This window comes from Dipodomys spectabilis, unplaced genomic scaffold (assembly GCF_019054845.1).
Source record: "Dipodomys spectabilis isolate Male_0828 unplaced genomic scaffold, ASM1905484v1 ptg000133l, whole genome shotgun sequence".
NCBI classification, from domain to species: Eukaryota; Metazoa; Chordata; class Mammalia; order Rodentia; family Heteromyidae; genus Dipodomys; species Dipodomys spectabilis.
Genome location: NW_024870810.1, coordinates 513414 through 585502, shown reverse-complemented (window position 1 = coordinate 585502; position 72089 = coordinate 513414). Strand labels below are relative to the sequence as shown.

General features: G+C 39.1%; 1 pseudogene; it reads left to right on the top strand.

Annotated features, from left to right (window-relative positions):
- The first annotated feature begins 46190 nt into the window (after positions 1 to 46190).
- LOC122116432 lies at positions 46191 to 46290 on the top strand (annotated as a pseudogene).
- The last annotated feature ends 25799 nt before the right edge of the window (positions 46291 to 72089 follow it).

Below are 72089 nucleotides of genomic sequence, written 5' to 3'. Positions count from 1 at the left end.
ATTTGATTTGCGTATATTGAACCAAGTTTGCATCCTTGACATGAATCCTGCTTGATCATGTTCTATGATTTTTTGGGTGAATTGTTGAAGTCGATTGGCCAAAATTTTGTTGAGAAGTATTGCATCAATGTTCATCAAAGAAATGGGTCTATAGTTCTCTTTCTTTGATGAGTCCCTGCCTGGTTTTGGGCTGAGGGTTATGATGGCTTCATAGAATGTTTTCGGTAGGGAACTTTCTCTTTCAATTTCATTGAAGAGTTGGAGGAGTATTGGTGTGAGCTCTGCTTTGAAGGCCTTGTAAAATTCCGCTGTAAAACCATCTGGTCTTGGACTTTCTTAGCTGGGAGATCTCTTATTGCTCTTTGCATTTCAATGCTTGATATGAGCCTGTTAAGATGATTTAACTCATCTTGGTTTAGTTTTGGCATGTCAATATTTGAGGGAAAAGGTCCATTACTGCCAAGTTCTCAAACTTATTAGTATAAAGTTTTGAGAAGTATTCCCTTATAATGTTCTGAATCTTGGTTGTTTCCGTGGTGATGTTTCCATTCTCATCTCTCAGTTTATTTATTTGGGTGTGTTCTCTTCTTTTTCTGATAAGATTTGCTATGGGTCTCTCAATTTTGTTAATTTTTTGAAAGAATCAACTATTTGTTTTGTTGATTCTCTCTATTATTTATTGGATTCTAATTCATTTAATTCTGATTTAATTTTAATAATTTCTTTCCGTCTACTGGATTGGGGTTCATCTTGCTATTCTTTTTCAAGAAGGTTTAGATATGTCATTAAATTGTTGGTTTCAAATCTCTCCTATTTGTTGATGTAGGAGCTCAGGGCTATAAACTTGCCTCTGAGTACTGACTTTGCTGTGTCCCAGAGGAGCTGGTAATTTGTGTGTTCATTTTTGTTGAATAGCATGAACATTTGAATTTCCTTTCTAATCTCTTCCATGACCCACTCGTGATTCAGCAGTGTGTTGTTCAGACTCCATGTGTTTCCGGATTTTCTTTGATGGCTTTTGGTGTTGAGTTCTAATTTTAATCCCTTGTGTTCAGAGAGAATGCAAGGTATAACTTCAATGTTTCTGAATTTGGACGAGTTTGCTTTGTGGCCTAAAATGTGTTCTACTTTAGAAAATGATCCATGTGGTGCTGATATTAGGATTGCAACTCCCGCCTGTTAATGGGGGCCGTTTGCTTGGTAGATTTCGTTCCAGCCTTTAACATCAAAAATTTGTTTGCTTCTATGGGCAAGATGTGACTCCTGAAGGCAGCGTATAGAAGGATCTTGTTTTTTTTTTATCCAACTAGACAGTCTATGTCGCTTAATTGGAGAGTTAAATCCGTTAATGTTGATAGATAGGACTGAGAGGTATTTGGGATTTCCTGCCATGTTATCCACCTTCTTGGGGACTGTGAAAACTGTGTTCTTCTAATGGTTTTGGATTCTCAGTTTGGGTGCATTTTCTTGGCCTTTATTGTGGTCTTGTTGGTTTTCTATGTGTAGGAAATCTTTAAGAATCTTTTGTAGGGCTGGTTTGGTGGAGAAGATTGCTTCAATTTTTCTTTGCTATGGAAGGTTTTTATTTGGCCTTCAGTTATGAAGGAGAGTTTAGCTGGGTACAGTATTCTTGGTTGGTATTTGTTTGTTTTTAGGGCATGTCATATATCATTCTAGGCTCTTCTTGCTTTGATTGTCTCTGCTGAGAAATCTGAGGTGATTCTAATTGGTTTCCCTTTATAGGTGATTAACCTTTTCTCCCTGACAGCTTTAAGTATCTTTTCCTTGTTCTGGATTGATCCTGTGTGGATTATAATGTGACAGTGGGATGTCCTATTCTGGTCTGGTCTATTTGGAGTTCTAACAGCTTCTTGTATCTGAATAGGCCTATCTTTTTGCATGTTTAGGAAGTTCTCTGCTAGGATTCTGCTAAACAAATTTCCTAGACCATTAACTTATGTTTCTAGGTGCTCCTCTACAACCATTATCCTTAGATTACACCTTCTGATGGTGTCTTCCAAGTGTTGGATAGATCTATCATATTTTTGGGCTTGTCTTGCATGGTTGTATGTTCTTTCTCTATAATATCTAGACTGTCTTCAATCCCTGAGATTCGATCTTCTGCATGGTCTAACCTGCTGTCAAGACTTTCTACTTTATTATTTCTTTTCCTTCTAATTGTTCAGCTTTGATGGCTTCAAATTCTTTGTTGAAGCTTTGTTTTAGATCTTGTATGAACTTCTTTACTTCCTTAATTTGGTGTTTAGTGTTTATTCTCAAATCACTTATTTGACTGGTTATGGTTTCCTTGGACTCCCTTTCCTTCTGTTGGGTTCCACTCAGCATTCCCTTTGTGGTCTCCCTTACTTCCTCCAGCTCTTTGTTAATGGATCCCATGAATGCCTTTAGTGATCTTTGTGTATTCTTATCTTGCTCTCTCAATTCCTGTATTACTCTTTGCTTAGCCTCCTCCTGCTCCCGTTCATGCCATTCCTGTGGTTCTCTTTGAGTGTTCTCAGCCTGTTCACTCCATTCCTGCCTTTTTCTTTGAGTATTCTCAATCTGTTCAAGCAAATCCTGTATCAGTTTTTGAGTAGCTTCCTCATGCTCATGATATTCCTGTATAAACCTTTGGATTGCCTCCTCTCTCCCCCTATCACACTCATACAGATTCCTTTGTAGGTTTTCAGTCTTTTCCTGCATTGACCTTTGGTTTGCCTCCTCTCTCTCCCTATCACGCTCATACAGAGTCCTTTGAATGTTTTCAATCTTTTCATTTATCATGTTTGCCAGCAGTGTTTGTAGAGCTATTTGGGAACTGTCTTCTGGATTACTCATTATCTGTTCTTTCCCCTTATCATCATGAGTGGGAGTTCAGATACCGGGACTTGCCGTTTTTCTTGTGTTTTTCCGGCTTACTCTGCACGTTTGGGATGAAAATAACACCAGTTTTGTGCTAGAACACTTTCTTAAGGCAAGCATCAACCAAAGTCTGAATATGCACAGTCAATAGTCTGCAGATACAAGGTAGTTCAACAGATACATCTATTCAACATCAAGCAATTATATATTAATGCGCTACCAACCGCAAAGAAACATTTAGAAAACCAGAAATTATTAGGGTTAGGGAGAGATGTGGGTAAAAAATAGGAATAGAGAGATATGGGAAGGCACAGGGAGAGTTAAGTAAGTCCTAATAATCTCAAAGCAGGAAATAGGTTGGATAAGATGAAAGTAGAAAGAGAGAAAAAAAGAAGAAAGGGAAAAGAAAAGAGACCAGAAAAAATAGAAGAGGAAAAATTAATAATATCATGTAAACAGAAAACAAACTATTCAGAGAAGAAAGTGAATATAATGAGAGAAGGGGAGGGATATAAAGGAGATGTGAAAAACTTAAAAATAAAAATACTTAAAATATTATAAAGGTATAAAGAAGTTGTACTGCTATTAAGGAATTTAAGTTTTGAAATGAGCAATAAATTTGTGGATTAAGTGTGTACGCAATGGGGGATAGGGTCTAATAGTCAACTCCGGGTTTATCTGATGATGTGCAGAACAATAATTAAGACACAAAAGAAGAACAAAAGAGAAGAAAAGGTGAAAAGGATAAGAAAGGAAGAAAAAAAAAGATCAGAAGTTCAGTAGAGCTGAACAAAAAACAAAAAGAAAAATATTTTTAGAAAAAGAAAGAAAAAAAAAGAAAGAAAAATGCACACACATGTATCCCTAAAATAAAAATTATAAGAGGAAAAAAAGTTACTAGAAAACAATCTTTTTCAAAAAAGGTAAAAATTAAAAATTTAAAAAAGTTTTAGAAAAGAAAAAAAAATTATAAAAGTTAAAAAAAGAAGAAGAAGAAAAAAAAGTTCTTTGATTTTTTTTGGGAGGGGTGGGCAAAATCCTGTATCTCCCTTGTGTCTGTAACCAGCCTCTTGTTGGAGACTCTGGTCTGCTTGTGGTCCTATTGCTTGGTTGGTTTCTTAAGTCAGTTTGTTCGAACAGGCAAAAACATGCTCTGCTTTACCCAGGATTTTGCGATCCTCCTCCCAGGTTAGTTCAATGGGAGGTAGATCTGCTCTGAGTATCACAAAAGAGGGAAATGGTTTTTCCTCAAGTTTGGAGATCCTGTGATGAGGCTAGGTTCTGGGTAGAGTTGAAGCATTTCATCAAACAGTAGCTTTTCCTGGGGGCTAGTTTGTGAGAAACTCACAGAGCCCAGCCTGGAGCCATTCTCAGGGTTTCTGTTTATTGAATTTCAATTGATTGTCAAAGCTGCTAAAGGGAGGGGCAGCCTCTGGCTCTGATTACCCAGTGAAGAAAGCCATTCCTAGGGCTGGCACCTGAGCGGGGTGACTTTTCCCTGGATGTAGCTGAGTCTGGCAGGTCAGGTCAGGTTAGCTTCTTGTGACCTGCTAAATGACTGTATTGTTTTCTTCCAAGGCCTGAATTGGAGCTTGCAGCTCCGCCAAGCTTTGTCGGTATCCAAGATGGAGATCTCCAGTACTGGGGGGGGAGGGGTGGCCTTCCCTCCTCTGCTCCCTGAGAAGGAGTGAGGATGTCAGGCTTCTAGGTTCCTGGGTGGTCTCTGGTTTGTGAACTGCAGGATGAAGATGTCTGTTCCTTGTCGGTTCTTGCTGGTGTTGAGTAGAATCTGCTCGCTTGCTGCGTCTGGCTCCTTTGTCCCACACTCTCTGTGATTCATGTATGGGGGGTCGGCCACTGCCATCATGGCTGTCGCCGTGGCGGTGGCGGCTGCTGGCAAGAGCTCAGATCTATCTCCTTCCTTGCCTGGATTTTCCCTCTCTGGCCTAACTCTCTGTCCTGTGATGGCACACTTGGTGTGGTTCTCTGGCTTAGGACTGTTCACTGGAACTCTAAAACTGCTTTCTATGCAAGAGCTTTTTTAGCCTCCAGCTTCTCCTCCACCATCTCCCTGGAACTCCCTCAATATTGTTTGTTTCTTATACTACAATGCTCTTATTTTCATTTTCACCTGGGTAGGGGAGATAGGTCTTAGCCAGTGTTAAACCTTCTTTGGTTGAGATGGAGCCATGTGGAAGTTCTTGCCTGGTATGGCATGGAATTGAAATCTTCCTACTCTCAGATCCTCATGGACCTGGGATGATAGACATATTCCATCACGCAGAGACAGTGGTTGGGGAGCATTGCAGATAAAACTACACTGGTCTTGAACTATTGTCCCAAATAGCTATGTTTACAGGCATATGCCTTCAAACCCTTCTTGTATTTTGTTTCACTTTGAAGTAGTGTTTGTACATATTTAGAGATACAATGATAACACCCTAGATGTTCAATATATAGAATAGTCAATACAATTAGCACGTTTATCACCTAACACATTGAAGCTTATGTATTTTGGCAACCTCCTGACTCTGCTAGTTATTTTTTGGAATATATTGATAATGTGTGCTAGAAGATTAGAAGTTGGTAAGGATAGACAAGTTAGACTATGTGTAGTAAATATATATTTATCTATTGCTGCTCTGAAGAACATTATCATATATTCACCATGAGAATACCACCATATATTCACCATGACAAAATGTTCCTTCAGTGTAGAATTTTCCTCCTAATCTGCCATCTTTTATCTTTTTTACATTCTCCTTATAAGTATGAATGCTTTTGTTTCTTATGTTTTGAAATTAATAAGATGGAATTAAAAAATTCGTAGAGTCTACTGAAATTCTCATTTTGTTTGATTTTTGTGTTGCTGAATCATTAAGACCAAGGTTTCCTGAAAGTTTTGCTAGCAGACTATATCACTAAATTGTATTGTAATTACATGTTATTATTGTATTTTAACTTAGGGTTTTTCTGTTGCTGTTTTATGATATAGAATGTTGTGAAGCTCTACTGAAACTTGCAACCCCAATGACTCCAGTAACAATGCTTTATCACCAGGTTCTGGAGGCTCATAATTATAACTCTAGCTAATCAGGAAGTTGAGACTTGAGATTTAGTTCAACCTAAGCAGGAAATTTTATGAGCCTCTCCTCTCCATTTCACTGCAAAAAAGTGTGCAGTGGAACTGTGGCAAAATTGGTAGAGCACTACAGTCAAGGAAAAGATGCTTCTGCATTTCATTTAGTCACTGAGTTCAATTCCTAAAACACACATATGCACAGACACACATTCTCACACATACACACACACACTCCCACACATATATGTACAGACACATTCACACACATACACACACACACTCCCACACACATGTACATGCATAAAATCGCAGACAATGTTGTACCTTAAATTCTTATCCAGAGATTGGAAAACAGCCCACTTATTTGTAAAGGTTTTTCCTTGATTATTTTGAAGGAGGAGGATAGTTCATGGGACACAGACCACAAGACTTTAGTGAGAAATACTTTTAAAATGACTAGCTTATGAAAAGAACAGGAGCACAGTTTTTACCTTTAAATCTTATATTCCTTCAACTATACTATTTTTAAATAATAATCATTGCATTATGAGAAGACAATGCAGCACCTCTTCCTTTCTCCCCTTCCCCTCTGTCATAAAATATAACAAAATTATCAAAAATACTCTTTTATCTTACAAGAATGTATACCTGTAAAAATGTCTGACTGTATGTGTAATGTTTGTTTTTCAATACTTGTTTGATTTTCACACCTCTGAGTACTTACCTTTTTTTAAGATGACAGCACACAGGGGCTTCAAGAGCAAACAGAAAATTAGGAAACAAAAACCTAACAATGTCCTCGGAAATAGATGTCAAAAATAGATGTGAGAAGCACATGAAAGCCTGAGAGGGTCCTGAGAGGCAAAATGATTTGTGCAGGATGAGAGAAATAAGTGAGAAATAAGGCATGGATCTGACCTTGGAAAGGCTCTTTGAAGCTGAGGCCATGCCGGTATCTAGGCCTAGCTGAGGATGTTGGGATTTGACAATGTCCACATGTGTATAGAGTGATGTAGAAGGAGCTATTTCAGCCTCCAGTTTGTCTTTGGGATGGTCTTATGTGAGCAGGCAGCTTAGATCATTCGTCTCCAAGAGATGACACTACCTCCCTCACAATGGAATAGAATGTGGAACTCTGAGAGCCAGGTGAATGGAACTGACAGTCAGCTAAAGCCAGCTCACTTGGCCTGTGGCTCAGGAAAAAGAAAGATGTTCCTGTGTTGTTTTCAAAGTTCAAGAGACTCAGGTCTCAGTCATGAGAAGTGTGAGTGCCTCACTCGATGCTGCAGACATTGGATCAGTGCCAAACCACGAATACAATGTTTCAAGCTTTTTTATAAGAAGAAACCAAGGGAATCACAAGGCAACTCAGGCCAGGTACAATTATGACAGGAAACTTCTTTAATCTCATCCTAGTCCACACTAAAACCTTCTTCTTGTGTGTGTTTGTATGTGTAGACTGAGAAAATATTTACTGTGTAGTTTTCAATCCACTCTATTACAATTACTCAATTTGAGGTGTACTCCCATTTCCATGTTTCAAAGATCCATTCCTTTTTACCACCTCAGTGTCAAAATGAGTCAGACCAAACCCTGAATATGCCTTATAATATATGGAACCTAGACTCATGTTTGCTGCAAATTCTGATAATGGACCTGGTCCCTCCCTACCAGAAAAGTGATCCCTTCCATGTTGGAAACTTACTCCACCACTATAGACAGTGGGGTACAATGGAGCAGTTGCTGGATATTCTGTTTAAAAAGTGAGTGTTCCTAAGCCAGGTGCCAGTGAATCATACATGCCATCCTAGCTGCTCAGGAGGCAGAGATCTGAGGACCACAGTTTAAATCCAGCCCCGGCAGGAAAGTCCATGAGACACTTATCTCCAATAAACCACTAGAAAACTGGAAATGGTACTATGGCTCAAGTGGTAGAGTTCTTTCCTTGAGCTGAAGGGCTGAGGGATAGCAACCAAGCCCAGAGTTCAAGCCCCATGAGTGACAAAAAAAAAGTGAGTGTTCCTCCTTCAAACCCAGGGCTGAGACCCCCTGGCATAATATTGGAATACTTGGTACGTCTCTGAGACTGTTTCACTGGGGTCTTATCAAAGGAGCTTGGCTTGAGAAAAAGAAGTGCACTCCCCAGCTAATTCCTTAGGACTGGGCTGCCAGAACATTTAATTTGCCTCATAAGCTAGTGGAGCCTTAGCAATTTGCTTGATGAGAGACTAGGATTAAAGGAATGAGCCAACATCAACCCTCACCTAGAAAATCACTGTCTTGCAGGTCTTTAAAGGAATATAGACAGAAGAAAGGACGCAACTTGAACTTGAATTTGGGGCCTGAGTGCTGTCCCATTTCTAGCACTTTACCAATTGAGCCCCAGGTTCAATTCTGGCCTTTGGCTGGTTAATTGAAGATAAGTGTCTTTAGAATTTTACAAAGTAGACTAGGTTCAAACTGTGATCTTCAGATCTCACCCTCCTGATTAGTAGGATTAGTGGCATGAGTCATTGTGCATTTATTTGGACAGATGCATATAAGCATCCTCATAAAATTTCCATGAAATTGTATAGATATATCTCCACTTTTTGTCTGTCATGTTTACATTACCAAGTGGGACTTAGCCAGTCCCATGTGTGTCCTGTTAGTTCAGAAAAAGAGAAGTATAGAGTTAACTTCCTTCTCTCCCCCCATTGGTAGTGATCCTTCTAGTATAACTGGGAGGAAGATACACAAGTTAAAAAGTAATTGAACGTTGGCACAAAGAGAAGTTTTGTCCTTTAAAACTTGGTATCTTTGAGGTTTCTGAATCAAAGTCAACTTTCTTCTTTGCACACCAGTTGTGATTTTCACCAGGGGATTGAGGCTTGGCACTTCAGTGGATAGCAGATTGCAATCTTACTTCCAATTAAACAGTAAAAGAAGAAAGCTGAGCTGTGTTTCAAATGGTAGTGTGCTAGCATCGCATACAAAAGCTAAGGGACACTATCTAGGTCCTGAATTCAAGCCTCAGTACTGGCTCTCATACACAAAATACTCATGACAACTCCACAGTGTATGCATATGTTAGCAAGGGGTGTAGATGAATGGGATGATGACATCATTTACCTCATCTTTGGTCTCAAGAATGCTGTACAGCGTAGCTCAGTCTGTGAAAAGCCCTAGGTGAAATCTTTCCTCAAAATCAGAAGATTCATCCTCATTTCCCTCAGCACATTCACCCACACAGAAAGGACTATATTTTTCTAACTATTTTAGAAAAACATAAACATACACACATGCTTCAGAATTATGTGCCCTTGTTTAGGTTTCATAGGGAGCACAATATATCCAGGTTATGGGTCATTCTTATAATCTTAGCTGCTCAGGAGGGTGGGATCTGAGGAACACAGTTTGATGCCAACCAAAGCTAATAAATCCTCATGAATCTTATCTTCAATTAAGTAGCAAAAGGCCAGAGGTGGAGATGTGGTTTGAGTTGCACAGTGACAGCATTGAGTAAAATAATCTAAGCGAGAGCTCTAGGACCTCAGTTCAAGCCTGAGTACTGGCCCACTAGCATTCCAAAAAGCCAAAAACGCCCAAAACACCAAATCAAAAATATGTCAAAATATTTTGTAACTTTTGAAGCAAAATCCAATGAAGCTACATAGTCTCTGGTTTGTTGAAGATTTGGTGGGGAAACCCCAAATTCAACATGTGTTTAAGTGATGTAAAGAACAAGAAACCAAATAAAATTTCCCAGTAAAAAATTTTCCTTAGTATTCACAGGGACCCCTGACAAAGGGATTTTTCATATGCTTTTAGAAAATCAGTGTTTTTTTTTTAATCAGTAAGGGAAATAGTATAAACCTTTACTATAAATTATAGGAGTCATTGGAAGCACCAAGTGAAGTGAATTTACTACAAAGAACACAATATTACAAGTTTCTATGCCTCTGTTGAGACACTACAAACCTGTAATAGTGTGGCCTCTCAGAAAGAGAAGGGAGATGCTCAGCATCACTGGTCATAAAAGAAATGCAAATCAGTTCAGGGGATCCCATATGAGATTGTACTTGAATGTCCTAACTTGATTGAACTAGCTCCCTGAGGTAAGCCCCTCTGTGCCAGGGCTTACCTCATGATGGTTATTCATTTTCCATCCATCCCATAAGTCCTTCCCCACTACCCTTTGTTAAGATAGTGAAAGGAAAATGGATAAGGAGGCTTTGGATTTCCCACCACCCAGCACAATCCCAGGCCTCTGATTCTCACCACCCCTTATCTGGCCAGACCTTGGCTATTAAAAAAAATGAATTCACTCTTTCTCTACTTTGTTGGCTGGGATGTGTCTTTTTGGGGGGGGGGGCTGGTGTGCAGAGAAAAGACCCCAGACCTGACACCTCTTAGAGGACATTTGTTATTGTGACAGAGCCAAGTGATTGCTGTGAATAAGGAGAAAGCCTCCATCAAACTGACCCGGAACAATGTTCAAAGGTAGGTAGGCTGTTCAAGTATTAAACCCACCCATGTCTGCTTCCCACTCACAACCATGGGGGTGCAGTGCAGGTGGCCCGGCACTGGCCTTAGGGGATTATAAATGGATGGTGGCAGTCAGGTGCCGGTGGATCCCACCAGTCATCCTGGATATTTGGGAGGCTGAGGTTTGATGGTCGTGACTCAAAGCCAGCCCAGGCAGGAGAGTCTGTGAGAGACTTATCTCCCATAAGCCAACTCCCCCCCTCCAGAAAAAAAGCCAGATGTGGTGGTGTGGCTTAAGTCATATAGCCTCAGTCTAAAAAGAAGCTCAGGAATGACACCAAGGCCCTGAATCCAAGCCCTAGGCCTCACAAAAAATAATAAATGAATATTGGGCACTTGTTATCTTACTACCAGAAAGGATGGATTCAGTCTTCTCTCTAGTACTTGTAGCCAAAGGTAAGGGGCTTCCCTTGATGTTCCTCTAAACCTCTCCTCTCCATTATCTCTCCAGGCTTCAGTTGCAGGATAGAATTCAGATCATCCCACTCGATGTGACCTCATGTACCCTCCCCTACCCATCTTCTTTGGGGTGGGGATCCTGGATGGACACACCACTAGGAGGATGAGGCACTGCAGAGACGGGGGTAGGTATCCCTGGAACTCATACTCTTTCTCTGTCTTTCTGTCTTTCTGTCTGTCTGTCTGTCTTTCTGTCTGTCTGTCTGTCTGTCTTTCTGTCTGTCTGTCGGGCTGTCTGTCTGTCTGTCTGTCTGTCTCTCTCTCTCTCTCTCTCTCACACACACACACACATACACACACACACACACACACACACACACACACACACTCATCTATGTCAACTCAAACTATCCTTTTCAAAGACTCTTTATCTCCTTAGATTAACTGACCTAGGAAAGGAACTTGACCCCCTGTAAATGACTATTTTAATTAGGGCTTGCTAATTGACATGAGATAAACAGAAACTGAAAAGAAGGGCTCTGTACTCTTTATGTTGCCCATGTAATTGTAACCCCTCTGTATGACATTTTCACAATAAAAAAGAAAGCTCTGTTGCCCATTACCTTTGGCTCAGGCTCATGCTTGACATCCTGGCTACTCACTAGGGATTGATCTGAGGATCAAAGATTAAAGCCAGCCATAAGCTGGAAAGCTGGTGAGACTCTTCTCTCCATGGAACCACCAAAAAGCCAGAAGTGGAGCTCTGGCTCAAGTGGTAGAGCAGCAGCCTTGAGCACCAAAACTCAGAAATACAGCTCCCACATACTGAGTTCAAGCCCACAAAAAATGATGGCCCAATCTTGTTGCCCCCAGACTGTCTGGGTCTCTAGTGCCCTCTCACAGAGGGTGATACAGCACCAGTCCCTGGGTAGTGTATCAGAGCCTTCAGAAATTGGTTGGTGTAAGCCAGTCCTTCTCCTTTGTGTGCTCTCAAACCACACCGGAAGGAAGGCACAATGAGACAAGACTGGCAGCCTGCAGAATGGAGAAGATCCTCCTCTGCCAGAGCAATTGAAGCGGACTTCTTAGAGGCAACACTTGAAAGGGGATCTTGCTGAACAAGGAGGATCTGACAGGGAGCACAAAGAGCAATGATGCTGTAGATAAAGGACAACATAGCTGAGTGTGTTCATTTCCAGCCAGGAATGCTGGTAACTCGGTTCAGATGTTCAAAACTGTCCCAAGACAGACCCGAGGGGTCACAGAAGAGCTATCCAGGGTTGGGATTGTGTCTTAACAGTAGTGGCTTGCCTAGCACACAGGAAACCCTGGGTTCGATTCCTAGGTTCCACATACACAGAAAAAGCCGGAAGTGGCACCTTGGCCCAGGTGGAAGAGTAATCGCCTCAAGCAAGAGAAGCTTGGGGACAGTGCCCAGGCCCCGAGCTCAAGCCCCAGGAATGTCAACATAAAACAGCACTCCAAGGGACCTTGGTGACAGGTGGATGGCTATGCCCTGTAGTTCTTAGTAGATCCATCCATGCTTTGTGTCTCCTTCTATGACAGAAAGGATCTGGACACTCCTTCTGCCCTGGGCACCCCTGGACCCAGTTATCAGCAACCCTCCCAATATCTTCCACCGGGACATGGAGCTGGCCCCAGAAATCCTCACGTACCCATTGATTGGGGCAGGGGGATACAGGGCAGGCTCCAGAAGTCCTATTGGGACTGATCTGCTCCGGACGACCAGGCCATCCAGAGGAGGCAGATGAGAGCTTAGAGAGGGGTACAGATGTGGAGGGGGCCCTTTAATGCCCATGGCCCTACCCAGATTCTGAGCCTCCCTTTGCTGTCCCTGAAGGAAATAGAGGAGAGTCTAGGTGGTAGTGTCTAGAGAAGGACTAGGTGGAAATTATAAAGAATGAGAAACCATAAACCATGCACTGGTGGCTCACGCCTATCATCCTGGCTAATTGGGAGCCTGAGATCCAGAGGATCTTGTTTCCCAGCCGAGGCAGGAAAGTTCCCTGAGAGTCTCATCTCCAATCTTCAATCGGAAGTGGGGCTGTGGGTCAAATGTTAGAGCCCCGGCCTAGAGGAAAAATCATCATCAGGGACAGTACCCAAGTCCTGAGTTCAAGCCTCTCAACCAAAAAAAAAAAAAAAAAAAAAACAGAAAGACATCCCTTGCCTGCAAGAGATGGTGAATGAGTAGGGTGCGGTTGTTGGGAGACCAGGTGCTGGCCTCAGTGTACAGACATTTCTAAGAACTCCCCAGGTTTTCCCAAGTGTGAAGTCACAGCAGGGTAGGGGTTGCTTTACCAAGAACTCAGAGGTCGTGGCCTGTCTTAGGCAGGAAGTGGGCGAATGGGAGCAGGGGTGGGAGGGTAGTGTCAATTATATTTTCTCCATCCATGGAATAATGGTTTTGGATGCTGGTGTCAAAGTCTAAAGTGAAGGGTTGCATGTGGTTGGTGGCATGACAAGTTGGGTTTCCCCTGGTTGTAGAAAAGTGGCTGAAGCCAGGTGCTACCAGTGGCTCACAAATGTCATCCTAGCTACTCAGGAGGCTGAGAGCTGAGGATCGCAGTTCAAAGCCAGCTTGGGCAGGAAAGTCTGTGAGACTTTATCTCCAATGAACCACCAGAAAACTGGAAGTGGTGCTGTGGCTCCGGTGGTAGAGTGTGCACCTTCAGCTGAAGAGCTGAGGAAATGCACACAGGCCCAAAGTTCAAACCCCATGACTGACAACCAAAAATAAGGTAGCTGAGTTTTATGTGTAGCGGTGTGTACAGTAGGAAATGCCATGCTGTGTTATGAGCCATTCCAGATGTGTGAGAGGCTCTGAGTTTTCTCTACATTTGGTCTGAGGATACTAGTAACATCTTCTTGGGGGTTGGGATGTTCAGGTTCTCAGTGACTAAGGAGGCCTTGGGATACCCCTTTGTGTTTTTGTGTGTATTTTTCTCTTATCTTTCTCTGTCCCCTTCCTGGGCACCTGTCTACCTCTTCTTGACCTTGGATGGTGTCCCTCCTCCACGGCAACCTTGCCTTTAGACCCCTATCAGTGTCTACAATGAGTCCTAAATCGCCAAAGACCTGCAAATTCCAGCTTTTCTTTGAGGCCCAAGTCCAGCTGTCCATATCTTTGTATGCCTCCAGGGGATTCTGGGTCATCAGGGCTGGCTGGCATAGGTTCTCCTCTTGCCTCTGGAGGGGTGGCACTCATTCATGAAATGTCCTGTCCTTTTCCTCAGCTGGGCCTTGTGCTGCATGTCCCTCTCAGCAGGCTGGCAGTGGAGTGGGGGTAGGATGGTTGCCAGTGGCTCTGGCGAACTTGAGCTTGATAACTGACTGAAGGCTGCCCAAACAAGGAGGATCTGGGGCTACATGGAGGTGAGGCCAAGGTGGCTTGTAAGTATCCGTTGTTGTCTAGGAAATGTCAATGTACCTTATCGCAGGCAAGTCTATCTTCTGGCCCCAGCTGGGCCCCTCAGGCCCTTCTAGACAATTCCAGATGCCCAAAATACAGAGGCACAGACTTTAGATTCCAGGGCCAGGGAAATGGGGGATGAGAGACTGGTATGTCCAGTACCTCAATGTTTTGGGGCATTAGCCTTGACCTGGCTATTCCCCCCTGTGTAATTTCACTTCTTAACCCAGTGCTGGCCACACACCAGCCAATTGTGGCAGTGATGTGGAAGTGGCAGAAACTGAAGTGAGATTTAGGATGACCAAAATCTGAATTTATTGCCTGTAGGGGTTGGGATGGCAAAGGGTGTTTATTAAAACAAAAACAAAAACATCTCAGAGCTGGAACTTAGGGCCTAGGCACTGTCCCTGAGCTAACACTCTACCACTTGAATCACAGTTCACTTTTTATCTGTTTTAGTAGTTTAGTGGAGAGAAGAGTCTCACAGACTTTCCTACCTGGACTGGCTTCAAGCTGCCCCCCTAAGAGCTCAGCCTTTTTAGTAGCTGGGATTGCTGGTATGAGCCATTGATTTGTCCTAAGGATATTGATGTGTGCATGTGCACAGGCCCGTGTGTGTATGTGTGTGTTCCGGGGCTTGAACTCAGAGCCTAGGTGGTATCCTTTAGCTTGTTTGCACAAGGTTGGTGCTGAACCACTTGAACTAGGGTAGCTCTGCTTGCCAGCATTTTGGTGATTCATTGAAGATTAGAGTCTGCCCAGGCTAGCTTTGAATCTTGTAGATCCTCAGTTGTCAGCCTTGAGTAGCTGGGATTACAGGCATGAGCCACTAGCACCCAGCTGCAAGGATAACTTTTCATCCTCTCTTCTGTTCCAACAGTTGTCTATTTGCCCTGGCATAGATCTCTGAAATCCATATCAGCTCTCAGCATCCCCTGAGTGTGCAGAGAACATAAAGCCCAAACCTGATCCCATTTCTTTGTCCGCAGGGGAGGGTATGTTTCTTCTGACACCTGAGGTAGGAAGTATAGCTGTACATGGGTGCTCGGCTGGGAGAGAGAGGTATTATGTTTTAGCAAAGAAGGAAAATGTGGCCAGATGCTAATAGGTCATTCTCTCATGTTCCTAACTCCTCAGGAGGCTGAGTTCTGAGGATTGTCATTCAGAGGCATCCCAGCTAGAAAAGTCTGTGAGACATTCTTCTGCAAATAACCACCCTAAATCTGGAAGAAAAGCTGTGGCTCAAATGGTAGAGTGCTAGCCCTGAATGAAAAAATTCAGGGACATAGCCCAGGCCCTGAGTTCAAGCCCTAGTACCAAGAGGCATGCACACACACACACACACACACACACACACATACACACACACACATCACACAGAGGAAGGTGGTAATGATGAGCTGAGCTACAACTGTGGACAGTCCTAAGGCTTAGTCAGAGAAAACTCTGAAGGCAGATCAAGTGGTTTCTCCCTAAGTCCTTCTTGGGCTGAGGTTTCTGGGCCATGACAGTAAGTTCCATGGAACCTGCCCCTCCATCCAAGCAAGGGGCCACAGGACCAAGGGAAGGACACTAGGGATGCTCCTTTGTAGTTGGCCCATGATTACAGACCTTCATCTGCCCCCTGAGCACTGGTGAGAAAAGCAGGGCTCCGAGCCCTGGGACTCCAGAGATAGCGACTGCTACAAGCAACACCCAGCCAGCTGTGGATTCCTGAGCCTACAAGTCTTTCATGAACCCAACTCAACACTCACCCAAGGTGTGCCTGACAGATTCTCACTCTTGTGATACCCGTGTGAGTGGGTGTTAAATGGTGTGCCATTTTGCAGCTCCTGCCCCTCTTAGCCCAGAATCATGGTCTGAGACATCGATTTAATACTCAGATAGACACTGCATCCATGCTTTGATGACATTCTGATGACCCGACCAATGACCTCCGTGCCCCAAAGATCAACCCTTTTCTGGTACTGTGGCCTGCTCTGTAGGCAAAGGCCTCCAAAGAGGCTGCTCTCAAGACTTGTAGCACACCTAGACATTGGGAGACCCTCAGAGGCCCACTTGAAAATACCCTGCTTAGAGCCACAGAGTGAGGTCCAGGCAAGCCAAGTGTTGGTCATGGGGCTTGAACTCTGTTCCTGGGCACTGTGCCCCATATCTTCAGCTTACCACTTGAGCCACAGCATCACTTCTGGTTTTTGGAGGTTCCTTGGAGATCAGAGTCTCCTGGACTTTCGTGCCCGGGCTGGCTTTGAACTACGATCCTCACATCTCATCCTCCTGAGGAGCTAGGAAGAGAGCCACCAGCGCTCGGCTGATCTAGCCTTTCACCACAGTGGACTAGGAGCTCCTGAAAACTTTTCTTTATTTTTTAAGTGCCAATACGGGGGCTTGAACTCAGGGGTCTGGGCTCTGGTCTCTTAACTTTTTCCCTCAAGGCTGGCACTCTATCAATTGAACCACATCTCCATTTCTGGCTTTTGGTAGTTCATCATCAAGTAGAATCTCACTAACTTTCCTCTGCTGAGCTGGCTTGACCCACGATCTCTGATCTCAGTCTACTGAGTAGCTAGGATTTACAGAGGTTGAGCCACTGGTGGCTTTGGGCTAGAAGTTTTCTTAAGCAAGCTTTCTTCCCTGCGTTTGCCCTGACTCCTCCATGCCAAGGAGGCCTGAGGGTCCAGAGCTGTGAAAAATAGGCTTCCAGACACAGGAAATGACTGGGGTCCATGGTGAAAAGACAAGCTAATCCTCCCCTGTGCCCCATTCTGGGACCCCATCCTCTGCCCTACCTGTGACTCAAGTACAAACCTTGACCCAGCCTTGAATATTCTTCCAGACTTGTCTGAAGCCACAGAACCTTCATTCCACCCACACCATCTGCTCTACACCACACTTCAGGACCTTTGCCCATGCTGTACCTTCTGCCTGAGGCTCTCTATCCTGTTCCACATCTTAGAACTCCTGTGGAATTTTGGTACTGGTTATATCACCTCCTGGAGCAAGTCTTACCTTCCCTTCTCCCTCTTTTTTAAAATATTGAGTTGCTAGAGATGGAATTTGTGAAGGCTGACTGGAAAATGCTCTATGTTGGTATGTGTGTGTGTGTGTGTGTGTGTGTGTGTGTGTGTGTGTGTGTGCGCGCGCGCGCTCGTGCATGCGTATGCATGTGTGTTCCAGTCCTGGGTTTGAATTCATGGTCTAGATGGTTTCTTGTATCTGAGCTTTTGTGCTCAAGGCTAGCACTCTTCTACTTGAACCACAGCTCTACTTCTGGCTTTTTGGTTGTTTAATTAGAGAAGTGTCTCATATAGACTTTCCTGCTTGCAATTGGTATCCTCAGAACTCAGCCTCCTGAGTAGCTAAGATTATAAGGGTGAGCTACGAGCACCTGCCCTCTACCCTACCTCTTCCCTATAATCTCGGCCCTCCTCTGAGTCCCAGAACAATATATCTCATCAGGCTGACTTTTTTTTTTGCCAGTCTTGGGGCTTGCACTCTGGATCTGGGCATGTTCCTTAGCTTCTTTTGCTCAAGGCTAGCACTCTATCACTTAAGCCACAGTGCCACTTTTGGCTTTTTCTGTTTCTGTGGTAATGAGTAATCAAACTCAGGGCTTCGTGCGTGGGTGCTACATAAGCACTCTACCACTAAGACACATTCACAGCCCAAAGTTCACTTCTAATGGGAATTATGAGGGCGGGGTTTATTGGCTTACCACTTTCAGGGTAGAAATCGCTGACTATTTCATATCTTTGCCAAGACTTTGGACCGGCCTGTGACTTGGCAATGAGGAATGATAAATGAATGATAACCACCAAGCCCCAGATGTCTAGGCTCACATCCTACAGAGGGATACAGAATATGGAGCCAGCACCTTTGATAACTCTTACAGCCTAGGAACTGTGGTCTCCCTGGAGGCAGTGACTGGCTACTAGGTATCCCGATGGGACATCTCAGCAAGAACATAAGGCTTCCATTCTTCAATGCCAGAGAAGAAGCTTTTTTCAAGCTGCCTGCTCAGACTTAGTACTCTTTGAGGGCATGTCCCAGCTTGCCTAGGTTGGGGACTAGGCATGGGCAACCTGATAAATGTCCATCATCCATACACCGATATATGGAGTTATTGCCTCCCTGTTTTTTTGGCAGGTCCAGGGTTGTACTATGAGCCTAGGCCATGTCCCTGAGCTCCTTTTGCTCAAGGGGAGCACTCTGTTCTTGAGGCACAGCCCCATTCATGTCTTATTTTTCCTGTGATCTCTTAGAAAGACGAGTTTCACTGACTTTCCCACCCCAGCTGAAATCAAATTGGCATTCTCTACATCTCGGCCTCCTGAGGAGCTAGGATTAGGTTTACAGGCAGAAGCCACTGGCACCTTGCTTTCTTGTCTTCTTGTTGTACTTTTTTAAAATCGTAACAATCTGCAATCTTCACAGTGTCATTCCAATGGTTTGCATTTGAAGTAAACTACCCAGGCCTGGAGTTTGAATGCTAGGACTGCCACCCACAAATGGAGGGAGACCCTGTCAAACTCATTCCTGTTCATGTGAATGCTAATGGAATGTTATAATTCATACTTTATTATGTATTCAACCATAATACTTAAATAAAGGAAGAAATAATTTATCGATAATTGGTAGTAATATAGTATATATAATTTAATAATAAACACACATCGCTCTCTTGTTTATGCATATATATATGTATATATATATAAAACAATCTACATATGTATTACTACACTTGTCACTCCTGGTGCTCGCCTAGTATATATGAAACCCTGGGTTCGTTTCCACACTATCACATGAACAGAAAAAGCCAGAAGAGGTGCTGTCACTCAAGCACCAAAAAACAAGTTAGAAAGTTCTCACTGCAACTATAGAAGGCCAGGATTTCAAATATCTCATGACAGAGCAAACCGAGGGTCTAAAGCTGATGGCTGCCATCTAACCTGACTTAGCCAGTGGTCAACTGCTGCAAACCAACTCCATTTAGCCAGCCAGACATTGCTGGATCCCCTTTAGCTGCTGGGGGATGAGATCTGACACTGGTGGGTTGAAAACTCAGCCCTGGTAGGAAGTCTGAGAGACTCTGAGCTGTGGCTCAAATTGGTAGAGCTCTAGCCTTGAGGAAAAGGTCTTAGGACAGTACCCCCAACCTATGAGTGCAATCCCTGAAGCTGACGACCCTACCCCCCATTAACCACACCTCTAAATGGTTAGATGTGAACTTGTGTGATTTGTGATGGGTTTCTGAAAGAATGATGATACTAATGAAAGCATCTGAATTCTAATGACAGCTTGTGAGATACAGCTATGTGATGAGTCCTTCCTGGGGTGCTGGGTGCTAAGTCCTTCACGGGTTGCTGTGTGCTGAGTCCTTTACAAGGTGCTATGTACTGAGCCCTTCACATGGTGTATTCTTTCATCTGGTCCTTGTTAGAGCTCCACAAGTAAGATGATTGTGCTGATGAGAAAGTTGAAGCTCAGATATATCCCCAAGGCAGGGCCAAATTTATGTATGTACTGAATTCTAGTGACTTGTCTCCTGCAGACAATTGTTTTGGTTTAGTTTTCTCCATCATGAACCTAGGCGCTGAGTTTCATCTTGGGCTCATGGCTAGCGCTCTACCACACGGAGCCAAGGAACCCCTTGGAGCAAAGTGTCTCGGCTTAGGTGTCTTTAAGCTGAGGTCTGTCATCCTGTCTGTTCAGCAAGCTGAGGATCTGGGTTCCAAACTATCCCAGACACTATTGTCTCCTATTCACCACTTAGAAACTTGATGTGGAAGCTGGGCACCGGTGACTCATGCCTGTCATCCTAGCTACTCAGGAGCCTGAGAGCTGAGGATCACAATCCAAAGCAAGCCTGGGCAGGAGATTCCTTGAGCTGCTTATCTCCAATGAATCACCAGAAAGCCTGAAAGAGTCCTGGAGTTCAAGTGGTAGAGCGCCAGACTTGAGCTGAAAAGCTCAGAGACAGCACCCAGGCCCAGACTTCAACTCCTCCAACTTATAAGAAAAGAAAGAAAGAAACCGGAAGTGGAGTGCTGGGAACGTGTCTTAGGGGTAGATTGCTTTGCATGTATGAAAACCTGGGTTTGCATCCTCAGTACCACATCCCTAGAAAAAAATCCTGAAGTGGTTCTGTGGCACAAGTGGTAGAATGCTATCCTTGTACAGGAGAAACTCAGGTACAGTACTCAGGTCCTGAGTTCAAGCTCCACGACTGGTGTATGCACACACACACACACACACACACACAGAGAACAGAAGTGAAGTTGTGACAAAAAATGGTAAAGCACTGGGCTTGTGCTCTGAGGTCACGGTCATCACCCTGGCCCTGTGTTCAACCCTGAAACCTAGCCACCCAGGGCCCCACTAGGAGAGGTTAAAGATTTCAAAATCTGATGAGCTTTACCAGCTGTAGATGATAGGAAGCATTGTGATTTTGCATGTGCTTAGATTTAACAAGCTTCCTGAAACCAAGGGAGGCACCATTGCCAAGTAGGAATCTTTTCATTAGGTTCAGCTCCTTAGTTGTCTGCCAGAAGGACTCTTGAATTAATTATAGCAGTTTGTTTCAACACTGGAATATAGTCTAACAAAGACAGGATGAGTGCAGGGAACTTGGCCTGCCACGGGAGGTGGCACAAATGGAGGCTTCCTGTCAAAACAGAGCACTGGGGAGAGAGATAGCTTGAGGTACAAAGAGTCCTTTTTCTCCTGACTTTCAGAGCCTACCCACACTCATCTTCACTAATTGGTGCAGACGGAGTTGTTTGTTACACAGATGTACAGGAGTGATTCCTTTTGTATGCCTCTCCAGACAATGAGAGAAACTTCTTCCAGCAGTCCTGGGATGCAGAGAAACCCTCAGGCTACACTGGGAATAGTGAGGGGAGCCCTGGAACATGCAATGTCTTGAAAACCCTCTCTGTGCTATGAAATCATTGTGTTGAAAACACATTTTCTAGTTTGGTGCCTTTCATCATAGCTACTCTGGAGATTCATCCATAGGAATACATCCATCCATACACAAAGACTTAGAGCTACATGCTTTTTGTGTGTGGGGGGACAGGTCCTGGAGTTGGACTATGAGCCTAGGCATTGTCCCTGAGCTCCTTTTGCTCAGGGGTAGTGCATTAGCCTTGAGTCACAGCCCCACTTCTGGTTTTTTCTCTGATCTCTTAGATATAACGTTGCCATGAACTTTCCTACACTGGCTGGATTCAAACTAAGGTTCTCTATATCTCAGCCTCCTTAGGAGCTGGGATTACAGTCAGCAGCTACTGGCAGCTGCCTTTGTTTTCTTCATTTTTTACTCTGGACAATCTGTCTTTTTAACAGGGTCATTCCAATGGTTTGAATTTATAAGTAAACTACCCAATGTTCTTTATAGCTGCTTTCTCTGACAAGGATATTGTCTCCTCATCTTCTCCTCTGGTCACCGGTTTGAAGTCAAAAGTGAGAAATAAGTGTCATGGGATTTGGGAGCAAATGTCCATAGGACCTGCCAGTTCTTTCACTTAGCGTTGAGCTGCAGTGAATTTACTGTCTCAGGATGAGAGGACTGAAAGCTGGAGCAATCTTCATACTGTCTGCATTGCTCCTTTTGCTTATAAAATGACCTAATAATTATGAGTGTATTGTGTCTTCAACCTTAATTATCTAGAACAAACTATAAGCATCTTGATATTTCTGTTTTCCTCTAGTGCCTCTCAAGATTTAGACTAAAGGTTTGTGTGGAGCTGCTCCTTGGTAAATCCCTGAGGAAATCCACTTGAATCCTAGTCAGGAGATCGCCATTCAAAGCGAGCCTGAGGAAAGTCTGTGATCCTCTTACCTCCAATAAACCACCAGAAAACCAGAAGTGGAGCAGTGGCCCAGAGGTTACAGCTCCAACTTTGAGAGAGAAGGCTGAGCAGGAGATACAGACCAGACCAGGCAGGAAAGCCTGGGAGGGGCTTATGTCCAATTAACGACCAGATAGCTGAAAGTGGAACTGTGGCGGTGATAGAGCCTAAGCCTTGAGCAAAAAAGCTCAGGAATACATTGGGCCGTGAGTTTAAGCCTTCGGATAACCACAATAAATTCGGAAAGAGATGGCCAACTTATGTATCAGTGCCCTACCTACTCATGTGTGTATATAACCTCCCTGAGTGCCACAGACCATATGCAATGCTTCTGCTGCTTTTATTTACTGATTTATTTTTCAGATATGCTCATTGTGCATACTGCATCATTCTCTTCATTTCAGGCCTATGGCTTTTCTTTTCCAGTGTTATATAATGCGCACTTAATCTCTCAGGAGCCTTTATTTACATTTTATTCTGAGGTCAATGCAGGAACAGTCACAAATCAGGCAGGGAAAGAGACGATCAAGGTTCATAGAAATAACCGGTATTCAGAAAATTAAACTTGGGGACATAAAATGGTGGCATACTTATGTAAAAACTACCATTAAGAAAAAGATGAGGGAGTTGGGAATGTGGATTAGTGAAAGAGTGCTTGCCTAGCATGCAAGAAGCCCTGGTTTCGTTTGCTCAGTAGCACATACACAGAAAAATCCAAAATTGGTGCTGTGATTCAAGTAGCAGAGTGCTAGAGACAGTGCCCAGGCCTTGAGATCAACCCAAGAACTTGCACAGAGATAATAGCTAACTAGCTAGCTAGCTAGGTAGTTAGGTAGGTAGGTAGGTAGGTAGGTAGGTAGATAGATAGATAGATAGATAGATAGACAGACAGATAGATACATACATACATAGATAGATACATACATAGATACATAGATACCTAGATAGATACCTATATAGATACATAGATAGATACATAGATAATAGATGTATCTGTATCTGGTCTTAGAAGTCAGGAGGAATGAAGGGAAAACTTTCCAATGGTGAGGCCTTCTGCAATGTGCCAGGCTACCAGCATTGCCTTCACACAACCATAGAGCAGAAAGAAGGTCTCTGTCCCACTTCTCACCAGCCAGAGGCCCCAGAGCCAAGAGAGTAGAGCCAGGTTCTAACCCAGGTGCCTGGAGACAGAAGAGAAAGGGCCCTGCCTCTCTCCTTCGACTGGGGATTTGCATTAATGAGGAGGAGAATGAAAGCTAAGAAGGGCCTTCAAATCTGACAGACAGAGAATCAAAAACCCACTCCCTAAGACCAGAGAGCAGTATTTTTTTTTACTCTGTTCCTCCCCTCTTCTCCACTAAACTGGCTATTGTTAACCTAAAATAGTCTGAGGCTCCCTTCACCTGAGGGAGGAAGGTTAATTGAAAAGGCTGAGAAAAGCCTGACGCGGGTGTAACTCTAGCAAACGTTTCAGGTTTCACCTCATTGCTGGTCATGCCTGGAATGAGTGAAGTGATTTTGTAGCTCACTTCCCTGTAGAGTGTGTACATTCTGCCTCCTAATCCTTCAGGTCTAGGCCTCTTCACCTAGGTTGCTTTTGCAACTGTTCTCTATCCTACAAATACACTGTGACACTGGAATTCTTCCTGCTAACAGGGCTAGGGCTTGGATTCTGAGAACTTTATTTGAACCCAGGATGGGTCAATAATGTTTCTTTCCTTCTTCTATAGCTCGAGAACTCTAAGAACATTTAGAATGCAAGTAAATTCTCATCACCAAGGGAAACCTAGGAAGCTCTTGAACATGTGACCTTTCAGAAGCCCACTGTAGGACACAAGATGATTACAATCTTCTCCTGTGTGGTGGGGCAGATGGATCTACTACACTTGACCGTGAAACTCAGTCTCCACTCCTAGTCCATGTCCTAGTTTGGTGCTTATCCTGCTAGCTCCTCAGGAGCTTCCGAGATAGAAATAGATTGATCAAAACCAAAGGGAGTTACTGGCTTTTTGCTCTTTTCTGTCCTTTGCTTTAAATGTTTTGCAGGTATTGGGGCTTGAATTGTGGGTCTAGGCTCTGTCCCTGGGCTTCTTTGGCTCAAGGCTAGCACTCTGTCACATGAGCCCTTTTCTGCTTTATCTGTGGTGAAGTGGAAGTCAGAGTGTCATAGACTTTTCTTCCCTGGCTGGCTTCATGCTGTGATCCTGACACCTCAGCCTCCTGAGCTAGGGTGATGGGTGTGAGCTTCTGGTGCTCTGCTAGGTTCAGAACAGTGATGACATTGAAAATACAAGTTAACTGCACATCACAAAGGACTTGGGGAGCATATTAAGCCTTTCAACATTGGACCTTTCTGAACCCTGTAGGACACAAGGCTATAATGCTACAGTCTGAGAAGCTGGTGTTATGGAGCTGCTACACTTGAACCTTTAGTTCTGACTCCAATTCTTGTGTACATCAACATTCATTTTCCAGAAAATGTTCTCCTAATTAGCAAATAAGAAAAGTACTTTGATTAACCCTCACTTTTTTCCAGTTTTGTGTCTCGAACTGAAGCTGGGCACTATCCCTGAGCCCTTCAGCTCAAGGTAAACACTATACCACTTGGAGCCACAGCGCCAGGTGGGTCTTTTGGTGGTTCATTGGATATCAGAGTCTAACAGACTTTCTTTGCCTAGGCTGTTTTTGAACTGTGGTCTTCAGATCTCAGCCTCTTGAAAAGCTAGTGTTTCAGGTGTGAGCCACCGGCATCTGACCTATTGTTTTTGCCAGCACTGGGTCTTGAAAGTAGGGCCTGAGCACGGTCTCTGAGCTTCTTTTTCTCCAGCCTAGCACTCTACCACTTGAGTCACTCCACTGCTTCTGGCATTTTCTGAATATGTAGCATTGAGGATTCAAAAACTAGCATTCATGCATGCTGAGTGAGATCTTCACCTCTAAGCCACATTCCCAACCTCACTCTTACTATTTTATCCCTCAAATTGCCTATCTTCAAGAAAAGGCTTCTGAGTATAAATCATCTAACGAAAACCCTATAGGATGTTGTCCAAAGATGAATAAGAAAAACCCATTCTGGGGACAGACTCTAAACTTGTGATGACTGAAAGATGCCTCCATTTAATTATGTATCATGTTCCGACACTTAATAAAGTATTAATGAAAAATGAGTCAATGTCCTAAATTTTGTGTACAATTTTATAATAGATGTACAAAATGTAATAAATATTATGTGTGTAATAGTACTAAATACAATAAACAATGAATAAATGAATGAAATAAAAATAAAATAAATACAAAATCAATAACAATAATCCTAATGTGTAATAAACATATATATGTAAGTATATATCATATATTGCACATGTATATAAACATTTTTTCCATTGCAGGGCCTTAATGCAGGCCCTGGGAACTCTAGCCTGAATTTCTTTTCCTAAATGACAGTGAGCTTTGCCTTCACCCATGGTGTAAAAGAGTTATCTGGACGGTAAGATCAAATCCCAGCAATGTCAGAAACACTGGCCCAAGTTCCATGATAGTGACTTAATTTTTTAAATGAAAACAGTTATGTTTATTCAGTTCCATACTGAACATTAAACAAAAGCAGTGTAGAATTTTGTACAGCTATTTAGACATCTTTCCCTTACCCCCCAAAGTGCTTCTGTGAGCTCTACATTGTTTCTTTTATATATGTTTTTTATTGTAATAATGATGTACAGGGGGTTACAGTTTTTTGAGCAAGGTAATGAGTACATTTCCTATTGAGCATTGTTGACTCGTCCTTTGTTTTCCCCCTACCATCCTTTCTCTCCCATCTCCACAACTACCTCCCCCTTCCGAGGTCAGTGACTTAATTTTTTTTTTTTTTTTTGCTTGACACGGGGTTTGAACTCAAGTAGTGGCAACTCTTCACCTTCCCTCACATTGCTGCAGATTTACCAAGAACTTGAGTTCAAATCCCAGGCTAGGAAAGAAAACTGGCAGAAATTCCAAACCAGAGAGCTTTATTTCTTTTTTATTTTCATTAAATAATGTAGTTATTTATTTATTTACTTATTTATTTATTTATTCATTCTTTTTCTTTTGCCAACCATGGGCTTGAACTCAGATTGTGGCAACTCTGCCTAAGCCTTGATCTCGCTAGGCTGGGATGCAGCCTCTGGACCAATAGCCAATCCTGGGATCCTAGACCAAGAGGGCTTGCAGGAAGAAAGAAAAAAAAAGCGGGACAGCACAAAAAGTAGTGAGCTGCAGAGGGCTGGGGGTTTTATGATTTTTTTTTCTTTTTATTATGAAAATACCATACAGAGGGGTTACAATTACATGGGCAAGATAACGAGTACATTTCTTATCAAGCATTGTTGCCTCCCCTTTGTTTCCTCTTCACATCCCTTCCATTACCACCCCCCCGCCCACCCCTACCCAATCCTCCCCCCCACCAAAGTTGTAAAGTTTGATTTCTACATAATGACTTGTACATTTCATTGTTGCTATGGGTCCACCTGTATCCCTATTTAAACAATTTGTTTTTTTCCCTTCCCCTCCACAAATTATACCAACATCAAATAAAGTGAAAGCAAGAGTTTTACTGTGGGGGAGGGACATACAAAACAATAAAGAAATCATCTTATAAATATGTTAGAAACAATTGCATGAAAGAAAAAAAAAACATTTGATTACTTATCTTGAAGTTCTTTGCAGGGTTACCATCCTGGTTCTACAGATGCAAAGTGGACCTGACCGGCCATTGCTGAAGGCTGGCAGGCTATCAGGGAAGCCATAGCCCAACCTGTCAACATAGGCCCAGAGCTCAAATCCTTGTCCTGACACCTACCAATGGCGCAAGATCACCAGAGACTCATTCCTATGCATAGAAATACCGACTGAAAGAGTAGTTCGTGCATCGGTCTAGTCTAAAATTGGATGCAGTAATCCTAGGATGCTGATTGATCTTAATTAATAGTTTATTAAGCATGAAAAGAATAATATTACTTCAATGACAGTATATTAAATACCTAAGAGTTGGTAGGAATGTAGTAGATGTCATTCAAGCATAGATAGACGGCTCTGGCACTCTTTAACAATATATATTTATTTGTATATCACCGTCTGCCTATCCATGTATCGCTGTTTTGGCCAAACCTGGGGCTCGATCTCAGCACCTAGGAAACACCTGACAGCTACATTGGGTAGAGGCTGCCATGTTCACACTCACTCATTCATGAATTGGGCCTTCTAGGCCCTGAATTCGGATCCTAGCACTGCCAAAATATATTCTTGAAGTAAGAAGCCAAGTGTGACACATGTTTTCCTTTTCAGGGAGAGACCTGGGTGTCAGGAATGATGGAGAACACATCTATAAAATCTAGATGCTATGTGATAGGATATAAACAATGTAATAAATGGTATAGATATCATCAGAGTCAATTTAATAAATGGTAAATAAATGAATAAAACAAGAAATAAAATAACCAAACAAAACATGGTATGGACTGAACATCTATGTGGAAGTATAAATCCTACAACACCAAACATGATATGGACTGAACAACTGTATGGAAGTATAAATACTGTCTTTAAAATGTATATAAAAAGTATGTTTTCCAGACCCGAGGCTTGAATTCAGCCACCATACTTGGAGGGTATTGAGGGTAATCCTGCTCACAGACCTTTGTCCTCACCTTGACCCTTTCCCCAATTTGGCCTGATAGGCTCTGAGTTCAAACCCCAACACTGCCAAAATATGAATCCTGATGTGAGAAGCCAATCAGTTGACCTATTTTCCTGTCTTATGAAAGTCCTGGGTCTCAGCTAGGATGGAGAATGCATAGGAAAACCTATAGCCATGGCAATAGGTTGTCATCCATGTAAGCACTGTTATATCTGTCATCATCCTCAGTAAAATACACAATACTTCCATGGATAAGACAGAAAATAAAGAGAAGAGGTACACCAAACGCAAGATGCTGTCCACACATGTATGTCAATATAGATACTATGTTTAAATAATGAATTTATGACTATCATGGCCCACCCTGGGGATCAATGTCATATCCTGGGAATGGCCGGTTTCCTTAGTTGTTGACAGACGGGTGTGTTCACCTTGACCTATTTGCCAATTGGTCCTGAACTACCAACAATGGAATTGTGGAGTAAGAAGCTGAGTATGAAACTTGTTTTCCTTTTCTCTGAGAGTCCTGGGTGTCAGGCATGATGGAGAACAGGTCTACAAATCTTGATGCCATATGATAGGATGTCATCAATGTAATAAACGGAATGGGTGTCATCATAGTAAAATCAATATTAAATAAATGAATAAAACAATAAATACAGGTAACAACCACACCAAACATGTATGGACTGAACATCTATAGGTAATAACAAATCCTATCTTACAATCTATATAAATAGTATGTTTTCCAAGGCTGGGGCTTGAATTCAGGTCTAGTGAACAGGCCTGACTTTCGAATCTTCAAGTACGATGAAATTCCCCTTCATCTACAGTGTTGCAGATTCACGCAGACCCTGAGTTCAAATCCAAAGTCTGGCAGAATAACTGGTGTGAATTGCAAGCCAGGGAGCTAATTTTTTTTCCAGAACGGGGCTTGAACTCAGGTCATGGAAACTCTGCCTCAGCTTTGATCACCATAGGCTGAGGTAAAGCAACTGGACCCACAGCTGATCCTGAGATCCTAGATCCCTAGGTTTTGTGGGGAAAGAATTGCACAGAAAAAATGTGACAAAATGGTCTTTTTACGTTTTCTTCCTTTGTGAGGTGACCCTCCTGGGTCTGAATGCCACTGTTGCAAAGGGTACTTCACCTTGCATTGCTGAAGGCTTGCAGACTATAAGCGTAGCCATAAGACCACGTGGAAACATAGGCTCTGATTTCAAATCCCCATCCTGACACCTACCAATGTCAGGAGATACTAAGAGACTCGTTCCCACCCATAGAATTAACAATGGAGTGTTATCAATGTCATGGTTAAATGAGTTGATCGTGAATGATGCTCCTATATAATTAGACAGCATGATTTCAGGAGGGTGAGTGATTTTGTTTAATATTTATGAAGCATTAAAAGAATACTATTACATACAGTAATGCAATAACTTCAGGACACTGATTTAGTTAATAGTTTTTTAAGGATGAAAACAATAACATTAGTTACATGGAGGCATAAAAAATACCCAAGACTTGGTAAGAATGTAGTCTATATAACTGAATATATAGACATGGTTTCAGGCCATGGTTTCAGATGTCAGCACTTCCAAACAATGAATCGTGGAGTAAGAAGCTGATAGTGACACGTTTTCCTTTTCTGTGAATGTCTGGATTGTCCGTTATGAAGTGGAATACATAAACAGATTTATATCCTATGTAATCAATGTAATAAATATTCTATGTGTCATAATAGTTTATAAAATAAACAGTCAATACATGAATAAAACAAAATATAAAACGAGTAACTACACTGAATTCAATATGGAGTCAACATATGTATATAAATAGAAATCAAATATTTCAAATGTATATGAATAGCATGTTTTCTAGTGCTGGAGATTGAATTCAGGCCTAAGGAACAGACTTTAATTTCTTGACTTCAAGGAGGTGAGCTTCTCTTTTCCACACAGTGAAACAGAATTACCCAGACCATGAGTTCCAATCCCAATCCTGGCAGAAAAAATTGCACCTTTATACTATGTGAAGCCCAATTCTTAGGTATTTCATTATGCCTCCATTTAATGTATGTGATTGTTTAAATGATAAAGTATTAACTAAAATCGATCAGTGTCCTATAATTGTGTGTAATTTTATCCTAGAATCATTCAAGGACTGCTCATTCAATCATGACATACATCACATTCCATTGGAAATCACATGGATAGGAACGAGTTTCTTAGGATCTCCTGATATTTGGAGGTCGAAGGACCAGGATTTGAACTGTGGACTGCAGCTCCCGCCACTTAAACCCGAGGATAGGGAACTCACCAGTCTGTGCAAGAACATCAGCAAGACCAATGATTAGGCAGGCACCATTGGCTCTCAGCAGTCCTCCTGGATACTTACAAGGCTGTGATAGGAGGATCATGGTCAAAGTCACCCTAGGCAGGAAAGTCCTTGAGACCCAAATTCAGTGCCAACAATGTCAGAAGTAAAGCTGAGTGGCTCCAGTGGTGGAGGGCTAGTCTTGAGCAAAAGAAGTTCACAGACTGTGCCCAGATCCTGAGTTCAAGGTCCAGGACTGGCAACAAACAGTCATACACAACAATCTGTGCAGCCATCCAGCTAAAGCAGGTCACCCTCTTGTCTCCAACTGAATTGGACAGAGTTCCCTGGGAAAAGGGCTGTGGGAGCCACTGTCATCTTGACTCCACCCATGCTGCCTGCATCACAGGATTCTGGCCACACCCTCATGCTTTCATATTTTTTTCTGACCAATGTGATATAAGAATTGTGGCCACACCTATATTCCATGCTGCTAGGTAGCACCGGGATTCCCTCTGTTGGTTTACACCATTACCCGCAGTTGAGGAAGGTAGAGGTGGCTGAGTGGTGAGCAAGAGACTCAAGGCTTAGGAGGAGAGGCCTGGCTCAGCTCTGCCATGCCCCGCCCATGCCCTATCCCCCTTCCCCATTCTGCCCAGTGCCACGTTTCAAACCTGACACTGCCTGCTTGGACCCACGGTGCCTCTCGGAGTCCTCAGGTGATGGCAAGCACCAGGCCGGCTTGTGGTCACGACCTGGTGAGGTCCTCTGCTCCAGGCCTGAGTGTTTGCCTTGCCACTGCCGTCACTGCTAGACCCACCTGGAGCCGCAGCCAACAGCTTTTCCCAGCAGCACATGAGTGTCCACCTCCCAGGCTTGTACCCTTTGACCCCTGCACCATCTATCCCCTCCCCTTCCGACCCAGACACCCACCTCATCTGTGCCTTATACTCCAGCCCAGACTCTGCCACAAATGTGTCTCAGGGGTGTGGGGGGGTGTCGACCAGGGGATTCCAAACCCATCCGTAGCAGTCAATGTCCCAGGAAATGGGGAGATGCAGAGATGGGTAAGGAGGGGGCACCACAGGGCCCCTGGCCTGGACCATTGGGAGCAACATAGCCACTCATCTGCACCCTTCCTCTCCCTGGTGGGAACATGGTGGCTTTAGTCAGAGGTGGGGAACAGCACCTCCACACCTGCTTTCTAGGGTCTTTTCCTTTTTGCTGCTGGTGGGGGGTGTTGGGTGCAGAAGATAGGTCTTCCTTGCTGTGTGAGCCCTTGTCCTCTGTGCTCAGTCATGCTTTCACCTGAAGAGGATACAATTAAAGCCCAGTTGGGAGGTGAGGGTGCTGGGGTCAGATAGAAGGTGATTATCTGGGAGGAACACCACCCAACACACACACATACACCCAGCCTGCTCCTTTCCTCAGTTGTCAACAGTTCTCACAGGGTGATCACATTTCCCAGCTCTGCCAGCTTCTTCTGGTGGTCCCAGTCCATCTGGTCTCCTTGTCCTTCCCAAGAATCCGCCAAGTGGCCCAGAAGCATATATGCTGGAAGTAGGGAGTAAGTCCATATATGTAGACTTTAGGACCCCATCCATTTCCCCAACACTGCCCCCACCTCAGGTAAGACACTCATTTGGGTACACCATGACTCTGTGCTTGTTTTGTCTCCTGGCTCTGAGGAGCAACCTGTCTCAGGACACCTTTACCCAGCTTCCTGGCCTAGGGTTTTGTGAATGGGGTGTCAATGTTCTGGCCCTGGAGAAAAGGAGAGGCAGGGTGGTGCTGAGTCATTAGAACGGTGTTCTTGAGTGGAAGCCCCTGATTCTTCCAAGGGAACCCGGTGCTCCAGCTTGCACATTGTACTAAATGAAGAACCAACAAACTCTGGAGAAGCACTGCTCTGAGTCTGTCTGTGTGTGTATATGTGTATGTGTGTGTGTGTGTGTGTGTGTGTGTGTGCGCGCGCGCCCGCGTGCATGAGAGAGCTAGAGAGAGAGGAGAGAAGGGAGAGGGAAAGAGAGAGAGAGAGAGAGATCATCTTCCTCCTTGTACAGCCTGACTGTGCTCAGATGAGTGATCATTTGGAAAATTGCAGGTGCTGCATGGACGAGTCTTCTGTCACTGGTCTGAATGTGTGTGTGTGTATGTGTGTGTGTGTGTGTGTGTGTGTGTGTGTGTGTGTGTGTAGAAGTGGGTTGAAACAAGGAAGCTGGGTCCTTTGGTAACTTCTGCCTGCTATCTTTGGGGGGGGGGGGGTGAATGGGCTTCACAGCTGAGGTCTGGGGGCCTGGAATAGTGAGAGGCTTGAAGTGGACCCAACATTGTTAAATTATAAGAACAAGGGATCTCTGTGTCCTGGAGCTGTGTACTCTCTTGGGCCTGGTTAGTGTCAGTGGGAGCTTGGGAGGACCTGGGAGTGTGGCCCACAGGGGTGGCTTCCTAGGGGGACAGAGAGTGTGGTCAGCACTTAGCAAAGATGTGAGCCCTGCTAGTATGGAGTGCAACAGCATAGGTCAGACTCCAGGTTTTCTCATCATGACCTTTGCAAGGCCAATCCTATTTTAAATCTTGTGCTGTGATCTTCAGATCTCAGCCACCTGAGTAGTTAGGATTGTAGGCATGAGCCTCTGGCACCAGACCTCTGATTCTTTTTGGTATATTAGGGTTTGAACTCAAGTCCTTAGGCTTGTCAGTCAGGTTTTCTACCATGCCTTTCTGTTTGGGGCATTTCTGAGATAGAGACTCAATTTGTGATCAGGTTGGGCTGGATCATGGTCTTCCTATCTATGAGAGGCATGCACCACCAGGAGTGGTTGTCTGTAGTTGGGATGGTAGACATATAGTGCCATGCTCAGTCTAAGCTGATGCTTACATGATTGTCCCAAACTCTCAGTCTACAGCAACCGATCCTTGACCACAGGTAAAGCTTTGGGTTGAGCCTCCACCATTGGACCTCAGTCTTCTCATGGGACAGTTGTGAGAAATCAAGGGATTAATACAGAGGGATCTCTTGAGCAGGTCCAGGCACAGAGGGAGAGGCTGTCAGATATGGTTCTCGCCAATTCTCTGAACATATAACAGGAAGATAACCCAGAAAAGGCTCAGATGGGGCCTGTTATTAGTCATGAGACAGTTATGGGATTATGAAACAGAACATGGCTCTCTTTCATCCTTACCCTATTCCCATGAGGGAGGGGATCCTTCACTGTGTTCAGTTTTGCAGCTAAGGAAGACGAGGCCTGGAGAAGCCAGGTGACCAACTCATGACCTATTCAGTCCACTTCTTGTCAGTCGTGGGACTTGAACTCTGCACCTGGGTGTTACTCCCAAGCTCCTCAGCTCAAGGCTAGAGCTCTACCACTTGAGCCACAGTGCCACTTCCTGTTTTCTGGTGGTTCTTTGGAGCTAAGGGTCTCATGGATGTTCCTTCCCCGGCTGGCTATGAACCATGTTTGTCATATCTCAGCCTCCTGTTTAGTTAGGATTATAGTCCTGAGCCACCAGCACCGGCTTAAATGTAATTCTGACTTTCTCTCACACACAGGAACTGGTTGAATGGGTGCTGGAAGAGGTGGCCCAGAGTCCCCATGTGGCTGGAACCCAAGGTGGCCATCTCATTCTGGAGGTAGGCTGGGGGTCAGCCTGTTGAACCAGCTCCATGAGGTAAGCCTCCCTGTGCCCTGGCTAGACAGTGACCATTATTATTTAGTTAGTATTATTTTCTATGTCCTTTTCTAGCACCAGGCCAAAAATATGATACATAATTATGGAATGAAAATGTAATACCATCTTTTTTTGCAGGGGGTGGGGGATTCCGGTCGTGGGGCCTGAACTCTGGGCCTGGGCACTGTCCCTCAGCTCTTCAGCTCAAGGCTAGCGCTCTACCACTTGAGCCACAGCACCACTTCTGGCTTTTTTCTTTTTGCTTATGTGGTGCTGAAGAATCGAACCCAGGGCCTCACGCATGCAAGGCAAGTGCTCTACCACTGAGCCACCTTCCCAGCCCTGTAATACCATCTTAATAAAGTCATTTAGGGCTCTAGGCATGTGGCTTCATGGTACAGTGATTGCCTAGCTGCATGAAAACCTGGGTTCAATTCCTCAGTACCACATAAACAGAAAAAGAAACACTGGAAGTGGTGCTATGCCTCAAGTGGTAGAGTGCTAACCTTGAGAAAAATAAAAGAAGCACAGGAATAATTACCTAGCTTTGAGTTTAAGCCCCAGAACTATAGGACTGGCAAAAAACCAAACACTTAGTTAGTAAATGCAAAGTAAGCCATACTTGGAATATATAATTGCTCCTTCCATACTGATACCTGACAATAGTACCTCATTCATGTACTTTACCTACATTAGTATACTGTGTTGACAAAAAGTTTTGTTCAATAGGTCACAGAAATTAATGCCAGGAATGTGCTTATATGTCAAATGAAGTTTAATTCTGAAAATTCAAAGATTCCACACTTTTGAGTGGTCACTGCTAATAACAATGAGAAGGGTAGTCCAAGTCACATTTGGAAACCTTTTTGGTCAGTCATGGCACCAAAAAGGAAGAGGCTAATTAACAGTTGTGACAAGAGAAGGACTAACTCCAGATGGAAGGAACAAATGATTGTAACTAAGGTATACCAGAAACCGTTCTAGGGAACCATTTTTGGTTATTGAAGAACTACTTATCAACTAGGATTATTCCTTATTGCCTTTAGCATTCTAAATCTTGTGCTAGTTCTTAATCTCTGTGTGATAAATGTATCTCCTTCTACGCAGTTTTTTCATACCTGATCTCTGTTGCTTTCTAAAATTCTGTCTTTCTCTATTTCTCTATGAACACTTCCTGATACTACATATACCTACACAGATGGAAGACGATACTAATGTAAAGGTCCCATAGCTCATGAGTCATTAATGTAACAACATGGAAAAGGAGGAGTTATTTATTGCTATCTCAATTTTTCTGAAAAGCTGCAAGGTCATCATTTGATTCAAATTACCATTCTTTGTCTACATAGTGTCATTAAGTGCACTAAATGGAAATATGAGCTGAGTGGTGGTGGGTCACGTCTGTAATCCTAGCCACTCAGGAGGTTGAGACCAGAGGATTATGGTTCAAAGCCATCCTGGTCAGGAAAGTCTGTGAGACTCATCTTCAATTAGCCACTAGAAACCCAGAAGTTGTGCTGTATCTAAAGTGGTAGAGCTCTGAACTTGAGCTGAATAGCTGAGGGACAGTGCCCAGGATCAGAGTTCAAGCCCCATGACCAACAAAAAGTGCAAATATGACTTTAAGTTGCCCCAAAAGGAACAACAAGGTCAACAGTAATCTTCAAATCAGAAAAAAATTCCACAATGATTCAGTACACCTACTTTTCCTGAGTTATTTAAATTATGGCTTCTTAGCTGGACATATTCTCTTCTTTTAAAAATTGTCAAATATTAGCTTTAGAATAAACTTCACCTACTATTTCTTGGTTCAAAACAGAAGTCTTGATACAGTTGATGTCACTTGGCTTTTTACTATCTCAGTTCAAAGCCAACCCAGGCAGGAGTGTCTGTCAAACTCTTATCTTAAACACAAGAAAGGCCAGAAGTGGGGTTTTGGCTCAAGCAGTAGCATACTAGCTTTGGGGGCAGGTGAGCAGGAAGACAATTGTTCAGGGACACGGTCCAGCATCTGGGTTCAAGCCCCAGAACCAGCACAACTAAACAAACAAGCAAACAAAAAACCCCAGGTCTTTCTTTAGGACCCTCCTTAAAGGAGTACTGGTCTTAGAAGAGCCTGCTATTGCTCATTATACTCACTGGACCTAGCTTTTTTGTAATCCTTATTGCTATGGAGTAATCAGGATCAGAGTAAAGGAATGGATAACTGACTCCTGCAACAGAAGAATCATCTTAGGCATGAAATATCCATCCATAAAACACTTTAAAACCCCCATGTCTTTGTTTATTTGCAGTAGAACACTTTTAAAACAACGTTATTTCCTTTTGTTCTATGCTTGCCCTCAAATGGCACATTATTTCCTTTTGTAATACTCTCAACCAGAAGTTTACAGACAAGTTTTATATGAGTAAGGAACCCACTCAAAAAAGTCAGGGACAGAGTTTTCTTCAGGCCTTGGATTCTTTTTTGTACAGTAAAAAGGAAAGCACAAGTTAAGTTGAACTTTGTCATTCCTCTATGTTCAATTCCATTCCTGTGATCAGTTTCCACATCTAGTAATAGTTACTTCCAGTAACAATCAATGATGGTGATTGAGGTATAATGAATGTTTTCTGTCTTCATTGAAATAGCACAAGGAAATCTTTGGACATGTGGTAGCAAGTGTTCCAGAGACAACTTAGTAAAGAGAAAATATAAATTTTAAATTCCTTATAAATACATTATCCAAGAGTACATTGAGTTCAAACTTCATAAGTGCTCCATAAATTAAGGTGAATTTTAAATGGGAAAAAAGTTCTCAGATCTTTTTTTGTGAGTGTATATGTTGTGCATTATTTCCCAAGTGTACATGAGTTAACAGTAAGAGAAAAATTAGCAATAATAGGAGAAAGAGGATTTCTGTGTTTTAGTGTTCAATACAATATAGAAGACTCTACAAAAAAGACAACATTGAAACAATAAAGCCAAGTCCAGTATGTAGATTTATAGAAGTGTCATAGAGAAAGCATTACTCCCAAGTTGAACATGAATATGAGGCCACTCCCTTTCTAAATCACCCTTGCTAAACATGAAAATTTGTAAAAAGTAGAATGGAAGAATGATTCTGGTTCCATTCAAGTCAGATGTAGGAGAATGGACTTAACTGGAAAAAAAAAGTCCATCTTGAGAGAGCAGGGATTACACTAGCCATACCTTTTCTTATATATTTTATGTTTTTGTTGGTTGTGGCACGTGAACCCTGGGTGCTGTCCCTCTGCTTTTCAGCTCCAGGCTAGTGCTCTACCACTTGAGTGACAGTGCCCCTTCCAGTTTTCTGGTAGTTAATTGGAGAAAAGAGTCTCGAGGACTTTCCTACTGGGGCTGGCTTTGAATCTCAATCCTCAGATCTCACCGCCACCCAGCTTAAGATCACATTTCTAACAGTATACACTCAGGATATGTAATGTGTATGTAATGTGTATGTGAATTCTTGAGTTAAAAATCTGGGCTACCACTTAAACTTAAATGTTTGTAGTTTAAAAGTAGATACTTCTAGAAAAATAAACCTAAGAATTTAAAGGGATCTGGGTAGTTCAGTTTGCATCCATCATGGGTAGAACAGTCTTTGAGACACTATCAATAATTAACCAGATAAAGTTGCATTGGAAGAATGGTTCAAGTGATGGAATAACAGTCATGATAAATATTGCTGGATAAGACCTTGAGGCTTTTGCATACATACATACAAATATACACATACACACAGAGGCACTTATTTGTGCACACACAAATACACAAATAAAAACTGTCAGAATATATAAGAAAGTTAGAAACAATAGAAAATATGTCCTGAGTAAGAATAGAATCAGGTGATAAATTTTATTATTAGAAAGTATTAGAAAGTCCTCAAGTGAACTATCTTCAAAAAAGTTTAAGATTATTGCTTAGTTAGGGACCAGAGGTAGTAAGAAAGTCAAGTATATCATTATTAAAGGGATCAGATCCATGGAGGAATGAATCAGAGTCCACAGCAGGTGCATCTGAAAATGTTCATATCTTGTGTCAAATGTTAGAACATCTTTGAAAATAGTACATAAATAGTCTTGGCAGTCATTGTATGGATAAGATCTTCATAGAAGTTGAGAATTGCTTAATTTCTAGATTTTAATAAACCAACAAACTATGGCAGGGCAATGTGATACAGGCCTGGAATTGTTGCACTCAGAATAAGACAGGATATTATTGAGTGGAATTACATAGTGATACCTTCCCTGGACCAGGTAGTAAAATTTTGTCTCAATAATACAAACCAAATGACAAGAAAGGAATACACAGTTGTAAGTTTGGGCTAATTTTGTCATTATGTTTTGAGAAGTCAAGTTTCCTATTGAAATGCAACTCATATATAATCCTCAATTGTGTTTTAAATGCTGTCTTCATTACAGAATATTCCTAGATGCAAAGTAGCTCATGATTCCCATCCAAAATTTGAAAAAGTAAGTAAGCATCCTTCTGCTGGTTTCCAAATAAATTATAAAGGTTTACAAAACTTAAGCCTGGAGAAATAGAAAACTTTGTCAAATATAGGACTTTGTGGACCTTGCTAAATTAGAATTTATTTTCAAAATAAGTATTTTGTTTTTGTTTGTAATTCCATATTCTATATGATACTACAAAATTCTTTTTAAGTAGAGGGTTTAATTGACAAATTCACAAATTATTCTAACATTCTATTTGCCTAGAATATGCTTTCAAGAAAGTTAGAACTTAGTTAACAGATAATTCCAACTGTTCATGTATCAAATGATAATGTGAATAATGTAGACAGAGTTGCCAACAAACGGATTATATTATTTATAAATTTAGAAAAAGAGCAATTTTTTGAGGGTGTGGTACAACATGGTATGAAGAGAATAATTGTGTGATAACTTGTTTCTTCTATCTATATGCAACACAGGAAGAAATTTCCTTAATTACGTGCCTCTGTATACAATGATAAAAATGCTAGGTTTGGGGTTCGTTTTTATTTCTGTATTTGTTTTACTGGTTTGTCCTAGGGCTTGAACTCTGGTCCTGGACATTGTCTCTGAGCTCAAGATTCGTGCCCTACCACTTAAACCTCAGTGCCACTTGTGTCTGTCTTTTTCTGAGAAGTTTATTGGAGATAAGAATGTCAGGAACATTCCTGCCCTGGTGGGCTTTGAACCATAATCTTCCGATCTTAGCATCCTGAATATCTATAATAGTTAAAAAATATATAAATAATATTTTCAAGTGTTCTGATCTCAAGAATACCATTGGGGCAAAAATGATGCAGCCCAGTTTATTGGGGTTCTTTCCAAAACAATGAGGACATCACATTAGCAGAGGTGTAGTATTTTTTACAATAAAGAAAAGCTATTCATGATGTGAAATAAAGGAATTTTCAGGTGTACCTTACAAGTTGGAATTTGTTGGGCTAGGATGACTTTATGGCATAAATATTGAGATTGCTTACTCTTGAATAATTATCACAGATGCTTCATAGTTATATGCTCTATCAATTGTGGTTATTTTTCTTTTGACTTCTCAATCTGTAACACCTCATTGGAAACTGCATCTATTGAAGAATTACATAACATGCAAACAGGTATTGTTTTGAATTTCTCAGGTATGGAACGGTCAGAATTTGAAAATGAGTAGTTATTAGTCATAGGAATTTTGAAGAACACATATATTCTGTTCTCTTAACAACTTATTTACTTTTAAAAGTTATGGGTTTCCATAGAATTAAACTTTTTTCGGTTTTATGTGTGTAAAAGTACTAAATTTATTCTTTTTTCAAAATATTGGCAAGTATATTGTGACAATATTGTCTAGCTGGATAACATTCGAGTTGATGACCCTCTGATAAAGAAGGAGTAATTAATTCAAATTAGATGCCAAAGAGTAATGATTTTTAACAGTTACTATATAAATAATAATACTATACCAATACAGTGAAATTTTATTTTATGCAGCTTACTTTTTAAATTTAATTTTATTGTCAAAGTGATGTACAGTGGGGTTACAGTAACTGTAAGGTAGTGAATAAATAACTTTTCAAATTTGTTATCCCCTCCCTCATTTTTCTAACAATTTTTCTTCACCTCAATACCCCTCACAAGTTGTAATGTATATTTCCAACATATTGTCTTGTGAGTATTACTAATGAATTGGTTTGCACTTTGTCCTTTGTGTCTCCATTTTCTTGTTCCTCTTCCCTTCCCTAATTAAGATAAATGTATACATAATGCACAGGGTACAAAGTCAAATACAGCAAGGGATAAACCATAGGGGAAAACCCAAAGAATATAGAAATCACTTAATACATTGAAAACAACAACCGCAAATAAAAATCTCTGATTCCATATCTTAGAGTTAATTTTGCTCAGTATCATCTTATATGGTCATATGTATGCATAACAAAGCCACTGGAAAATATTAGTTGCATGGACACTATATTGTGAAAACAACATGGTAACTGTTTTTGATGGTCAAGGTGGAATTAGGATTGGTGAATTCGTGGTTCTGATAAAGGAATTTCAAAAGAGTTTTAAAATTGTGACAGGTAAATTTTAATTTTTAACAACTTAGCTTATGAAGAAAATTTAAAATTGCCTGGGAAAATAGGCTTTCGTGCAAAGAAATCCATGGAGACTTAGTGGAGAGGAAGCAATGTGGGTGAAGATGGCTCATTTTCACACTAAACAAACAAACTTAAGAAACCTTCCTATAAATCCTGTAAGTTTCCGTGAGAATTGTCCTTACCCGGGAAATATACACTCACTGTGTGAAACAAGGTTGTAGTGGAATTTAAATTCAAAGTTCTTAAAAAAAAAAGACATCAAAATTTGTGAATTGGCCTTTACTTAACAAACAGCAATTCTTTGAAAAAGATAATTTGGGTCAAAATATTTAGGGACAAAGTGCCCTCCACAATGAAAGAAGGCATTGGGCTTACACATTTCTGTTTATAATACTTTCCATGAGGTCTTTGCATGTGAAGCACTGAAACACAGAAAAAAATCTGATTAGATACTTCACACCAGTGATTTCACATTTCAAAGTGGCTCACAAAAAATAATACCCTTATTATCATGAGATAGTGAAAACGTCTCTTAGTACAAAAGCCTAAAAGTTTGGGGGTCACAAAATAATTGAGCAAATGGAAAAGCTTAGAAAACAGTGTTCTTAGAAGCCCTAGCTAAGTGTATTGGCTTCATCAGTGGAGGGAGATCAAAACTTTTTGATATAGATTGTCTTAATATTTGTGCTACCTAAAGTGATTTTATAGAGCCAATTTGGCTCACTACAATGCAGAACTGATTGAATGGAATATCAAAATAAATTCCACATCCAAATGATGCAACTTAAAAGAGTTTTAAAGGAGAAACCATGAAGGTTTAGCAGTGGGGAAGGCCTTATAGTGCTTCAGCTTCACTAGACTTGAAGCCAAGAAGCTGTGATTAATTGGATATCAGGCAAGAGTTAAGAGGACATAGAAGTAGAACATGCAAGCATTGTCCTTTGTAACAGACACTGTCATCCAAGGCATGGGTGATTTAACTCTATTCTCCCCCATTCATCTTGTTGAGCAAATGCAAGACAAGAGAAAAATAATCTATTGAAATAATTTTGCAAAAATGACTTCGCTGTTCCTGATATGATATCTAAGGAGAGTCTAAAGAGAGAAGATAAAATGGAGTATTCTTCAGTTTCCCCTAAGCATCTTGTTAGCAAAATATAACTTTGAGTTAGAAGTGATTGAACCAAAAAGTGTTGGAGTACTTATTTTTGTTGGCACTTTAGACACAGAAGATTTTCAAGGTAAAAGAAAAAAGAATAGCCATATATTTGTGATCACAGCTTCTTGGACTGGTTTTATGGAGACAAAGTTTTACATTAGAGTTTGTCCTGATTAACATAAATGTTAGGTTTTCATGGCAACAAGTGCAAGGGGGAAGTTTATTGGACTCGCTTGAATAAGTAAGCAGCATGATAGAAAAAAATGGGGGCTGGGAAGGTGGCTCAGTGGTAGAGCGCTTGCCTTGCATGCCTGAAGCCCTGGGTTCGATTCCTCAGCACCACATAAGCAAAAAGAAAAAAGCTGGAAGTGGCGATGTGGCTCAAGTGGTAGAGTGCTAGCCTTGAGCTGAAGATCTTAGGGATAGCACCCAGGCCCAGAGCTTAGGCTCCACAACCGGACCCCCCCCAAAAAAAAGATGTAAAATAAATACACAATAACTAATATAGTAGGTTTAGGAAGGTTGCTCAATAGTTTAGTGCTTACCTTGCATGCATGAGGGCCTGGGTTCAATTCCTCAGCACCACATAAGCAGAAAAAAAAAGCCAAAAGTGGCACTGTGGCTCCAATGGTGGATTGCTATTCTTGAACTGAATAGTTGAGGGACAGTGCCTAGGCCCAGACTTCAGGCCCCATGACCAACAAAAACAAACAAATAAATGGGTCCTGGAAGGTGGCTCAGTGGTAGAGCGCTTGCCTTGCATTCATGAGGCCCTGGGTTCGATTCCTCAGCACCACATAAGTAAAAAGAAAAAAGCTGGAAGTAGTGCTGTGGCTCAAGTGGTAGAGTGCTTGCCTTGAGCTGAAGAGCTCAGGGACAGCGTTCAGGCCCAGAGTTTAAGCCCCACCACCGACAAAAAAGAAAAGAAAAGAAAAAAATTGAAAATAATATTTAGTGAATTACTTTGACCAATTACTTTGTCAGAACAAAGAAGGAAATATATAATTCAAAATCATTGACTTAAAAGTATGAAGAGAGAGTAGTGAAGAGAGATGAAAGAAAACATAGAGAATTGTTTTCTCTCCAGTGTAGTAACGGGTCCTTGATCTTGTTTATTTCATTCTATCTTCACAAGCTATCAAGTATGTCTCAGTACTGGAGTGTCCACTTCAGACAAAGAGAACTCGCAGAAGAAAGATAGTATTTGCAGCAGATGTAGGTGATTTATAACTTTAGACAATCTATTTAAATCTGTTCAAAATTCTCACCTACCGTAAACTTCCCTCTTTGAATATCTTTGCTTTTCCCAAAACTGCCTTCCATTAACAGCCTCATGCTCATACTCTCTAAAGATTGCTGTTTGGTTGTGATTTTTGTGTGTTCTTTAACTGAATTTCAAAAGGTTGTGCAAGTGTGTTACAATTAAATATGTCCATTTAATTGTCCAATGCCCCTGGATCAGATTCACTCCTTCTATCATTGTCAATCAACCCCTTCTCCAAGATATATTTCAGATTTACCACTTCCTTTATCACATGTGTACATTGACTATTCTAGCTGTACTTGTCCCTTGTTCCATTTTTCATTCATTCTATGTCTTTACTATTATTCCTCTCTGCTTTCAACTTCCTGATAATCGTTCTGTTAAACTGTCTGTTAATACTTTGAAAGGTTTATTTTCATTCTTTGGAGATTCAATCCTGTATATACTTGAACTTATGTCAACTTACATTTCCATAATTTGTTCATCTGCAATAATAATGTGCAAATAATGTGCAAGACTGGAGATGTGAAGCCCCTAGACTTGATTTTATTCTCATTCATTTGAAAGATTAATCTTTAGTCAACAAGAAAGTTTAAAAATGGCTTAGAATGTATTCCTAACTATCGGTTTTTATAAATGTCTATGTACAATGGTGTGTGATTATTTTACTTTCTATGGGATAATATTTTCTACTACCTATAAGTTTTGGAAAAAGAAGAAAATTAAAATTTACTATAGAGGAATATGATAGAAATAGAAGACAGATTTTATGTTTGTCACATCTCTGATGAGTATCCATATTCAAGACTTACTATGTTAGACTTATAGGGAAAACATAAAACAACGTATGATAAGGCAACTATTTGTGGCTTTTTAAAATGTACCTTATTAAGTGATGAAATTTACTTTATTAGCTAATGTTTGCGTTTGAAATTTGGGAGGTTGATCTATTTAACATATTTCTGGAAGGCACCTACTGAACAACACAAATGGTGGGTGGTATTATTTCTACACTTTAATGAGTGGTTGAAACAATGGCATTAGTGTTGGGTAAATAAATCAACTCTATTGTAACTTGCTCCCTACACTTGAAAAGCTTATAATGTCACTAAGGATCATCTATTTGTCAAATGTTATTTTGGCGATTGTGATATTTAAAAGTTTATTTGAAAAAAAAATACACTTTCAGGAGATTAAATGTTTTGAGAATGACAACATTTTATACCACAGAACCAAGTTTTACTGGAGTACCAAAGTTTTGAAGCACTAAGGATCTTCACAATTAATGTTTTTCTAGATTACATTTGACCTCTAAGTCAAGTTTTCCGGGCCTGGTTAGACCAATTACAGATCTATTTTTCCAGGTAATATTTTCTGGGCCCACTAATGCTGGACTGAAATCTTTCATTAATCATTAGGGGAGGGGTATTAAAAATAATTTTGTGACACTTTGTGATGTTGTTCACTAATATGGTCTGGTCATCTGTAAATTGAAAATTTGAATTACAGTACTTTCTCTCAGAGTTTATGATCTCATCCTTCATTTTAAGTTCCCTTGCATTTCACAATTGCTTACTGCTAATTCCTTCTTCTCAAAGAATTGAGGCCCTAAAATATTATAGGAAATGAGAAATTAAGATGGGTCTTCAATTACATTCTGTTGGCATGTTGTATGGGCCTAGGTGAGAAGTCTTGCACCTGTTATCTGATGATGCAGGTAACTGGGACCTAGGATCCTAGGACCCATGGGTCCTGCAGAAGAATAATATCTTTTAGAGATCATATCAGCAAAATTTGGGTATAATCAGTAGGAATGCTTCAGAAATATGGAGAAAAACATTTTGGGACCAGCGAGTTAAAACCATGAACAGGGCAGAAGACTAAAATCCCTTATAGATTAGAGGAAAACAACATTTTTTTACCATGTGAATTCAGAAGACCAAGAACACTTAGAAGGTATCACAAGCTTATACTCAAGACATTACATTGATACTTTATATTCCGATATATATTCTAAACCTAATTATTTATTTTTTTATTTTATTTATTTTTTTTGGGGGGGGGGTGTTCCGGTCGTGGGGCCTGAACTCTGGGCCTGGGTGCTGTCCCTCAGCTCTTCAGCTCAAGGCTAGCGGTCAAACGACTTGAGCCACAGCGCCACTTCTGGCTTTTTTCTTTTTGCTTATGTGGTGATGAGGAATCGAGTCCAGGGCCTCAGTTATGCAAGGCAAGCGCTCTACCACTGAGCCACCTTCCCAGCCCTAAACCTAATTATTTATATTCCAATTCTATTCATTGGAATAAATAATTATCAATTTATTTATCAAATTATCAATTAATTCTAGTAAGTTTCACTGTGTGAAATATAAAATCAGCAAATATAAAATAAAATATATATCTATGTATAAAATAATAAAAAAACAGCACATGTTTTACATTGTTCTGTGGTGGTTAGGGTATTAAAGACAACTTTGTTTTAAAGTAATATTGCATTATCTCTACCACAGTATTTCGTAGAGCTAGACCTAAAGTTTTACCATTTGTGGATTTACAGTCTGGAGACAAGAGGAAACACTGTGATTAAAGCATTACTAATTTAAGGCCTAATATCGAGGAGAAACACATGGACTTCTCCTGGAGCTATGGAAATATTTGTTGATAGAAAGACAGTAGTGTAAGTTCCTTCCTGGTTGGAAGGTAGACAGACCATGACATTAGGTAATCATGCATATGAACAATTTTTCACCTTCTTGGCTTTAGCTACTTTTGAAATGGTAAGTATCATAAACAATTATATTTTGATAAAATACCTTCTGGTCTGAACAGTTCTGTCTGAACTGTTCATCTCTCTATGATCCCTTGTAACTAAGATTAGTTTTCTTCCAGTAAGACAAAGTATGATTTCAGGGTAAGATATTCTGGTTGGTCTGTTCCTACATGGAAGAAGGGTAAAGGGTCAGGTAGACATTTGTGCCAGTAAGACCTCATTTGGGAAATTTTAAGCTGGAGAAGTTTAGAAGTAGCTCTTAAGCAAGGTTTACTTTGGATCCATTAGCTCCACAAAGCTAACTCAGTTGGACAAATAAGTACTTGAAAAAGCCATCACTTTTGGACCTAGCTATAAATGCTTCAAAGTATGATCAAATCTAAAATGAAAAAGACTTAAAATAGTCAGTGACAAAAAAATTGCAAATGTGAGCAATCGACGAAACAATATAATTTTTCCACTATATACACAATTTTAGGAAAAAACGATCAATAATATTGTTAGGAACAATAAGGTTTCCTTGTTACAAATAGACACGCAAAGATATAAGCCTATTTGAAGATTGCATCATTAACTACTTAAATTTAGAGGATACTACATGCTTCAGCAGCACGTCTACACAAATTAAAACAATACAGAGATTAACATGGCATTTGCACAAGGATGAAATGAAAATTTGTATAGTATTCCATATTTTTCATTCTTCAGATGCAAGAAATGAAAAGCAGTTGTTAAAAAGTTGATTACATAATTACAAGAGTAACAATACATGTAAGTCCTAGAATTAAAGGTTAGTTTCATATCAGTGTATTAAATCTTCATATCAGAAATGCCTTTACATAGCATAACCTTTACAAAACTTTTGAAATTAGTTAAATTCTCATTTTATCCCAAAGAAATATACTAGTATAAGGACCTAGAAAAAAAAAGGACTCTTTAACTTTATATATGGAATGCAATCTTACAGGACACATTTATTAATGAACCTATGTATTACAAAACAATGTAGAATTCAAATTATATCTAGGAGAGAATGAAATAGATTATGGATATTATGCAAACACAGAATATACAATATTTAAAAATATCCTTTTTTTCAGACAAGCACAAGAAATATCTTTAGTTTTTGTACTACTCATTTCAACAGATAAATTCAAATTATTTCTGATTTAAAAAAATCACAAACTCTGCAGAAATCATTATACATGTATACAAAAACAAACTCTTGAATATACTTTAACATCAAAATCAGACAATTCACTTGGAAGAATTCCCCAGAATTTTTACAGGAAGATATTGCTGTTATTTGGATTGTGAAAATATTTTCTATGGACACAAAGAATGGACTGGCACTTTCATGCAATTGTTTCGAACATATTTATAAGATGATTTCTTTGTTGCTTTGTATGTCCCTCCCCCATGGCATAACCCCTGCTTTGACTGTATTTGATGTTGGTATAATTTGTGGCTGGGAAGGGAAAAAAAAACAAACCTTTAAATAGGGATACAGGTGGACCCATTGCAACGAGATGTACAAATTGTTATGTCAAAAAATGAACTTTACAAATTTGGTTGGGGTGGGAGGACAGGGAGAGGGGGGAGATGAGAAAGGATGGGAAGTGGAAACAAAGGAAGAGACAACAATGCTTGATAAGAAATGTTTTCATTATCTTGCTCATGCAATTGTAACCCCTCTGTATGGCATTTTCACAATGAAAAACAAACAAACAAACAAAAGAATGGACTGGCATTTTGAAGTTTAAGAAACTTAATTGATACCTTAGCTATAGTAAATAATGCTGCAATAAATATATTTGTTCTGGTAGCTTTCGTATGGTCATGTTTGATGCCCCTCAGTAGATGAATGGATCAAGGAAATGTGGTATATATACACAATGGAATTCTATGCCTCCACCAGAAAGAATGACATTGCCCCATTTATTAGGAAATGGAAAGACTTTGAAACAATTATATTAAGTGAACTAAGCCAGGCCCAAGGAAACCTAGGTCCCATGGTTTCCCTTAATTGTAATAACTAGTATATGTCTGAGAAAAGCAGAAACGGTCAGATAAGTTGATGTTAGGTGAAATGAACCCCAAGATAAAGATTCAAATCTTTTTTTTCCTTGCGATTGTTTCTATTATATTTTTAAGTTGATTTCTTTGTTGTTTTGTATTTCCCTCCCACGGTATAACCCCTGTTTTCACTGTATTTGATGTTGGTATGATTTGTGGTGGAGAAGGGAAAAAAACAAACCGTTTAAATAGGGATACAGGTGGATCCATTGCAACAATGAGATGTACAAGACGTCATGTCGAAAAACGAACTTTACACCTTTGGCTTGGGGGTGGTAGAAGGAGGGCAGGAGGGGAGTGTGAGGGGGAGATGGGAAGGGATGGGAATGGAAAACAAAGGAGGAGGCAACAATGCTTCGTAAGAAATATACTCATTACCTTGTCCATGTAATTGTAACTCTCCTGTATGGTATTTTCTTAATAAAAAAAAAAAAAAACTCCAAAAAAAAAAAAAAAGAGAAAAAGAAAAACAAAGAGGGCAAAAAAGAAACTTAACCGAACCATTAAACTTAAGAGAACAATATGTACAGCCTTCCACAACTTCAAAGAGGTAGTGATACATACTTATCCTTTTGGAAATATCAAATGCAGTTTCTTCCAAGTTGTTCTTCAGACCTGGTTTGATAAAATGGTGCAACAGAAGGAGATCCAACATATCTTTCCTATCTCTATTCCCAGCAGCAAGGTGCAAGGTGTTCAAAAGGCCTTTAGTTTTGGCATTGGTATCTGCATCATGATGAAGAAAATGGCCACACTAGTATTATTCCATGTATAATCACTGTTCAACGGTGTCCACCCATCTACAGTTATTGCATGAATATCTGCTGCTTGAGCCACCAACTCACAGACAATGTCTAAGTGTCCACTGTAGGCTTCCCGATGAAGGGATATATACTCATCCTCATCCCTAGTATTCACATGAGTGGCCTTTTTGGAAAGTAGTCACTGCACTGTAGTAAGCCGATTATTTTCAGCAGCCCAAAGAAGAAATTTGCTTGGATCCTACTCCATTTTTTTCTTGCAATTTATACCATTCATCATTTTTTCATTTTTTTCTTCATCTTAATCAGAATTGCCTAAGCAGAAACTTTCAGTGACAGTGGAAATGAGGTGTCCATGTATTTCCCCAATAGTTCACGTTGGTTGAACTGGTCAGAAAAATCCGGTGAATTTTCTACATCTGTTTTTTTCACCATGATTTATTTTCTCGTTTTCCATTTTCATTATTTTAAATTATTCTAACTGGAAAGTAGAGAATTGATGGAGAGCAGATGAAAGATGTTCCTCCGTATTCAAAGGTACCAAACGAAAAGGAGAACCAGTAGTGTCTTCGTGTGCAGCTTCTTTTAGGAATGAGAAAATATGAAATAATGCTTTCTATATAAAAGATTTGGGAAATGACAGAGCAGAAAGTGAAATGATGCAACCAAAAATATAAAAGCAAAATTAGGATAATTATGGAGCAGTTTTATTATCTATGAGAACCATGAAAGAGAGGAAGAGAGAGACTGCAATGTGCAATGACCTAGCTAGCCACAAAATCCATGCCTCTGATTAATTTATAGAACAAATAGAATTTTATTTTTTAAAAAAGATGGAAATAGAATTATGTATTTACTTGAAATTAGTAAATACATTTTAGTAGTCTACATAAAGAGACGTAGCTCTGACCAAATTACAGACAAGAATGTAAATCCTTGATAATTCTAGGAGTAGATCTGACTGAAAACAGTTAAATCACACTTTTTCTGTACAATAAAGAAATAGGTCCAGGCTAGGAAAGCAGCTAGAGAAGGCAGGCTGATTATATCTATGACAAAATTTTGTGGAAAATGGCATCGAGGATTACTTACTGGTGATTTACTTGCACTGTGAGCACGATTCTGAACTATTGCTTGCTGATTCTGAACTAGTGTGTTGATCATTATATTCTCCAAGAAGAAAAAGTGAGATTTAATTGATAGCAAAGGATTACTAATACATTTTGACTTCTCATTAAGCACCTTCAGTCATAAAAATCACATGAAGAGAATAGATAGGACTACTTTTTTAGATGAAAACAAGTGTTTTTTTTAAAAAAACAAGGAATTTAAGTAGTCATGTAAAGGACTGCTATTTTACTTCTGCATTATACTTTTTTTCTAATATTGGGTAACAATAAGTAATTGACCTATTAGAAAACTCTTAAAGCTCATATGTTCAATAGTGTATTCTCTTGTACTATATCATAGTATTTTTCTGTATGGTCTTAAGAAATTTAAATTACTAACTTGAATTTCTGACAGGACAATATCATCACTGTACATCTTGGTTCCATACTCAGTTTTAAATTTCTATGTAAGTATGTGCATTAGATGAACATAGAGGAAAAAGTAGAAGCCACACTGGTGGCTCATGTCATTAATCCTAGGTAATTAGAAAGATGAAATCTGAGGATTGTGGTTTGAAACCAGACCAAGTCAAAAAATTCCCATTAAATTCTGATTTGAAAGTAGCCAGCAAAAGCTAGAAATGGAGCTGTGGCAAAAGCAGTCAAATGCTAGGCTTGAGAACACTAAAAAAAACTAAATTCTGAGACAGAGCCAGGCCCTCAAGCCCCTATTACCACCAAAGAAATGAATGCATTACTTATTTATTTAATTAATTAAAAATAAATTAAGTGGTCACATGGGGAAGGCAGGTAAAATGAAACACCCTTTGTGACTGAATTGTGTATCATTTTTTAATAAGGCAAATTATCATTTGTACTAATCACGAATATTTTATTTGAACTTTTTTGTACAATAAACCCTGAATTTAGCATGCATATATATGTATGTACATGTGTGCATGTGTGTATGTGTATATGTGTGTGTGTGCTTTTGCAATGTTGCTTGCCAATGTGGACAGGGTGAGACTGAAAAGAGCTAACTGTGTTGCAATATTTTTATTTATCAGTGTTCTGTCATGTCTTTTCAGTGGAATCACTCTTTTGTATATTTTACTTGTCAAATAATAACATCATCATAATTAATGCATTTACTCAAGTTAGATAAAAGGGACTGCTTTCAGCTCTTATTACATGTTAGGTGAGAAGATATAGACATAATTAGGTAGTAAGTTATTGCTGTAAGATGACTGTCAGTACAAAATATGTATTTGACCTCTTAAATTGGATATACTTTTAAAATATTCTCATGGAGTGAGTTTGACCGACCTGACCAAACAGGTATTACTCTCTGGTTATTCCCATGAAACACAAGGTGGATTAATTCTGTATTTCTGTTGAAAATATATTTCTTTGTAAGATCATATCTATTCTGACTAAGAGATAACCCCATATTTATTACCTTTGCATATCCCACCATATTGACTGAAAAACCTTATTGTGGATATGCTTCTTAGATATTACTTTCAAAAACAAACAAACAAACAAAAAGCATGTGTCATTTCCAGATAGTGGATATATTTGAAGTTGTTTTGTACATGTAAACGTATTTTCACTAAAGGCTCTTTTATGGGAGTAACTACGGCAACTTTAACAAATACGATTTTTTGAATATCTTTTCCAATATAAATAACATCCCAGAGGTAGTCTTGAAATTTCTGAAAAGACTTTGAATATTTTATTATTATTTCATTTCATTGACTATAGATCTAAAGACATTTCTGAAATAAATATTGTTAAGATCTGAAAATGTAAGTGGGTATATAGGCTTTATTATGCATCATTTAATGAAAACCCAGTTTTTATGAAAGTAAATGAAATAGGATTAAAGAATGTAAGTGAATTTGGTAAGCTAATTATTAGTATAACTTTGTTTTATATTAACACAGTCCTTTTAATGTAGATGATGCAGTTAAATTGTTTCCTTTGTTTCTCTGTACTTGTTATTTTTAGAATCTTTGTAGTTATAGGGGTGAATTTGTAGTATAAATGAAGTTCTTTAAAAAAGATTAGGATTAATCTTGTGTTTTGTGTCCTACTCCCAAGAAAATGAGTTATTTTCAAGTGTTAATAGTTTATAATTGAATCACAAGAAATTTTGAGAAAATGCAGTAGTATTGATGTCTTTTTAAACCAATTGTATTCACAAGTTGGAGAGTCTTTAATTCATGCTTAGGTCTTGGTGTCTATGATTTTTAACCTGTCCTTCCTAATATTAATGATAGATCACACTGCATTTTTGGTATATGAAAAGTAAAATATTTAGCTGGGGTCAAAGGTGATTTTTCTTTAAGTCTTATTAAATAGCATTTTAAAGTAGCACATTTCTCTCAAAATGTTGGGTATAAATACAAATCAAAATACTTCTCATGGTAAACAACTTAGGTGAATTACGATGTGGAAATGATTGGTCCATAAGACCTGCAGTCTGTTTCCATGAGGAATTGGGGAGGTCATTCTTTCCATAACACTGTGTTAAACAGAGATGGGGTACCCAGGCAGCGCAGTGTTGAGTGAAGGGATAGAATATGATTTCTACTATTTTGAGCTAGAAATCAAGAACGTTATAGTTTAGCAGTTCTTTTCATCAGGGAAGTATAAATTGATTATGAACTTGGAGTTTTCATATTACAGTTACCTATTTTCTAACAAAGATAAAGTGAAATATTATTAGAGTGTACACAATAATTCTGGGAAATTTTCCTAGAATTAGTCTACTAAGTGCTGGTATTTTAGTCATAAAATAGAATGAAGTTATTTGATACAGTGGGAGATGAGAATCAGGCTAAAACTTACCATATGTGCAATGTTGTACTAGTAATTCCAACTCTGAAGACTTCCATATCATCATCTGAGACGTAAAAATGGAATTAGTTCCACTTTATGGGATTATTGTGATGTTGAAATTAGATAGCATAGGTAAATTACTTGGAAAAACAATCAATCAGTATTTGATACATTCTACCTGTTATTTTATCATGTGATGAAATCTAACGTTTTTTTAATTGTGATTTTAATATTTTGTATCTTTATGATGTGCAATGTGATGTATTGATATTCATTGCATTGGTCACTTTTCTGTCATCATAAGGAAAATACATGCAAAGAAAATTTCTGAGGAGGAAACTATTATATTGACTCATGGTTGAAGAGAAGGCAGTTTAAGATCAGTTGTCTCCATTGTTTTAATTATATTTTTATTATCTTAAATAGTTGTACAAAGGAAATTCCATTCAACAAATCAGTTTATAAATACAGTGGATCTTTACATAACTTTCCCACACCCTTCCAAACCTCACCCTACTTTCAATTTTATAAATTTCAATTTTATAAGAAATTACACCTTTTATGGACCTGTTGCAACAATAAGAAGTACAAGTTGTCATGTCCAAAAAGAGCTTTACAATGTCGGTGTGGGGGGGGGGGGGGGGGAAGGGGGAAAAGGAGAAGGATTGGGATTGGGAGGAGGAGGGAGGCTGGGAAGGGAGGTGAAGGGTAAACAAAGGAGGAGGCTGCAATGCTTGGTAAGAAATGTACGCATTATCCTGCCCATGTAATTGTAACCCCTCTGTACAGTATGTTCACAAATAAAATTAAATTAAATTAAAAAAGAAAGAAATTACACCTTTTAAATACTCCTCTGAAAATAGCATGCTTTGGTTAATACTGTTGTGTAAACTTGCATTAAATTCTAGCTTCCAAATATGTGACAGAAAATGGGTTATTTTTGTGTCTGGCTCTGACTTAGTTTACTTAACATATTATGAGATCTATCCATTTCTTTGCAAATAATGTAATGATCTTCATAATGGATGGGTGAAATCCACTTGTGTATATGTGCCACACTTTCTCCAACCATCCCTCCACAAAAGGGCATCGGGCTGTTTCCATAACTTGGCTATGGTGTATAATGTATCAGTGAAAATGGTTGTGAAATTGATTTTATGGTAACCTTTTGGAAGAATTCATCACTATCTTTCTGGGAGCAATCTTCTAGTCAATTTTCCAGAATAAGCACATTCCTCCCTTCATCTCCATCACTTCAAGTCCTCAAAAACACACTACCCCCTGCAGGTGTCAATAAGCTAAAACCACACTGTGCCGATATTGTTTCAATACATTTTTTTCATAATTGTATACATAATTTATTGTACTTTCCTAAGGTGGGAATGAGGAGCATGACAATAGAGTAAAAGTAAGAAAAATGCAATTTAATTAGCTATTATCATATTTAAAATCATTTTCAGCTCTAACTCATAACCTCACTTACTATTATTTTAATATTTATTTGATTACTTCAACTAGTCCCTAAATTATAACAGGTGAGTTAAATACAAAAGCAAAAAGTGTGGTGTGATTTCAACTCATGTGTGAGGATGCACAATATGGGCAAATAAAGGGATTGGAATTAATAGTCATTATCCATTTTGTTAAAGATGGTTTTCCCAAACTGATTCTCTCAATTCATATTCCATTCAACAACAAAAAACATGTGACAATTTCCTTTGTTTTGCTCCTCATTATTAACTTTTGTTTGCATTTTATTTTACAACAAAAGATGATTTTTCATAAATCTACTGTAGATACAAAAGTATGCTAAAATAGTTCTATCTGTATGCATTGATATATACATATATATATATATATATAATACACAGGTTATAATGATAATTTATAACTTCTGTAACAGTACAATTTACTAAATTATTTAAAAATTATTGATGTTTTATGCCTGGTATCCTGGTTACTTGGGAGGCTGAGGTCTGACGATCATGTTTTGAAGCCATCCTAGGCAAGAAAATCCATGAACCTCCTATCTCCAAACAACCAACAGAAAATCAGAATTGGAACTGTGGCTCAAAGTAATAAAGAACTACAACCTACCCCCAAAAATCTAATTTACACCTTTAAAAGTAAAATATTTCCATCGCCCAAACGCACATCCATGCTCATTTGCAAGGTAACTCTGTTATGTCTGGAGTACCACACAATAGTATCACTTATGTAGAAAGCATTGTAACATGGGTTCACTCTATCTCTTTCATGGATTTTTTTTCTCCAACCAAATATTCAAATCTTACAATTATTCCAATTACTTGAAGTCATAGCTTTTTTTCTTTAATACCCATAATATTAGAGTTTGAATTGTGTGTCTTGTGTCTCCTAAATGGAGTTCTTACCAATTTGTCATGCCCCAGCCCTAAATTATCCTGATTATATTTCAGATAGAATCTGGCTTCTTACTTGGCCTCAGTCCACCTAATGTTATTCTTCCTGAAATTTAGAATAACATACACATGACATGTGTACAGTTCTTTCAGTCCAGTCTGGGCTTTAACCACTATACTCACAACAGTAGATTCCCATGTAGTCAGGATTTTCATAAACTTGTCATAGGTTATTTTTTTTAAATATTTGCATTTCCTGCAGATTCTTGAGTACTGAATTAATTTGTGATTTCTAGTGTTCTTTTGTTTCATTTGAATGTTAAATTGCTATTTTTCTTCCTGATTTTTTGCTTGTTCATCTACGCAAGTCTTCTTTTTATTGATGATGGCTTTTACTTTCGAATATACATATTTCTTATATATTTTGCCAAATATTTTCAGTCCTAAGTAGATTTTTTTATGTTATTGCAGCCAAATTTTTCTTCCATATTTGCCAAAAGCACAATGAAGATGTATACAGATTTGAACTCACTGTTGGAAGAGTGAAACACATACCACTATAATTATTGTGGCATTCGTCCCAATTGACAGAATTGCTTTCTAGGACATCTGATTTGCTATGTCCTAGAACTTTTGTAGCCAACTAATCACCCCATGCAGGCATGACCTGGCTTCCTTGCCGCTCCCTGTGCATTTAACAATTCCCTTTATATGCAGTAGGCTCTCTTGTACACCCCGCTGTCACTCTGTTTCCCCCACACAAACAGAACACGTATGCACAATGCTTCAGATTTTAGGTTTAAAAAGAAACATATTTAGGATTCATGAATTCAAGAATATATCAAAACATTGACATTTTAATAAAGTTAGAAAAATAAATAGAATGAAAATTTTAACATAATGAGAACAAAAAGAAATATAAAGATTTTCCCAGGAAGTGGGAAAGGAATCTCTAAATCTAGATTGGCCTCTAAGTGGCCTCCAGGCAGAAATTCTGCCTCAAAGTCCTCAAGGGGATCTAATTCCTCATTAAAGACAGGTTTTTTTCCTGAGTCCAGGGAAGGACAGATTCTAATTTCTCAATTGGAAATTGTATCCCTCATAGGAGGACAGATTGGTCCGGGTATTCTGTGAGGAAAGATTCCCTTTCCTCAACTGATTCTAGATTTTGGACCTCTCTTATTGGTTTTCCTGAACATAGACAGGGATCATTTTCCATTAGCACACATTTACCCTGCAGATCAAGATGTGTCTTTTTGACTGGTTTGGAGCTGATCTAGCTGGGTTGTGAGCATCATTGGAAGACATCCTGGAACACCTTCTTCCTTGGTGCTATGTGCAGGTACACCTGCATCACATGTGGGGTTCAGAAACAGTGGGATGTCCACAGGATTCAAAACCTGCTTGAGCCTTTCTACAAATTGAATAAAACTCTCTGTTCACATGCTTTCTGGAGATAAGTGATGGCTTCTGATCTCCATCAGACACCATAGACGACATCACTGATGAGTTCTTTCTCTGCAGTTCTGGAGGAGCTGCACTACAGTGATGCAAACCTGAGAATGGAAATAGGTACAAGAATCTTAACATTCTAGAAGTTAAGGTCTGAATAAACTTTCATGAGGATCTAGTAGGGGAAGCTCTAGAACTTGAGTTTGGCTGAACACTGATTATAAAAAGGTAGAGTGTTTCTAATGAGTGGCTACTTCTAAGTTCTTTCAAAAGGAGAACAGATATTACCTGGCAAAGAATATCCATAAAAGGACATTTTGCCAAGCTTGGGAGTACTAAGGGCTCTTGGCCAATCAGGCCCATCCCTAGAGACTCAGGTTCCATCTCTACTCACCAGTTCTGAGGCATCTAAGCAAGGACTTCTTCCTCTTTTTCTTGGTCTCATGGGTCATGCATTTCTTCAGCTACTACAGAAGAATATGTAAGCTGAAGAGCAAGTATGAAGAAGGCATGTTGAACTTGACATACTGTGTAAGTTCTTTCAGACTGTCATAATTCTCGTGCTCATACTAATAATCAGGGTAGAAGTCCACCCACATAGGGAAGATGGAGCAAATGATGCTGTGGGCAGATTGGTAATAAGGAAAATGTAAGCCTGCCCTCTCCATCCTGAGCCTTGTACTAAAGCATTTTTCTCATGGGACTTGCATGTTGGGAAATGGGAAGAGACTCCCGCAAGCAGGATGCTCCTCACATCCCACTTCTAGGAATTTCTCAAAGAAAATCCTCTAAAATTCTCCCTGTGATAGGAGGAGATCATTGTTTCCCCATTGGATCTGACTTGCTATGCACAGCCCTCCTTGTAATCCACAAAACCACATTCATAACTGTGTAATCTGCTCTCCACTGAAAGGCCAAGCCTCAACCCCCTGGTGAAAATCACAACTGGTGTGCAAAGAAGAAATTTGACTTTGATTCAGAAACCTCAAAGATACCCAGTTTGAACTTCTTTTTGTGCCAACGTCCACATACATGTTCATCTTGTTCATCTTCCCAGTTACGGTAGAAGGATCTTTACCAATGGGATGAGAGAAGGAAGTTAACTCTATGTTTCTCCTTTTCTGAATTAACAGGACACACATGGGACTGGCTAAGACCCACATGGTAATGTAAACATGACAGACAAAAAGTGGAGGTATGTCTATTCCATTTCAAGGAAATTCTGTGAGGATGCTTATAAGCATCTGTACAAATAAATGCACAATGCCTTGTACCTCTAATCCTACTAATCAGGAGGATGCGATCTGAGGATCACAGTTTGAACCCAGTCTACTTTGTAAAATTCAATTAACTAGCTAAAGGCCAGAACTGGACCTGGGGTTCAAATGGTAGAGTGCTACGAATGGGACAGCACTCAGGCCCCAAATTCAAGTTCAAGTTGCATTCTTTCTACTGTCTATATTCCTTTAAAGGACTCTAAGATAGTGATTTCCTAGGTGAGGGTGGATGTTGGGTACCACTGGCTATTTCTTCTAATCCTGTTCTCTCAGCAAGCAAACTGCTAAGGCTCCACTAGTTTCTAAGGAAAATGAAATTTTCTGGCAGGTCGGTCCTAAGGAATTAGCTGGGGAGTGCATTTCTTTGTCTCAAGCCATGCTCCTGTGATCAGACCCCAGTAAAACAGTATCAGAGAGGTACCAAGTATTCCAAGAATCAGCCAAGGAGTCTCATAGCTCTGAGTTTGAAAAAGGAACACTCACTTTTTAACCAGAACATCCAGCAACTCTTCCATTGTCCCTCACTCTCTATAGTGGTGGAGGAAATTTCCAACATAGAAGAGATCACCTTTCAGGTATTCAGGGACCAGGTCCATTACCAGCATTTCCAATAAGCCTGAGTCCAGGCTCCGTATATTATAAAGCACTTTCAGGGTTCTGGCTGACTCATTGTAACACTGAGGTGGTAAAAAGAATGGATCTTTGAAACATAGAAATGGGAGTTCACTTCAAATTGAGTAATAGAGTGGATTGAAAAGTACACAGTACATATTTTCTCCGTATACACACATAAAAGCACACAGAAGAAGGTTCTACTGTGGGCAATGACGAGATTAAATAGGTTTCCTGTCATAGTTTTACCTTGCTGAGTTGCCTTGTGATCCCCTTGGTTTCTTCATATAAAAAGGCCTGAAACATTGGATTTGTGGTTTGATGCTGATCCAATGTCTGCAGCATCAAGTGAGGCACTCACACCTCTCATGTCTGAGACCTGAGTCACTTGAACTTTGAAAACAACACAGGAACATCTTTCTTGTTCCTGGGCCACAGGCCAAGTGAGCTAGCTTGAGCTATCAGTTACAGTTGCCTGGCTCTCAGAGTTCCATATTCTCCATTGTGAAGGAGAAAGTGTCATCTCTCAGAGCCCAATGATGTAATGGCTTGCTCACATAAGACCATTTTCTTGATGTTATATATAGTATATTATATAATAAATAAGATTCAATATGATTTTTCAAACTACAAAGGCATTTAAATTTTTAGTCTTGACTATTTCACAAAACAGTGTAAAATATTATTGGAGAAAGTAGTGATCTAATTTGATTATAATTATATAAATGTATATTTGTGCATTTCTAGATCTAACACTGATTATAAATAGATGAACAAACATATGCATATATTTTTATATATCTATGAAGTGAATATAATGGAATTGACTACACTATGTATAAAAAAGCATCTATAATTTGAGTCTATGAGACCCAGGCCTGTGATCTTAGTGATGTGGAAAGCTTGGTTCTGAGTTTTAATCTCTTACCCCATGGCCTTAGATTTTCAGAGGAGGCCTGGGCCCTCCAGTGTAGCAAAGAGACACATATGCAGTGGATCACACACCCTGACCCCAGAGGAAAGTCAGTAGAAATCAGGACAAGCCTCTTATCTTGTGACAGTCTACTTAGTTCCTGTACCAAGATGGCCATCTGTAGAACATCAGATGGAAACTTGGCATTCCCTCCAAAAGGATCTAAAAAGAGCCTTCTGAACTATATTCTCTGACTATACTGAATTATACATTATTTCCCTTCCCAAGCTGCAAACACATAGAAATATGGCAAGGGCTCAAGAGAGATGGACAAAGACTTACAAATACATAAAATTGTATACACTGTTTCAGTAATTCAATGACAAGTCTTCAAAGCATGTCTTGAATTCTTCTATTGTTTCTAAAGGAAATGGAAAGCAAATATGTGTGTATCAGGAACTGGGTGACAGTTTGGTTGCTGAATTGTTGAATGCACTCCTATGCAAAAGAGACACATATATTGGGGAAATTGTGTGGGGATGGGTGTCCTCACACAGCTACCCAAAACAATGGCCATAATTTCTATGATGTCACACCACCTTTGCCATAGCAGCAAATAGGTGTTAGGCACTGGTTTTGCACTGAAGTGGACTCAAAAACACCAAAAGGCACAAAGAATGAGAGGAATGACTACTAGCCACCAGACTTCAGCTTGAAGAGCTGTCCTGACCAGGACCTAGGATAAATTGTGCTTGAGAAGGCTGATCTCCATGTAAGGTTTCTGAGCACCAAGGACTAGACACTATTACAGGTGTTGGAGAAACAGAAATGAATGCGGTTCTCTCCCCACCAATTTCATGCTGAAAAGAAAACCAGAAATCATAATGATAATTTCTATAAATCAGAGACATGACATTGGTGGTTTTGTAGCAACAACTTTACAATGGGGATTGGAAGAGATTGCCCTGAAGAGGAGATAGTTGTTATGCGAGCCATCATCCAGGCAATTATGTAGGAGCAGGTACTCCAGGCAGTAAGAACAGCAAGTACATCCCCTATTGATCGGAATGGAACTGACTTGTTTCAGAAAAGGAAAACAGCACTGACATGCTTGCTTGTGAAGTAAGAATGGAAAGGTACAATGAAGAAAAAGGTCAGAAATAAAGATAGGAATAAATTAGATAGATATTGGTTACTGCAGATTACTAGAAGAAAAGTTCTTATTTTCATCTACATCTGACATGACCCCCTGGAACCAAAGTGCTAAAATAATAGTCAGACACATCTGATTCACCTAAAGAATACTTTTAAAATGTGATTCTACTTGGGCTCTGGTGGCTCACAACTAGAATCCTACATACTCAGGAGGCTAATATCTGAGGATCATGTTGGAAGCAAGCCCAAAGACAAAATTTGGTAAGACTGATCTCCAATTAACCACCAAATATATGGATATGAAGCTGTGCTTCAACTGGTAGGGCACTAGCCTTGAGGCAAAAACTAAAGGACAGCACCCAGGACCTAGGTCCAAATCCTAGGATGTCACAGAACAAAGAAGTAAATAAACAAAATTTGGTGCTCAGTCATTCATCACTTAGCATCCTAGTTCAATATATTTTCTATGAGCCTTGGAAATTATATCCTTAACAAATGCTCTCCCCAGATATTTTGCTTGGTTACCAGCTTTCAAAGCCCTGGCATCAACAATATCTCCTCCCAGGCAGCATAGCAGTCTACCACTAGAAATTTGAAGATATATTAATCATACGAATTCTGATCATCTTTCCACATACATCAAATAAGTAGTAGCCACATTCCATTATTCTGAATGTTTTTAATCCCCCTTTGAGTTAATAAGCATTAAAGCTTAAAAACTCTAGAGTGGTTATCAAACTAATTCAACATCATTCTTCCACCCAATCTTATAAGTTTATAAAAGGAGAGACTATATGAAAGTGTGCACATGATAACTTCTAACTATAATACTCTCAAGAAGTAGGGTTTTACAAAAACATCCTTATTGCTTTGCAAAAAGAAAGGATATGAGATTTAAATAACTACCTAACATCTCAGAAGGAAAATGCTATTGGCTTTAGAACAAATTCATTTGCCTACAACTAAGAAAATGAGTTTCAGAAATGCCAGAGGCAAAGGGTATTATTCAAATCACCTTATCATGAGGTACAAGCAACCTGTCTAGATCAACCTTCCAGGAAAATAAGCAATGAATGAAAACCAATGCTTCTAAAACAAGCCAGTTGGTGGTGGTTCATGTTTCTTATCCTAGTTACTTAGAATCCTAAGATGAAAGGATCTCAATTCAAAACCTGGCCAGGAAGAAAAGCTTACACTCTGCAACCAACAGACAGGAAATATCAGCTCTGTGCCTGAAGCCCAGCTAGAAGGCCTCTGCCCGTAGACAACCAAACACACAAGAAAACCCCTGTGAAGACTCAGGGTCTGTGTTGGAGGGGCAGAATGATGCAGGTTCGGGCCTCAGGATTATCTGAGGATTGTGTTTGTGCATGTGGAAAGCACATGTCACAGACTCCTGGGAGCAGAGGAAGTAGCTCTTCTGCTTACTTAAGCATAGACAAACAGCAAGAAAAAAACATTTTCATACTTATCTTGGGGTTCATTTCCCTAACATCAACTTATCTGATCTTTTCTGCTTGACTCAGATATATACTAGTTATTGCAAATAAGGGAAACCATGGGACCTATGTTTCTTTGGGCCTGGCTTATTTCACTTAATATAATTTTTTCCCAAGCCTTTTATTTCCTAATAAATGGGGCACTGTCATTATTTCTGATGGAAGCATAGAATTCCATTGTGTATATATACCACATTTTCTTGATTTATTCATCTACTGAGGGGAATCTGGGTTGGTTCTATATCTTAGCTATGGTAAATAGTGCTGCAATAAACATAGTCGCGCTGGGAGCTTTAGTGTGGACTTGTTTGTGATCATTTGGGTAAATGTCCAAAAGTGAGAATGCTGGATCTTATGGGAGCTCCATGTGGAGTCTTTTGAGGAACGTCCACACTGCTTTTGAAAGTGGTTGAACAAGTTTACACTCCCACAAATAATTCAGTAAGGTTCCCTTCTGTCCACATCCCCTCCAACATCTGTTAGAGTCCCTCTCTCACGGTATAACCCCTGCTTACACTGTATTTGATGTTGGTATAATTTGTGGAGGGGAAAGGAAAAAAGAAATCGTTTAAATAGGGATACAGGTGGACCCATTGCAACAATGAGATATACAAGTCATTATGTCAAAAAACAAACTTTACAAATTTGGTCAGGGGACCGAGAGATTGGATAGGAGGGTGGGGGAGAAATGGGAAGTGATGGGAGGGGGATACAAAATAGGAGGCTACAATGCTTGGTCAGAAATGTAATCATTGTCTTGCCCGTGTAAGTTAATCCCTCTCTACAGTATTTTCACAATAAAAAAGGTACTTGTGAAATATTAATTTCCTATTTGTGATGTCATACTAGAAATATTTAAATAAATTGGAAAAATATTCAAGGGAATTCTCTGTGTTCTTCTGATAATATCATAAAGGTACATACTAACCTCGACTGAATTTAATGATTTCTAGAAAACAGAAGTCAATATTGGATGTTTCCATTGAAAAATAATCTGGGTCCAAGCTTTAGATCAAATATACCTTGCTAATTAGAAGGCAGAGATTAGAAGTCCAATATCCAGGGCCAGATCTGACAAAAAATTCTTGAGAGACTACAAAAACAAAAAAAACTAGATATAGTGTAATTTCCCTGTTATCTCACGTTTGTGGAAACTATCAGTAAGAGATTATTGCTCGAGGAAGGTTTGGGCAAAAAGTAAGATCTCCTCTGAAAAATAATCTAAGGTGGTCAGAGCCTTAGCAACTTCATGCGCCAGTAGTGCCAAAGGAAAAAAGAAAAGAAGAAAACAGAAAAGGAAAGGGAAAGATAGAAAAGGAAAACTATTTTCTCTTCATTCTTGTAGTTTCATGTCATTTGATACAAGAACTGAGAGTATTTTGTTTATTGTTTTAGGATTCAGTCCTCTCTAAAAGCACTTATTTCAAGTAATTATATTATTACTACTATTAATTATTATTAGGCCTTCTTGGAGATTGAACAAATGGCTTTGTATATTTTAGTCTAGTCCTACAACTGAGCTGTACCCCAACTCCCTTGTATAGTTTTGGAAATTGTTTATGAATTCTTCAATAGATAGCTACTCTACTTTTCATCTTATCTTTTCTCTCCCACATTTTTCCCTATGTATTCTAGTTTATGTGTTGAAAACTTTCCTCAATTTTATCTTCTAAACTAAAAATTTTGCTTTTGAGATTACAGGAAAGTCTGTTCCTTTCATGACATCTATTAAAATTATATACAGATGTATGTATTTCACATGTATTGCTGATGCTTAGAGTACATTGCAACAAGCAACAGTTTATATGGTCATAGGCACATAGCTTTTGAGCCATTTTGATAATCTCTTATAAGAATAGCATCCCTTGTTCTTGCCATGTGAATGCTTAGAGTGCTGTTAGTTAATCATGTCCAAGTGTAATTATTGGTCCTTTACTATCTATTGGATTAATTTGTAGATTTACAGACATATTTAGTTATTACAAATGAGGAAAACCATGCAGCATATAATGAATTGGCTCTGACTAATTTCCAGTCTTTCCATTTCCTCAGGAATGGTGTAATGCCTTTCTTTCCATTGAAAGCAAAGAATTTCCATTGAAAGCAACAGAATTGAAGACCCAGAAACGAATCCACTCCTATAGGCACATAATCTTTTATAAGGAAGCCAGAAACACGGGATGGAAGAAAAACAACCTCTTCAAAAAACTGTACTGGTAGAATTGGCTGTACACAGAAAACTAAAGTTACATCTTTATATATCCTTTTGCACCAGAATAGATTCCAAATGGATAGAAGACCTCAATGTAAGTCCAGATAACTTGAGAATGTTATAGGAAGAGTTAAGGGAAACACGAGGGCTCCTTGGCACTGGTCAAAACTTCCAAAGTAAGTCTGGATAAATGGGATTATATCAAACTAAACCAATCATTTGTCAGACTCAAAAGCCATGGAGAAAAAAACAGAGAGTGTAGATCAGATTTATTTGGGAGCAAACCTCCAGATGAGACCCTCAGATAGTGCTAAACACTTATTATTCCCTTTTCTACTTAGGTTATTTATAGTGGGATTATACGAATATAAGAGTTTTCCCGTGGGGATTTGAACAAAAACAACTAATGCTAAGACATAGATAGCAGGTGAAATGAGTTGTAGCTGGAGAAAAGGAGGGATTAAGGCAAGGGGGTCTAGTTCAAAGCCTTGGCTTGCTGCAGCTTAGTAAGATTTAGATGCTCAAGGGAATGGGTGTAAAGCAGGAGTGGTTATAAATAAAAGCACTGGTCTGAAGACTCAAAATAAGGACCCTTGTCTATGTGAACCATACAGTTTCTAACATGAGGTTTTATTTAAATTAACAAGCTCAATTTTAGATTTTTGCAGAGTGGGATGGTGCATAGTTACAGGCAATGTCTGCTATTTCAGGTAATCCAATCTCCTCTTTCAAGAGTTACTCAGTAGCTAGGTTTCAACACAATGAGTACAATGAGATTGTACAAATGACACTGTGACTTTTCGGTCTCATGAATCAAAATCCTGTCAAATGATTTCTGTCTTCCAGATGTTTACACAACATTCCTCATGACCTTTTCTACTATTTTGTCTTCATTATTGCTGTTCATATTACTTTTTTGTTGTTGTCTTGACTGTATGAGCCATTTTTAGGGCCTGAACTCAATGTTTATTGGTCTCCCTTGAATTTTTTGCTAATGGCTGATGACACTCTATTCCTTGAGTCACATCCTCACCTTATCATTCTTGCTGGACAATTGGAATTAAGTTTTCACATTTCTATCTGTTTAGACTGCTATTGAACCAAAATCTTCAGGTCTTAGCCTCCTGAGTTTCTAGGATTCTCCACATGAATGGATAACACCAATCTTTGCTTTACTATTATTTTAATTATGTGGTAGAAGAAAGTGGAAGTATATTTGTGTTAAGTGTCATTCAAATACAAGTTTGAATCAACTTGAAATAATGTAACTGTTATTAATTTTAACAGTTAAATCAATGAATTTTACACATTCCCACAGAAATAAATTGAAAACAAAAGGCATAAGTGTTTTTCTAAAGCAAGTAAAGGAATTATGAATTTCTTTCACGTTAAAATTCATGTTTTATATAAGTTTAATTAGCAGACTTCCATGACTAAAAATAAATATATTATACAACTAGAAGCAAAATGCTTATAGTTAAGAATAGATATTTCATCACAGCCAAAAGATAAGATTTTGAAAAGTCTCACTAAAAAGAAATGTTACATATAGAAATTAGTGGATATATAGATATATATATCTATATATATCTATATATCTTGATCATTACACAACATATAAATGAATGTGATTACCACTCAATACTTCATAAATGTATAAAAAATAATTATGTAGCGAGGTGCCAGGGGTTCATGCTTGTAACCCTAGCTACTAAGGAGTCTGAGAGCTGAGAATGATGGTTCAAAGCAAGCCTAGGCTGGTAAGTCCATGAGACTCTGATCTCCAATGAGCCACCAGAAAACTGGCAGTGGCTCAAGTGGTGGAGCACCAGTCTTGAGCTGAAGAGCTGAGGGACAGTGTCCAGTCCGAGATTTCAAGCCCCAAGATTGACAACAAGTAAAAATAAACAGTTATAAATAAACAAATATTTTGACATAAATGTTAAAATATATATTCTAAAATTATTTATATCCTCACTAGTTATACTAGTTTATATAAATTCAGAGAAGTGTTTTCTGGTTTTAGTTGTCATTTAATCAATTGTGTAAATCACATATTTCTCACTCAATTCATTTTTGTATGTTTATATACTTATATGTACTGAGTATAATGAACTTATTCGTGATAGGCAGTGCTCTTTTAGTAATCTCCCTTGGCTTTCTAACATTAACTCTTCTACCAGAAAACTGATATGCCCTCCAACCTTGTCAGAGTTTTCATCTCATTGGAGCAGAAAAGTGTAAGTCATAGTCATTGTTTGGAACAACTGTAACAATTTACATGCATTTCACTTAGTTTAAAAACCAAAACATTCAAGTCATCTTAACCATGCCAGTAATAGCTTTTCAGTCTCTTAAGAGATGAAAATCTTTAATTATACATCTATTTTTTCTACCTAACATCCTATATCTTAAGAAGATCTCTTTCTTTAACCCTGTGTTCCTGATTAGAAGACCGGATCAATAGCAATAATGAAAACAGCAAAGGAAAATACTTGAAATCAACTAAAAAAGCAATCACAGAATTTACTGTTTTCCCCTGGTTCAATGAGAATATACGTTAAAGTATCATGTTTTGTTATCACTTAAAGAGCAATAATTAAACCTTAATTAGCAGTAAGAAGGGAACAGAAAAGTTTGTTTGAAGACAGCTTGACTTTGAGCAATCCAATATTAGCATAATGGATTTATCTTGTTTTTCTATGGAGTTGCCAAAATAATAGAGAGCAACACCCAAAGTCAGGAAAACACCTATACAAAAGGAGTAAACTTTTGTTTATAAAATTGTGAGGGTCTGACTCTTTCAAAGTCAGGCTTGCAAAGAGGAAAAGTGCATTTGCTTTAGTGTGAACAATAAAAAATATAAAAGAACTTTATTAATGTTTTACGTATCTTGCCTAGGACTTCTCATGTTGGAGAAGAAGAAAGGTATGAAAAAGTTCAAGATTGTTTGACTATTCCTCAAGATCATTCTTATTTATCAGCTATAACAATGAAAGTAGACTTGGTTACTCTTAGTATCATGCTTTTTTACATTTAGAAGCATTGCTTGTTGCTGGGTTATAAGCTGCAAACCCTTGAGTATTAATAAAGAGTCATTTCCTGAGAGGAATCTTGCTTTGTAAACAAAACTAAAATATGAAAGTCTTAGCATAGTGGAAACTATTTTCTAGCTATATCACAATCTGTACGTGTAGATTTTGTTTCCCATTGTTTCAGGGGATCCATTTTTGTCACCTTCTTTTCCACCATCTAGTGATCCTATACCATCCTGAGATTGCTATATCTTTACTGGATTCTCTAATTCCTGTTGGAAAGTTAGGAAGGATAGAAAATTGAGTTTCTGTTTCTGTTTTACCTTATTTTTTTATTACTTTAGAAAGTGTAACTCAAAATGGTATAAATTATCTTTATAATATTAGGAGATAGATTTCATTTCCATATTCTTACTCTAGCCTTCTACATAACTTTGGTACTTAGTGATTCTCAAATGTGAAAATAAACATAGGGAGCTTCTTACTTAGACCTTGCTTAGAATTTCAAGACTTCATTAATGCAAGGCCCTTAGTAGTATATACATCATAAATGTGTCCAAAGCTGGTGGCAACTTTTTCTTATTCTCAGAAACAAGAACATGTGTTGTCCCCGTAGTTGCATCAGGAAAAGGCTGAGGTTGAATTAGTTTACTAAACTAAATGTGCTACCAAATGTGCTGTAACAAATTTCCACAAGTTAAGTGGCTTGTATAATCCATATTAATCATTTTACAGTTCTAAAGGACAGAAATCTAAAAGAAGTCTCACTAGATTAAAATCGAGCCACCGACAGAGCTAAAATACTTTTCAGATGATTCTAGTGGAAAAGGCATTTACTTCTTGTTCTGCTTTCCAGAAACTTCAGAATCTGGGTTGTTGTCTTTTGCTTTATCTTCAAATGTACCATCTTTACATCTTTCTGATGGAAATTACCTAATCATGTCCCTTTCGAACTACAGGTGGGACTTTTAAGTACCCATTTGAGTATAGTTCCCCCATCTGATAATTATTTAAACTTGCATTCCTTAGGTGTTGAAAGGTTATTATTTTACATATATATAATCTAAATCTACATTTGAGGAATTCGATATTTGGGAATGATAGATATTTTGGGAAGGTATTTTGCTTCATACCACATTGAGTGTATACCATTCTTTCTACTATACCCTGTATAATTCTTTCATTAAATTTGAACAACACATAAGCTATTTGTCTTAAAATCATCTATTTTTCATTCTGTTTAGATTCTGATAAAATGTAGCCCCTCAACTTGCACACAATGTTAATGCAGTCTTGTTTCATGCCTGCCATAAGCAAACAACACATTACTATTTATTTTAACTTATTTTTTAAAAAATTAAAAATTACTATTTATTTTAAAACCTATTTTAAAAAATCAGGCAAATCCAAGGAATTAGAGAACATTTTGGTACTGATACAGCATAAAGTCTCAACAAAACTTGGAGTAATTATTTCAATACTACATTTTGTTCTGCTCGGAGAAGAAACCATTTTATAGACAATACTTTATACTTTCTTACCTAGTATTTTTTTTTTCGGAAATGGAATTTGTTAATATATGTGACTATCCACCAGAATAAATATTCATTTATCGGCATCTTGTGCAGATAGCTTAGTCAATTAGATGTAAATGGAAATTCATCAGTAGCAATTTTTAAAAATGCAGAAAATGTGGACAGTGAGCCTATATATATATATATATTTCCACCATCACCTTCCACATCCTCCTTCTTACTTCCTAGGAAACATACCCAAATAATAAAAAGGCTTAGATATTTGGCTCTTGACCTTGAAAGTTGAAGCAGAATGTTATGGATGTCAGAGATAACTGTTAATGGTGTTTTACATAATAATTTCACATATAGCAGCCCTACGAGTCCTGCAGGTCTTAACACTGTATTTCCTTAGTGATGTGATAGGAATGTCAGTCTTACTGGACTTAGTATTGTTTTCCACTTCCTTTTCTACCACCTGGCCAAAATTATAATACATAGTAACAGAATGAAAAAGTAATGCTATCTTAAGAAAGTCATTTAGGGCTTTAGGAATGTGGCTTCATGGTACAGTTTTATATAAGTAAGTAAACCACTAGAACAAGTCAGGGACAGGGTTTCCTTCAAGCCTCGGGTTTTTTTCCTGTAGAGTAGAAAAGGACAGCACAAATTAACTTGAACTTTGTCATTTCTCTATGTTCAATTCCTCTCTTGGGTTCAGTTTCCACTTGCAATAACAGTTCCTTCCACTTACTTCCAGTAACAATCTATGGTGCTGTTCGAGGTACAATGAATGTTTTCGGGCTTCATTGAAATAGCACAAAAACGTCTTTGGACATGAGGTAACATGTGTTTCAGAGACAACTTAGTAAAGACAAAATATGGAATTTAAATGGCTTACAAAAATACTATTCATGTACATATGGCCATATAAGATGAAGTTAAGTGAAATGAACCCCAATATAGTTACACAACTTTTTTCTTTCTTGCTATTGTTTTAAATGTATCTAAAATGTACTATGTGATTTTTTTTGTTTCTCTTCTTTGCTCTTTCTCAACGATATAACCCCAGTTTTCTCTGAATTTGATGTTGGTGCCCTGCATCTTGTACATACATTTTTCTAATGTGGGGAAGGGAAGGGAAATAACAAAATACTGTATCCTTGACCTATTGTAACAATTAGATGAACAAGACACTAGATAGAAAATGAACTTTACAAATTGGGGAGGGGAAGTAGGAGTTGGAGAGATGGGGAAGAAAGGGATGGCAGAGGAAAACAAAAGAGGAGATAACAATTCTCTATAGGAAACATTCTCATTACTTACATAACTCTAACCCTTCTGTACACTATTTTTACAATAAAAAATGAAAAAAAAACATTATCCAGGAGTACTTTAACTTCAAATTTCATAAGTTTCCTGTAAATTAAGGCCAATTTTAAGTGGGCAGTAGTTTCTCAGAAATTTTTGTTGTTGTTTGTTTGTTTGTTTTTGTTTTTTTGTGAGTGTGTGTTTGTTGTGCATTATTTCCCAAGTGTACCTAAGTTAACAGTAGAAGAAACAATAGGAATAATAGGAGAAAGAAAAGTTCTGTGTTTAAGTGTAAAGGTTCTATATACTATAGAAGACAACTTTGAAACAATAAAGCCAAGGCCAGTATTTAGAACTATGGGAGTGATATACAGAAAGCATTACTACTAAGTGGAACATGAAGGATGAGGCCATTCTTTTTCATCTTCTAGATCTAAATCATGGTAGCTAATGAAGCAAATTTGTAAAACGTGGAATGGAAGAATAATTCTTGTTCCAAAGCAACTTAATATAAGGGCATGGACTTAAATGAAAAAAAAAAGGCCATTTACTTTTCTTTCTTTTCTTTCTTTCTTTTTATGGTAGGGGGGGGGCTTGAACTCTGGGCCTGGGCGATGTCCCTCGGCTCTTCAGCTCAAGGCTATTGCTCTACCACTTGAACCACAGCACCACTACCAGTCTTCTTGTGGTTAATTGGAGATAAGTGCCTCAGAAACACTCCTACGCGTGCTAGATTTGAACTGCAATCCTCAGATCACAGCCTCATGAGTAGCTAGGATAATAGGCGTGAGACACCAGCACACGGTTTAAGATCACATTTCTAACAGAGTACACTCAGGATATGTACTGTGTATGTTGACTGAACTTTATAAGAATTCTTGAGTTAAAAATCTCGGCTAGAGCTAAGTCTTCACACTCAAAAAAAATTTCTAGTTTTAAAGTTTATACTGCTGAAAAATAAAAACTAAGGAGGTAAAGGAGTCTGGGAAGTTCAGTTTGCATCCAGCCTGGGAAGAACAGTGTTTGAGACACTATCTATAATTAACCAGCCAAAAGCTGGATTGGAAGAATGGCTCAAGTGATGGAATACTAATCATGAGCAAGATTGCTGAATAAGAGCTTGATTGAGGCTTTTGCGTACATACATACAAACATTTACATACACACAGAGGCACGTATATGTGCAAACACACATGCACAAATGAAACAACTCTCAAAATATGTACAAAAATTAGAAAACAATAGAAAATATGTCCTGAGTAAGAATAGAATCAAGTGATATTTTTTAATATTAGTAAGTCCTCAAGTGAACTTTCTTCAAAAAAGTTTAAGACTATTACATAGGCAGGGACCAGAGATAGAAAGAGAATCAAGTAATCATTATTAAAGGTATCAGATCCATGGAGGAATGAATCAGAGAACCCGTGCAGGTGCATCTGGAAATGTTCTTATCCTGTGTCAAATGTTAGAACATCTTTGAAAATTGTACATAAACAGTCTGTGCAGTCAGTCTAGTGGATAATATCTTCGGAGAAGTTCAGAATTGCTAGTGTGTTTCTAGATTAAATAAACCAACAAACTGTGGCAGGGCAATGTGACACAAGCCTGGAATTGTAGCACTCAGACTAAGACAGGAGTTTAGAGAGTGGAATTACATAGTGATAACTTCCCTGGACTAGGTAGTATAATTTTGTCTCAATGAAACATACAAACAACATGAAAGGGTTACACAGTTTGAAGTTTGGGCTAATTTTGTCATTATGTTTTGAGAAGTCAAGCTTCCTATTGAAATGCATGTCACCAGTTTTGTGCAAGAACACTATTTTAAGGCAAGGATCAACCAAAGTCCTATAGATGCACTGTCAAAAGGCTGAAGAAACAATCTATTTCAACAGATACAATCTATTAAACATCAAACAACTATGGATTAATGGACTAAGAACAGCAAAGAAGAATTTGGAAAACCAGAAATTATTAGCTTTAGGGAAAAATGTGGGGAAAAATAGAATTAGAGAGATATGGGGAGGTCAAAGGAGAATGAATTTAACCAAGTCCTAAACTCAAAGAGGGAAATGGATTGGACAGAATGATAGGAGAGTGATTAAAATAAAAAAAGAACGAAAAATGGGAAAAAATTATGTAAGATTAAATATGATATTGAGAGAAGAAAAGGATAGGATGAGAGGAGGGGAGGCATAGAATGGAGACATGAAAAACTAAAAAATAAAAATTCTTAGAAATAATAGTTGTGTTTTTAATACTCTATTCATTACAGAACATTCCTAGATGCAAAATGGCTCATGATTCCAACCAAAAATTTGAAAAAGTAAGCATCATACTGTTGGA